The sequence below is a fragment of the Enhydra lutris genome, unplaced genomic scaffold (assembly GCF_002288905.1).
Source record: "Enhydra lutris kenyoni isolate GAN:26980312 unplaced genomic scaffold, ASM228890v2 scaffoldscaffold90, whole genome shotgun sequence".
Classification (NCBI taxonomy): Eukaryota; Metazoa; Chordata; class Mammalia; order Carnivora; family Mustelidae; genus Enhydra; species Enhydra lutris.
Window position 1 is genome coordinate 6,478,545 of NW_019154174.1, and position 67,158 is coordinate 6,545,702.

A 67,158-nucleotide genomic window follows, 5' to 3' on the forward strand; every position below is an offset into this window, starting at 1 on the left:
CACACACACACACACAGTAAAGTCTCTCCATCACCTCCTGCCTAGGAAAAGTAAATAGTTTTTTTCACTGGTCTCTGCATTTGGTCTCACCAACAACCAATCTTCCAAACATTATAGCCACAGGATTCTATCTAAGGAGCAGATCAAATTAAAACTCTTCAATGACTTCTTACTATCTCAGGACGAATTGCAGGATCCTTGCCCTTCACAATCAGGCTCTAGTCACCCCATTCAGCCCTTCTTCCTAGACTCCATATGGCTTCAGGCATATCCTCAGATTATCCAGACTATTCTCTGTCTTGTCATGCCCTTCCCACTAAGGCTTGGGTACCTGACCACATCCTACTCATGCTGCACCTGTACCAATGTCCCAGACCCTATCTGATGCTTCCTTCCTGTGCAGCCTTCATCAGGATTTATGACACTGAAACTTTCTTCCTCTGTGGGTCAGGGGAGCGTCCACTTGTTTGATTCAATACCCCAGCTCCTCTTCTGGCACAGAAAAGTCACCCAATCAGCGTGTCAGGCATGAATGAATAATAACATACTCACATCGTGCTAATTTCATGCCTGGCACTGTTCTAGGCACTTTACATCTATAAACTCATATACCCACACAATCCCAAGTTTGGTATATCCTAATTTTACGAAGACAGAAATTAAAGCATGAGGCAGTTTAAGTCAAGTCATTCCAGATGGTAAAAGTGGCTGAACTAGGGTTTGAACCAGCAGTCTGGTCTTCCACAAATGAGTCAAGAAATAATGGTAGGGAGGGATGGGACCGCAGGGAAGGGAAGCAGGCAGGATTTGGTCTGTGTGCTTCACATCTAAGGGTCTTCTCGTCCTCTCCTATTTCGCTCCCAGGAAGCCTGTTTTATAAAACAGGAGACAGAGACCCAGGGAGACCACAGGAAGGAGCCGTGGAAATTTATTTCGGGGTCCAGGAGCAGGGGCGTAGCTTATACGGTCTGGCTCCAAACTACAACTCCCAGGAGGCACCGGGCCCCCAAAGCCCACACGACGTCACGGCGGCAGAGGGCGCAGGCGGCTCGGCTCTCCCGGCCCGTCTACTGTTGGGCCATCCGCTCGGACCTCGGCCCTGGCCCTGGCCCTGGCCCTGGCCCCGGCCCTGGCCCCGGCCCTGGCCCCGGCCCCGCGGTAAGTGGAGCAGCCGGCGCGGACCCTGCCTGCCAAGGCTTGCGGCGCGTGCTCGTAGCCTCCGGCATTGAGCTGGACCGCGGGGTGCGCGCGGACCGGGGTGGCATCTACCGTAAAGGGGGGGATCCGGGCCGAACCAAGTGACCCTGCGGAGGGGGAACCCAGACGGCGACTCCGGGGCCGCTACTTCGATGCAGCCGGCCCCCGGGGGCACAAAGCTGTGTGCCACACACAGGCAGGCCACGTTCGTGGGGGGCCCGGGTCTGAAGGCGCTGGGTAGGGGTCAGCCCCGCCCCCTGAACGAGGGTGCCCAGGAGCACCGGGAGGGGTGTTGTTTTCGGGCTGGAAGCGTCTGAGGATCCCCTCCCCTCCAGGCACCAGATAGAGCCTCAAGTTGAAGAATAGCCCGGGAAAACAAGGTTGTACGGGCCCGGCCCGTGTGTGTTTGGGGAGGTGGTTGCATGGGTGGGTATAGAGATTGCCCGGGTCTGATGATACCAGTGTCCACGTGGAGAGATGGTGCAAATTGTCTGGATTCGGATCCTTACAACTACCCCTTCCCTTTCCCTGGCAGATGGGAGCTGCTCCCTGGGGGCTGAGCTTGTCAGCATCCCTGACCTGCCGTCGTTGCTCCTGAAGTCAGAGAAAAGTCCCTGCCCACCCATACACCCCCTGCCCCGCTTTGGGGTCGCCTTGGTGTATCCGGTGCTCTGCCCTAGCAGCTGCCTAGTCTGAAAAGAAACAAAGGAGCAGAGCCGGACAATGATACTGGCATCCGTGCTGGGGAGTGGTCCCCGGAGCGGACCTCCACTCCGGCCTTTACTGGGGCCTGCACTCTCGCTCCGGGCCCGCTCCACATCAGCCACCGATACGCACCACGTGGAGATGGCGCGGGAGCGCTCCAAGACTGTCACCTCCTTTTACAACCAGTCGGCCATCGATGTGGCCGCTGAGAAGGTGCGCAACTGGGCAGAGGTCTGGTCTGGAGCTGGGGACGATGTTCAGGGAAGGGGTGGAGCTAATGTGGTGGGGACGGGTGTTGCAGATCCAGTCCTCAAAGTCCCCTCGCCCCTCCAGCCCTCAGTCCGCCTCACTCCGACCATGATGCTCTATGCTGGCCGCTCTCAGGATGGCAGCCACCTTCTGGTAAGATTCCAGCCCCCTTGGTTGGTTCTTGGTTCCTGCAGCAGGGGCACAGCCTGTCCGGCCCTGGTCCTGACTTCCCTAATTTTTCCTAGAAAAGTGCCAGGTACTTGCATCAAGAGCTGCCAGTGAGGATTGCTCACCGCATCAAGGGTTTCCGGAGCCTTCCTTTTATCATTGGCTGCAACCCCACCATACTGCACGTGGTAAGGTGGCCTCAGGGGGTGTGAGTTTTTCTAGAGGGGACTGTAGATCAGTGTGCCCACTGCCCACGAGGCGTATCAGGAGACGGGACCAGAGTGGGAGAACCTTGTCTGCTAAAAGGTTTCAGGGCCAGAGGGCTCAGACACAAGCCCTCGGAGGCCAAAGCTGCATATTTACTGAGGCTTAAAAGGCCACAATGGAGGTTTAAACCAAGTGCATTGGGGTGGATGGCAATCCCCATGGGTAAGCATGGGTGGCTGTTCTCTACCCAGTGCCCACAGCATCCCTGTGAACTTCCACACCTCTTCCTTGCAGCACGAGTTGTACATCCGTGCCTTCCAGAAGCTGACAGACTTCCCTCCGGTGAGGGCTGGGCCAGGGCAGGGTGAGGGGCTGAGAGGTCAGGGCCAAAATATCGAAGCTCATGACTCTGTGGCCTGTAGATCAAGGACCAGGCGGACGAGGCTCAGTACTGCCAGCTGGTGCGACAGCTGCTGGACGACCACAAGGATGTGGTGACCCTCTTAGCGGAGGGACTGCGCGAGAGCCGGAAGCACATAGAGGTCAGGGGCAGCACAGTGGGCACCCGGGCCTGTTGGGGGGCCTGGGAAAGGCACGGGGTTTCTGAGGACCCACTCTTCACAGGATGAGAAACTCGTCCGCTACTTCTTGGACAAGACACTGACCTCGAGGCTTGGGATCCGCATGTTGGCCACACATCACTTGGCGCTGCATGAGGACAAGGTGGGGGTGTTGGGATCTGAGACCTACCAGATGGGGTGCTGGGATCTGAGACCTTCCAGGTGGGGTGCTGGGATCTGAGACCTTCCAGGTGGGGTGCTGGGATCTGACACCTACCAGGTGGGTGCTGGCATCTGAGAACTTCCAGGTGGGATAGACGGGACCAAGCCAGGGTCCCCTGGGGCTAGGGGCTAGGCCAAGGGCCTGGAAGAGGCTTGGGGCTGCTTCAGGGGTCCAGAGATGGCAAGGTGTGGGTCAAGGTACTGCTAAGTCCTGACTTTCTTTCTCCTGCCAGCCCGACTTTGTTGGCATCATCTGCACTCGCTTGTCGCCAAAGAAGATTATTGAAAAGTGGGTGGACTTCGCCAGGTGAGGCTAGAACAGCTAAGGGGGTGGAGGGCTTCTGGCTGGGAAGGGTTGGGTCTGAGCCCTTGCCTGGGACAGGGTTTCTCAAATGTGGCACTATTAACATTTTGGGTCAGATAAATCTTAGGGGCTGTCCTGTGCTTATTCGGATCTTTAGAAGGAATCCTGGCTTCTATTGAGTACAACTCGCAGTTGTGGCAAGGAAAAATCTCTCTAGAAATTGCATCTGGGGTTGGTGGAGGCAGAACCACCTCTGTCTGAGAATCACTGGCTAGGTTTGCTCCTATCCACAGACGCCTGTGTGAACACAAGTATGGCAATGCCCCCCGCGTCCGCATCAATGGACACGTGGCCGCCCGTTTCCCCTTCATCCCTATGCCGCTGGACTACATCCTGCCTGAGCTCCTCAAGAATGCCATGAGGTAGGCTGGCTGGATATGTTGGAAGGGGGCAGACAGGAACTGGGGTGAGGCTGGGGCACCACCGCCTACTGGTGTTTCCTCCCCACATAGAGCCACGATGGAGAGTCACCTCGACACTCCCTACAATGTCCCAGATGTGGTCATCACCATCGCCAACAATGATATTGATCTCGTCATCAGGTTTGCCCTGAGTGGGAGTTAGGCTGGGAATGTGGGGGTTGCTATTTCTGCCTTGCTGCATGACCTTGAGCCAGGAGCTGCTCTACTCTGAGACTTGGTCCCTGGTCAGACAGAATGCTCTCTGGTTTTGAATGCCGCGAGCTGGATAGGAACGGATCTGGGGCTGGCTGCAGGTGCCAAGTCCTATCCTTGTCAGCAACTGAGGGGCCTGGAGTGGGGAGTTAGGAGTAACCAGTCCACGATGTTGGGTTGGTAGTAACTGTAAAATCCCGTGACCACGATGTTGGGTTGGTAATAAGTGTAAAATCCCGTGAGAAGGTGTAAGCAGCTACTGGCCCAGGCAGAAGTGAGGATGGAAGGATGTTCCTTAAAAAAACAAGGGCCAGGGTCTGGATGGATCCCATCCCATCCTTGGGTGGAAGGGCAGGAAGGCAGACTTGGCACTGTTTATTTGAGAGGTAGTGAGGCTCCCACCAAAGCGGAGCCAAGCCTATGTTATCAACATCTTGCCAGGATTTCAGACCGGGGCGGGGGCATCGCTCACAAGGACCTGGACCGGGTAATGGACTACCACTTCACTACAGCTGAGGCCAGCACCCAGGACCCCCGGATCAGCCCCCTTTTTGGCCACCTGGACATGCACAGTGGCGGCCAATCAGGGCCCATGCACGGGTGAGGCCCCACCTGGCCAGGATGGAGGGGTAGGGGGGCCCCAGGAGACCTAAGCCTCTGAAGCTTCTATCCTGTCCCCCTGCCCATCCCAGCTTTGGCTTCGGGCTGCCCACCTCACGGGCCTACGCGGAGTACCTCGGCGGTTCCCTTCGACTGCAGTCTCTGCAGGGCATTGGCACAGACATCTACTTGCGGCTCCGGCACATTGATGGTCGAGAGGAAAGCTTCCGCATCTGACCCCACAGCCCTCGGCCTACTTGCCTGCCTCACCTGGGCCCCACACCCTGCCAGGACCTTTTGGGCGAGGCAGGGTGCCACCCTGGTCCACATGCTGCTGCATCTTGGGTCTTCGGGCCCCAAACAGATGGAATTCCATGGAGCTCGGTGCCACCCCTCCTCCACAGAGGTCCACTGCTTCCCTGCCTCCAGGCCTTGGAGGAGAGGAAGTGGGGACCCTTGAGGCCTCCAGCACCATCTCCTTTATTCTCGTTCCTGGGGAACCCCGACCTTGACCTGCTGTTTGTTATTAAAGTTCACATTTTGAATGCCCTCTTGGGCCCCGTGTGTGGGGAGGGCAGGTGAGCTTTTGTTGCCACCCTGTTCTGGTTCCCTGGGCCCTTGGGTTTATGTAGCTTGTGTCCCAGTCTCGAACTGTCCAGACAGCCTGTCAGGCCAGGTATAGAATTGCCCCCAAATCTCTTTTCATTTAACAAATGTTCAATTTTGTTTAACAGATGTTTCTGGGTTCCAGGCTATATTGAAGGCCCAAGCTGGCCCAGCCTCAGGCCTCAGTTCTGACACCTCCCTTCCTGGCAGTCACAGGTTCTGGAGGTGAAGGTTACCAGACTGGGCAACCTCCTTGAGCCACCTGATTCCTGAGTAAGGTTAAAAATACTGCCTGCCAGCTGTGCCTGCTTCTGCCAAGAAAAAGGAACACATAAAATTATATTCTGGCAGGCCCCAGGGGACAGTGGGACCCTGGTAGGGGAGGGCAAAAGGAAAGGGCTCCAGACAGCAGGTGGGGACCCAAGGGAGGGGAATAAGGGCCTGAAACCCTGCTTGGTGGGACTGGTGATAGAAGTAGGGGATTGAGGAAGACAGGAATTGTATCTGGAGGTCAAAAGCCAGGTGGTGGAAACCATAGTGACTTACCAGGCTGAAAATCCTGCTGGCTGTGGCGCAGGGGACGTGGCTGGAGTCTGGCCAGGAAATACAGGCTTTTATCCTGTAGGCAGCACGAATCCATGGACAGATTTTCAGCAGGGCAGGGATGTTTCCGGTTGGATTTCCTAGAAGCAGATGCTGAAAGGAGGCTTTGTGTCTATGTGATTTGTTGAGAAAGTGCTCCAGTTAGGGAGTAGGAGAAGCAGGAAAGGGAAGGGCAGGAGGCCAGACAAGGATATCATCTCAGGCAAAAGTGCAGGGCTAGCTAGTAAGTTCTGCCTTAGAGTTGGAGTCAAGAGAGCTAAGTTCCACAGTCATTGATGAACTCTGCTTGATAATCATTGGTTAATGTCTGTATTGGAAAGTAGGGGTGGATAGGTACTTAAACTTCCAAACTGAAAACTTCCCTTTGCTTTTTTAAGATTTTATTTACTTATTTGAGAGAGAGAAGAGGACAGAGAGAATCCCAAGCAGAATCTGTACTGAGCCCAGACCCCACCACAGGGCTTGATCTCATGACCCTGAGATCATGACCTGAGTCAAAATCAGAGTCGAACACATCACTGAGATCATGACCTGAGCCAAAAGTGGGAGTCAGATGGATATGAAATCAACTGAGCCACCCAGGCTGAGCCACCCAGGCATGTCCCCACCCCACCCCCACTCCTCCCAGCCCCCCACCTGCCTTTTCAGCTTTATTTAGGCAAAACAGCTTTATTGGCCCAAGGGATAGTTTGATAAAGAGCCTCTGGCTTTTGAATGCACATCAGAAGTAATCTGGATCTGAAGAAGCAACAAAAAGAGATTCCAGAGGGTCTGGGTGAAGCATCCACACAGTTCTAGAAATAACAGATTTGCACATTAGAAGGAGGATTAGAGGGAGACTAGTGAAGAGGTTGGTGTAGTAACCTGGATCAGGGATTTATAAAGCCTGGGCTAATCCTCAACTAGAAAGGACAGCAGCCCTGTAACAAGATGTTGGGTGAAGTCAAAAGTGAGGCACCAGGACCATGGGTGGAGAGAATAACAGTCTTGAAGATGGTGGAGGGGGGCGGTAGGATGGGGAGTGGGAGAAGGCACTGTGATTTTTTTTTTTAAAGATTTGTTTTAGAGGGTGGGGAGGGGCAGAGGAAGAGGGAAACCATCCTGTGGTTGATACTGTGCTGAGCACGGAGCCTCATGAGGGGCTCTATCTCATGACCTGAGCAGAAACCAAGAGTCCAAAGCTTAACTGACTGTGCTACCCAGGCGCCCCAAGGCATTACAATGTTTTTTTCTTGCCTGACTTATTTCTTTGGCTTATTATGCAGCCAAACATTTGGCATTCACTGCTCACTCTCCCACCAATCCTCTGATTTCTCCAAGTTACGAGTGCTTCCCACTGCCATCACCTCACCCCCAGCGAACTCCTCTAGTTCTTGATCTGAAACTTGAGTCCCAACTCCGTTAGAATTGAGCATTCCACTCCATTAGAACTGCTTTTAATCCCAATAACCAATCTGTAAGTCAAAGAAAATTCAGAGAATGGCCAAAAAGAATGTTTATTGAGTACCTACCCTGTTTGACACTGTGCAACACACTTTATATACCAAAGAGATAGGTAAATATATGGCTTACCCTTTATATAGCTATATGGGTTATACACTTATATATAATTTAACCATCACTGGCACTCTGAGGTTGAACACCCTTGCACAATTTACCCAGAGCAGGGTCAGAACCCAAGATTCCTCACTAAGCTCAAGATGCTCTCCAGTATGTCCACTGCCTTTGACTAGTTTGTTTAGGGGATGTCTGTTGTGCAGCGCCTGGTTCTTTTCTTAGAAAGGTTTCATTCAAAAAAGAAAAAAAAAAAAAAAAGGTTTCATTCTATGAGAGCAATTTACTGGCTATCTCTGGACACAGCCATCCTGTTCCCCTCACCCTGACTGAAGGAAGGCGGCTCCTTCAATCTTTATAAAAGGGGTGATCTGGATTAGTCTGGCGGAGATGGGCGGCGAAATGGTGGGTGTTAATTCGGGGCTCAAAGCCTTAATGCCAGGCAGCCAGGGAGGCCACTCTAGCTCGCCCCGGTACCGGGTAAAGTGGGGGTAGGACCTCTGCCAAGGGGCACACCCTCGCTTCCTCGGGTACCAGGCCCTTTAAAAAGACCGGGCTGAGTCATCACACCAGGAAAATCTCCTTTTTCAACTCGGGGTCCAGCCATATTTCCAGACTGAAAAAAATTCCAGGGCAATTGGCACAGAAAGATCAAACTTGGGCCGGGGCGGGGGCAGACCGCACTAACCAATGAGCTCTTGCCATGTCACAGATCCCGCCCTCAAGCGGGCAGCGGCCTCCGCCACGCGTCGCTGACCCGGAACTAAAGGGCTGCGCGGCGCCGGATTCTGGCGTCATCTCCACTACAGCGATGGCGGCGCAGGGAGCAGCTGCTGCGGTTGCGGCGGCGACTTCAGGGGTCGCGGGGGAGGGCGAGCCCGGGCCCGGGGAGAATGCGGCGGTCGAGGGGACCGCCCCGTCCCCGGGCCGCGTCTCTCCTCCGACCCCGGCGCGCGGCGAGCCCGAAGTCACCGTGGAGATCGGAGAAACGTACCTGTGCCGACGCCCGGACAGCACCTGGCGTGAGGGCGGGGCCCAAAAGGCCACGGGGCGGGGTCTGAGGGCGTGTTCTCTGAGGGGCTGGGGCCATGAGGGCGGGACTTTGAGGGAGGAACGCGGAGCTTCTGGCGGTCCCCGGCGCCGCCTCCAAACCCCACTAGTCAAGACAGTCACCGAGTTCTTCTAATGCTATGTAGAGCTCCCATTTCACTTGCTTGTCCAATCTCAGGCTTCATTGCCTTTTCAACAAAATCTTGGTTCTTTGCTGGTGTCTCTTGTCTCTACGACTTCCTCTTCCAGCCCTCTTTAACAAGCGCCAGTTGGAGAGGACCTACGGAAACAACAAAAACGAGCTTCCCTTCCCCTTCCCTCCCCTCATCTTCAGAATAAAACCCAAATTCCTTAGAATGGCGTGCATCTTTTTGACCTTTCTGGTTCCTAGCCACCCCTAGCAAAGGCCCTTACCAGAGCAGACCACATTGTACCTTCTGAAGACCATATGCCTTTTACCGCCTGTGCCCGCTGCTTTGCATGTCCTTTCTTTCCTTTCTCCTGGTTCACCTGGCTAGCTCTTACTCAGCCTTTTAACATGCCATAACTCCTGTGATGCCATTACTGACTCCCTTCAGGCAGAGTGATTCGTTCCCTTCTGTATGTGCCTGCAACATTTTCTTCATACCTCAGCCATGGTATATGTGGCCTATGTTGTCATTGTCTGTCTGCGTCTTCCTCTGTCAAAGTGGGAATTTCTGGAGGGCAGCACCTCTGGTGATTCACTGCTATGTCTTCTCTACCCAGCAGTAGCACAGCATAGGACCAGACACACAGTGGTTGTCTTACTCATTTGTTGAATGGTCTGCTAGTTGTCAGGTACTATGCTAAAACCTTTAGAAGCATTAAGTCACCCTCTGAGATGGGCACTATTATCCCTGTTTTGTAGACGAAGAAACTGAAGCTCAACCAAAATAACTTGCAGTTAAATAAAGGACGTGGGGAGGTAGGGTTATATATAAACGCAGAGCCAGTCCTCATGACTCCTGAACAAATGAACAACTGAGTATAAAACAAACATTGAGTTTGGAGCCAGACTTAAGCTCAGTTAAGTGTTAACTTTTTAGCACTTTGTACATATGTGAGCGTGGGTAAGCCTCAGTTTTTCACCTGCAAAGTAAGAGTAACAGTTCCAACCTGGCCCACTTAACAGGCAGTGATCAATGGAATGGCAGATGTGGCCAGGTGCTGTTAGCTTATGTGTGACCCTGGAATCTGGAAACTGCTCCTTGTTGTGAAGGATCCTTCTTGTTCATTCCTGCCTTCCTTCCTGATGATCCTAGCCTTTTTCTTTCACAGATTCTGCTGAAGTGATTCAGTCTCGAGTGAATGATCAGGAGGGCCGAGAGGAATTCTATGTACACTACGTAGGCTGTGAGTGACTTGGGGGTATTCGGGCCTGGGTTGGGGGAGGGGGGTGGAAGGGCAGCTCACTCATGGCCCATCCTCACAGTTAACCGGCGACTGGACGAATGGGTAGACAAGAACCGGCTGGCGCTGACCAAGACAGTAAAAGATGCTGTGCAGAAGAACTCTGAGAAGTACCTGAGTGAGCTGGCTGAGCAGCCCGAGCGCAAGATCACTCGCAACCAGAAGCGCAAGCACGATGAGATCAATCATGTGCAGAAGGTCCGGGCCCCCTCCCCTTCTCCAAGGCCCCAGGAGGCTCAGCTGCCTCTGCCAACTCCCTTGAGTCCCGGTGCTAGAACCACAACAGCTTCTGTTTCTTAAGCTTCTACAGTGTGTCAGGGACTTTGCCCATGTTTTGCCAGATAGTCTTCGCAGAGAAAAGTGAGGCTCAGAGAGGGCAAGCACTTGGCTATAGTCTCACAACAAGGAAGTGGCGCAGATGGGACTGGAACTCAGGGCCTCCTGCAGCAGTAGGCTTCTTTGTCTCCTCTTTGCCATGCCACCTTAGACAAAGGTTTGAAGTCCAAAAGGAAGGAAGAGAATGAATGATTTTGGGCACTGCTGCTGCCCAGCACTGTGCTGACTCCTGCACATATATAAGCTGCTCATATCCTTCCTGACCATCCAGTGCCATGGCGATCATGGTTTCTGTAGATGAGGAAGCAGCATCAGAGAGGTTAGGTAACATGCCCAAGGTTACACAGCTAGTAAAAGGGTGGGCTGGAATTAGAATAATAATGGCAGACATTTATTGGCTTGTGAGCCGAAGTTATAGGCTTAGTATTTTAATATATGATCTCACTGAAGTTTCACAGCAGCCTTGTGAGGTAAGCAGCGTTATTATCTCCAGTTTACAGGGAGGAACAGATAAGTTTTAAGAATCTGGTCAGGAAGTAGATTTGCCAGCTTCTGGATTGTCTGACTTCAGGGCACCAGAGTCCTTAATCATGACTTCACCACGTCCTTAGAAACTCAGGCTACTTGATCCAAAACCTGGAAGGATCCTTCTTGATCCAAAAGCTGGGTATTTTTATCCCCAATCCATGCCACCCGTGGGGGTTGCTTTTCCCCCCACTCTGAGCCTCAGTTTCTTGATTTGTAAAATGGGGAGCGCAGATGAGACCAGGATCTATTGAGTTCTCAAGCACTTAGACATTCATTAGTTTCAGCCAACTGTGATTTCCTTCTGAGTGCTCATTGTGTGCATATTCTGTGTGCTTGTTTCTGAGTGCTCATTGTGGCAATGTTTTTCCAACTGGGGGGGGGCACGGCCAAATTCAGTGGGTTGTAACAGGCTTTTAAATTTAAAAATGAAAGAAAGAGGGGTGTCTGACTGGTTCGGTTGGTGGAGCATGTGACTCTTGATCTTGGGGTTGTGAGTTCGAGCCCCATGTTGGGTGGAGAGATTACTTAAAATGAAAATATGGGGCGCTTGGGTGGCTCAGTTGGTCAAGTGTCCAACTCTGATCTCAGCTCAGGTCTTGATCTCAGGTTCATTAGTTCAAGCCCCGCGTTGGGTTCCACGTTGAGTGTGGGGCCTGGTTAAAAAAAAGAAAAGAAAAGAAAAATAGGGTAAGATAGGAAATGTCAGAGTACGTTGCACTTTATTAAACGTTATATATTGTTTTTGAGAAGCTTTTATTTCACGTACAAATACATGTAATGTGTATGCACGGACAGGTCAGCTGGGTTACAGTGCTAACCATTCCCTGCTGTGGATCGTGATAAAAAAAATTTTGAAAGACCCTGCAAGGTCTAAGGCAGCAGTGTCCTACTGACCTTCCAGTGATAAGTAGAAATATATCTGTACCGTCCGATAGAGTAGTGCCGCTAACCATATGTGGTGACCGATCCCTTGGGATGTGTTTCGTGTGGCCAAAAATTAAATTTGTGTTAAATTTAATGAATTCAAATAGCCACTTGTGGCCAGGTCTCAGTTTCTCTTAGTTCCTCGAACAGGTTGTGCTGGCACATTAAAGTCTCAAAAATGTACCTGGAAGCTGGTAGTCAGCAGGGATGACAATGGGCCAGTGGTGATAAAATCAAAGGATGATGGATAATCGGGGAGTTAATAATAAGCAAGGTTCTTCAGAGCCAAATTAATGTTTAATTTTAAATAAATTGTAGCATTTAAGAAAAGTAGTGTTTTTGTAATTCTTTAACACGTACGCAGAAGAGGATTGTCTTTTGTGAGAATTGGGAAGTGGGTTTTTAAAGAGGCATGTGAGGAGAAAAATCCTTCTTCCCTCATCTTTGCAGGGGTTAGGCTTGGAGTTGGACCAGCCAGGGGCCTGTGTTCAGCGGTGCTGGGTACCAGTTCTGTAACCTGACCTCTCTGTGTCTCAGTTTCCTCTTTATGCCATGTGGATGATGAGCGCTCCTGTCTCAGGGTCTTTGTGAGGGCTACAGAAAATAATGCCTGTGGCGTGTTTGGCACTTGAAATAAATGGCAGTTAGCTAGTCCCCAAAGGCAAGTGACCTCATCTCTCCCTGCCTCTACTTCTCTAAAATAGAAATAAAAAGGCTATGTCTCAGCGTGGCTGAAAAGGTTACATGAGGCCACACAGGCCAGGTGCTTAGTGGAAAGGGATCTGGGGAAAATGCTGACCCCCTCCTGCCTTCCCAGCCATAGGGCAAAGCTGCCATCTCCCATGGTGTAGGTCATAGGCCTTCCTGGGGTCCCTTTCCATTATCAGGCTGTGTGCTTGGTTCCTCCTACAGAGTCTGGCTTAGGAACAGGATGTGCTATGAGGGTGACATGACTTTTAGTCCCTGATTTCTAAGGACTTGGAAGATTGGGGAAACTAAGTGGCAGCAGGCAGAGTGGATTGTTGTTAACAATGCATTACAAAACTTGGAAGGGAGAGGGCATGTTCTGTGGCGGAAGGATTCAGTCAGGTCTCCCGGAGGGGGTGGGCAGGGTGCAAGGCCTTGAAGGACAGGAAAGAGCACAGTAAAAACAGTTACACACGATGGCTCACAAAACTGCCTCACTTCACACTCCCCTGCCTCACGCTGCATGCGAGGCTGAATAAGCAGTTTTTGGAGGTCAGGGAGAGGGAACTGCGTGCGTACAGCATGAAGGCCACAGAAAGAGGGGCGTTGAGAGCGTAGATGTGCAGGGGCTGTGCCTGGAGGCTGGGAATCTGCGGAAGCTTAGTTAGGGGTCCAGACTGGAGATGGTGGCAGTGGCTCTTCGGAGTTGGCCAGAGAAGAGTTTTAGAGAGGGACCAATGGCAGAGACATCAAGGAGGAAGAATTGACAGACCTTGGCCCCTCATCAGATGCCAGGCTAAGAGGAGGAGGAGTCCGAAGAGCAGACCTGCTATTGGTCTTGGGCAGCTGGACTGAGGGTGCTGCTTCCAGTGAGAGGGGGACCCCAGGAGGATTAAGAGGTTTGCGGGGAGGACGGGTTGAGTTCCTTTCTGGGTACCTAGAGCCTGATGTGGCTGCGGGAGGGAGCAGACAGCTCCCTGGATCTGGTGCTCAGGAAAGAGGCCCAGTCACACTGGGAAGTCCAGCACCAGTTCCTGCTCTGGGCACAGAAGATAAGATCCGGTATTCATCTGTCTCATGACAGTTTGAGCAGAGCTGGATTGATCCTTTTGTGTAGCTGAAGCTCTTACCAGCCCGAGGGCTGGAACCAGACCTCCTGATCCTAGTCCTGTTCATCTGGCAAAAGGTCCAAACTTGGATGTGTGGGTGGGTGGGTAAGGCAGGAGAGGAGCTTGGCCCAGCCAGCTTCAAAACCACGTCAAACAAGTTAGCTGTTCATGTGGTTATTAGTGTCATATAGGGGATGAGATCTGGAAGACAGGAGGGAAGCACTGGGTTCTGGTGCAGGGGATACCACTTGACCACCAATTCTGTTTACCTCTGTTCACGGCTCTGTCCTTGCGCAGACCTACGCAGAGATGGACCCCACCACAGCAGCCTTGGAGAAGGAACACGAAGCGGTAAGCAGGGGCCGGGCTCCTGACTGTGGGCCCCTCCCTTGCCTGGCTTTCCTTGGCCCTGAGCCAGCCACCGCCCTGCCCTCCCACCTTACGCGCAGATCACCAAGGTGAAGTATGTGGACAAGATCCACATAGGGAACTACGAAATCGATGCCTGGTACTTCTCCCCGTTCCCTGAAGACTACGGGAAACAGCCCAAACTGTGGCTCTGCGAGTACTGCCTCAAGTACATGAAATTTGAGAAGAGCTACCGCTTCCACTTGGTGAGACGGGGCTCGCTGGACCTGGCGAGAGGGGTGTGCAGGCTGAGGGGCTGAGGCAGCAGCCATAGGGAAGAGAGACAGGTCCAGAGGAGTTGAGTGCGAGGAAAAGCTGCCCGTGGCTCAAGAGCCCTGGGTTCTAGGCCTGGCCTTGCCTGGCTGGAGTGACTGTGGCCAATTTGCTGCCTTCCCCCAGGCCTGAGTTTCCTCTTCTGTGGAATGGGGATGGTAATCCCAGCCCTTACCGCCTCCTCAGGTCAACCTAGACCCCACATGTTCATCAAGGCCAGCCCAGTGCCAGATTCCTCAGGAAAAAAGAGGAAGTGAGCATAGCCCCTGAGCAGTGGAAGGTGTGGACCAGATGGGAAGCGTTGGCAGAGGCGGAACGGGGGTGTGGGATGCTGGGGGCTCACAGCGCCCGCACAGCAGGGCGGGTCCGGAAGGGCGTAACCTGAGGCAAATGTATGCGGTTAAGGGATCGCCGCTGTCATGGATGAGAGCCCTCCAGAGTCCTCCAGAGCCAGGCTGACCTGAACTTGAGACCATCTAGCTGTGTGATATTCAAGCCAGTTACTTAGCCTCTCTGTGCCTTGGTTTCTTCATCTGTAAAATGGGCTCTGTCTCCTCATGTAGTTGGGAGGATTACTTGATGTAGGTGAAGTATGGAGCCCAGGGTCTATAGATGGGGAAACAGAAGTGGAGACCTGTTGCAAGCCACACACGGTGGGATGGGGGCTCCCAGCAGAAAACCTTAAGGTCTCAAGCCCGCATCTCCCCATCCACACCCCCAGGGCCAGTGTCAGTGGCGGCAGCCCCCCGGGAAGGAGATCTATCGCAAGAGCAACATCTCTGTGTATGAGGTCGACGGCAAAGACCACAAGGTGAGTTAGGGGGCCTAAGTGCTGTGGGGAGGTGGGGGCAAGCACCTCCTGGGTGATCCTCATTGTCACCAAAGGGTAGAGGCCGGCCTGAGGACAAGCCCCAACCTGGGAAAGGCCTGTGAGATCATGCTTAGCCTGGCGAGGGGCCTGTGGTGGGGCACAGTAAACACCCGACCATGGGGTACCAGCCTTGGGGACCAGGTTTCTGTTCTGTCCCTGAAGACTTTTCTACTGATGGGGTGGCTTAGCTTGGGGCATTTCTGGCACCCAGAGTGAAGATTCTTGTGCCAGAGGCTGCTTCTAAAGGAGCTTTCTCTTTCTGCCTGAAGGAAAGCTTTCTTCCCTGGGAGGGGACGGCTTTGTGTGAGACTTGCTGCCCAAGAGCTGTGTAGCTTCCCGGTTTCTGGCCGCAGGACCTCAGGGGGCAGGGTGGGGCATTTGCGGCCTGCTTTGCTGCCATTGAGCACCTGGCCTTTGCCTGGTCAGTCTGGGAAGCTCTCACCAAATGTCCCTGTTTCCCAGGGCAGGGGGACAGACAGTAGAGGGTAAGGCAAAGAGGGCAGGTTTCTGAGTGGTTCCTGCTTCCAGTTGTGCTGTGGTTGATTAGCTGACCTTGGACAAGTTACTTAACACTGTTTGTTCCTGTTTCCTCATCTGTAAGATAGGAGTCATGATAATGTTTACCCAGTAGGATTGTTGGTGGAACAAATGAGACAGCAGTGTCAAGTACTTAACACAGTGTCTGGTTATCAAGAAGATGCTTAGTAAACATGGGCCTTTATTATTATTGGTGACCTCCTTGTGTTCAGCCAGCCTTGAGATAAATAGCTTAATGGGAAGTATTTGCTCTTAGCTTGGCCTGGGTCCCCTGGTTTGCCTTTCTGAGCATGAACAGGGGGAGTGGCAGAACGGGCTCCAGCAGGAGGTGTGGGTGTTCTTTCTAGCTCTACCCTGTGAACTTTGAAGCCTCAGCCAAGGACTTCCCCTTCCCAGAACCTCAGTTTCCTCCTAGGTAAAATGGGCTAGCAATTCTGGACTTCACAATCGTTGGGTCAAGTAAGAGTGGATGTAAAAGGTGTCATAAACCAGAGGGCCTCTTGGTCTGTGCCATGAAGCCATCCATTCTCCATCCTGATGTTGGTCTAGCCTGGGTGCATAAGGAGGGCTGCCGAGGCCCAGCAGAGGAGTATGGCCAGGTGGGCAGACAGCTCAGGCTTTGGAAATCGGCTCAGAGCCATCCATTCAGCAAATATTTATCAAGCACCAAGCTTCCCGCTTAGCCATGTGCTGGCTGTTGAGGATACAGCTATGAAGAAGACAGAACTTGTATACCAGTTTGAATCCTGCCCTAACACTCACTAGCCTTACATCAGCCACTTACCTCCTCTGAGCCTCGGTTTCCTGATTTGAAGTGTAAGAGTTAATGTCCCTGAAAGTTCAACTCCTACTTAGCACTCAGAAGTGGTAACTGATTGGGATGTGTGGCTGGTTCAGTCAGTGGAGTGTAAGACCCCTGATCTTGGGGTTGTGAGTTCCAGCCCCATGCTGGTGTAGAGATTACTTAAGAATGAAATCTTAAAAAAAAAAAACAAAAAAACTTTTTTGCCCATGAGTCCTATCCCCATGCTTTAACTAAAAACAAAAAACAAACAAACAAAAAAAACAACACCTTTGGGGCACCTGAGTGGCTCCGTTGCATGTCTGACTCTTGATTTTGGCCCAGGTCATGATCTCAGGGTCATGAGATCAAGACCTGCGTCAGGCTCTGTGCTCAGTGTGGAGTCGGCTTGGGATCCTCCATCTCCCTCTGACCCTCCCCACGCTTGCACATATTCTCTCTGAATGAATAAATAAAATCCTAAAAAAGCCAAAACAACTCACCTTTTTGCACCGGGGAGAAAAAAAAGAAGTTGTCATTGATTAATCCAGCTGTCTGGTTTTTAGTTTCCCTGTCCATCAGAAAATGACTGTAAGACTCCTCTCAGTTCTAAAACTGCTATTCTGGGGAGGAGTCCACTTCTCCCTAGTGTGGCACTGGCTGCTCTCTGAAGGCTGGCATTTGCAGAGCAGGGTAGCAGCCACTGTCCAGGCCTCACTGAAGTTGGGGGTGGGGAGCAGCTACACCTGCTCCCTGAGCCTGCCTCCACCTTCCCCACCCCTCAGATTTACTGTCAGAACCTGTGTCTGCTGGCCAAGCTTTTCCTGGACCACAAGACCTTGTACTTCGACGTGGAGCCCTTCGTCTTTTACATCTTGACCGAGGTGGACAGGCAGGGGGCCCACATCGTTGGCTACTTCTCTAAGGTGCTGGATTGGGAAGCCCAGGTTGAGGGAGGGTGGGGACTCTGACCTGGAGCAGGCTGAGCCTCCCCAGTGGTCCTGACCACACACTACTGTAGGAGAAAGAGTCTCCAGATGGCAACAATGTGGCCTGCATCCTGACTCTGCCCCCCTACCAACGCCGTGGCTACGGAAAATTCCTCATTGCTTTCAGTGAGTGGTTCCTGGCCTGTGGAGGAAGGGGCAGCCAGGGCGGGGGTGCCGGGGCAGGGCTGGGTCCTCCGGAGCCTCCTTCCCTCTGCCACCAGGTTATGAGCTCTCCAAGCTGGAGAGCACGGTCGGCTCCCCAGAGAAGCCACTGTCCGACCTGGGCAAGCTCAGCTACCGCAGCTACTGGTCTTGGGTCCTGTTGGAGATCCTGCGAGACTTCCGGGGCACACTGTCCATCAAGGACCTTAGGTGAGGGCCGTGGAACCCTTAAAGAGGAAAGGACTCCTCTAAGACGCTGTGATCCTGTGTCCTTTTCCCCTTTTGCTGTCCCAGTCAGACCCCACAAGGGGACTGTCCGCAACATCTGTGCTAATTCCTTTCTGCAGCCAGATGACTAGCATCACCCAGAATGACATCATCAGCACCCTACAGTCCCTCAACATGGTCAAGTACTGGAAGGGCCAGCATGTGATCTGTGTCACACCCAAGCTGGTAGAAGAGCACCTCAAAAGCGCCCAGTATAAGAAACCACCCATAACAGGTGGGTGGGGGGCTGCCCAGGGTGTGTGTGGTGGGGGGTAGGTGTTAAGATCTCCTGGGATCCAAAGCCACCTTTTGGCTGTTACATGATCCCAAACTAGTCTGACCAGCTCCCAGGACGGAAGCCCCGCCCCCTCCCCAGGACTCAGTATGCCCTTGTTCTCACCTGGAGGTGAAACCTGGCCTGGGCCCAGGGGCCCAGCCCCGCCTCTCATGCCTCTCTCCCCACAGTGGACTCAGTCTGTCTCAAGTGGGCACCCCCCAAGCACAAGCAGGTCAAACTCTCCAAGAAGTGAGTGGGCTACGCCCCTGCTGCCGGACCCGTGCTTCCCTCCCTATCACTCCCCTTCCTGCCTGTAAATATGTACAGACCTGTTTCATCACTTTTTTTTTTTAATAAAGTAAATTCTGCCAGTGGTTCTGGACTTTGGAAGTGGGAGGGAGAGGCCAAGAGCTGCTGTTCTTTGTCGCACGTCACACACACAGCCAGTGGCGCTCAAAACTTCACTCGTGCTTGTTCTTTCTATCCCTCACCCCAGGCCCAAGTCCAGTTCCGGTGGGGGCTCAGTCCTCCGGAGTCTAGAAGTCGAGGTTCAAGGAGGGCATGGCAGCTGATGGGGCAAGATTAGGGCCTTTTCTGTTCTTGAGAACATGCCACCCAGAGGCAGCCCCAGCTCAGGAGACAAGAGGGGGAAGTGACGGGGCTCGTCAGGCAGATGGAGTGCTCCGGGTGCTGGAGCCGGCCCTCTGGCAGCAACTGGCTAGGCAGGTGCCCCGTCTTCTGGAAACAAAGCGGGGAGTCAGGGCTCATTTTCATCGTTAAGGGTCCTCAGGGGCTCCATAGGAGTCCAACCAGCAGGTGAAGGTGGACAGAGGTTCTAGCCAATACCACAGGTGGGAAACCACCTGACTATGGGTTGTAGTCCCAAAGAACAGACCCAGAAGAGGGGGCTCCTGCAGGTCCGGGGAGGAAGGAGTGGCTCCAGCCAGTCCCCAGGCCCAGAAGATGTAAGGAAAGGGCCAGGTCCATTCCCGGGCCAGGTGTCTGTCCTCGGGTACAGTGTGGAAGTTCAGGAAGCAGGGTCAGCTCCCAGGATGACCCGCTTAGCAGATGAGGCCCAGGGTCAGGCCTAATGGCAGCAGAAGGATGAGCCCCAATAAGCCCCGGACTGGGGCTGAGCTGAAGGCCTGATGGTTGACACAGAGATGGCCGTCAGGCTGGGACTCCTCCACATGGGGCACCACACGAGGCTGGAGCTCTGTCACGTGATAGTGAATCCAGGAGGCATAGCTGGAGGTCAGAGTGTACACACCAGGCCTGTTGGGGGCCCCACAGGCATCCCCCCAGCTCACGATGCCTGCCAGGTACCAGAGGCCCCCCACAGGGCAGGAGAGTGGGCCCCCAGAGTCTCCCTGAAAAGAAAGAGTGACTGTCAGGATGAAGCCCCGGGGCCTCAGGTCACCCTGCCAGACACGCCGACCCTCATCTGCCAAGAGGCACTTGTCTCCCAGGACCCCCTGCATTTACCTGGCAGGCATCTTTGCCCCCCTTCACGTAGCCAGCACACACCATGTCCTGCTGGATGCTGTGGGGCTCCTCGGGCTTGGCGCCAATGTTGTATAGGCACTTACACGTCTCACGGCTGATCAGTGGCACCTCAAGTTGCTGTAGCTGCCGGGGTGCCAGGAGGCTCACTGTGGGAGCAAAAGATGCTCGCCTGGGGCCTCCTACCCCTGAGTCAGGTGCGCCCCCCACACATGCCTCTAGAGGTCTGCGCCCACCTCACCTGAGGGCGCCACGTGGCCCCATCCAGTGACAGTGCACTGGAGGCCATTGGGGAAGGAGGCGTTGGCCGCAGGGAGGCAGATGGGCCGGATGTGGCGGGAGAAGGTGACGGGCCTATTGAGCCGGAGGAGTGCGATGTCACCCTGGGAGCCCTCCTGGCGGTAGCTGGAGTGGGGGATGACCTGGGCCACGGTGCGGACCTCGGCCTCAGAGCTGTAGGAGTCCAGCTGGTGGGCCCCCAGCTTTACTTCATAGTCTTCCCTGAGGTGCTCCCTGCAGGCAGAGGGGCCAAGACTGGGACCCAGGAGATCTCTCCTAGTTCCCTGATCCCTGCTAGGGATCCCTGTTCCAACCAACCCCAGGTTCTGTTCCCAAATGAAGGGCATTTTAGATCCTGAACTGCGTATTAGTTTTATCCTGTGACCTGTGACCTGTGACCTGTGACCTCTGACTTTCACTCCTGACACATCCTTTCAGACTTCATTATTGCTACCCCTAGACCCAACCCAAGCATCCCAACCTCTGGCCTAGATTGATCCCTCAACTTTGACCTTAGCCCATTTTTGACTCCCTGCCCAGCTGCCCTCTGCCCAGCCGGTACCTTGGGAAGCAGTGAGCGGCGGAGAGCACCCATTGCTCAGACACGAGAGAACCGCCACACACGTGGGTGCCATCGTAGGTAATGCTGACCTGCCAGGGCCACTGGCCGGCGGCTGCGCCACTACCACCAGTGATGCGTGCTTGGAAGGTCACACCGCAGGAAGCTGTCCAGAGAGGAAGGGGAAGGGGTCAGGTCCTTCTGGGGCGCACCCCCTCCATCAGGTTCCTCGGGCCTGCCACGTCGCGACAATCTGGTTTGGAGCTTGGGAAGTGAGTTCACAGGAGCCAGCCACCTGTTTGTCCCCGTCCCACTGCTCAGTGGGCATGGTTAGTTCTGCCCCCTTACCATCCTCATTACCTAACTGGGTTTCATCCAGCTTCCTTTCTCTCAGGTCCTACCTTCCGTCCACTCCTCACAAGTCAGAAGATCTTTATAAATGACAAATGTGATTAGGTCACACCTCAGCTGAAATCCTTTCCTGGCTCCTCACTGCCCTTAAGATACATTCCAGACCTTCCATGACACTACCACCTACTCTAAGCCATCCCTCGGGATGCTTCCTGCCACACACACTGGGCCACACACTTGTTTGCCTCTAGACCTTTGCTTATCCAGGTCACTCTGGCGCTCGGGCATACCTTTCCGCATCCCTTCTCAGCTCAGCAAACCTATTTGCCTATGGAGGTGATTCAAATGTCAGCCTCTCCTGGCTGGGCAGGCTGAGTTGGACGATGCTGGCAGCTCTTGGCAGGGGTGGGGGGTGGGGGGTGGGGGGGTGGATGCTTCCCCCAACACTGTCCCATCACACAATGGTGGTGCTGGTGTCTGCGACTCTGTTTCAGCTGTCCCCAGTCCGGGCATTCCCTAGTGACAGGGACTGGAGCAGATCTCCTCGTCCCCCTGGGCCCAGTCCAGGGTTGGGCACACACACAGCTGGAGTCATGGATATGTGTTGACCAAACAACTGGACTCCCACCTGGAACATCTTGTTTCCAGGACAGTCTCACCCCCACTGAGGCTGTGGCCGTTTGGAGCCGGACCCAACAGCCCATCACAAAGTCACCTTGCCTGGTACAGCGAAACTGTCCAGCCAAGCTCCTCCTCCTGCCCTCATCATAACGACAATAGCTACTATCTAGTGGCTGATCAAGCACCTCACTGGGCTGCGAGAGGGCTTTCACTTCCTTTATGTCCCTGAGTCCTCACTGGGCCGCGGAAGACAACCAACATCGACTTCATTTTTGAGGCAAGAGGACTGGCCAAGAATACACGGCTAGCAGTATGCGGTGAGGCTGGGCATGAAAACCAGACTCAGAGTCGGGTGGTGTGCCTTGCCAGGAAGTAACCCTTGGTTGGTTTTCCGCAAAGGTCGCACCTTTGGAGTCAGACCTGGGTTTAAAATCCCAGCTATCATAAATAAATAAAATCTTAAAAAAAAAATCCCAGCTATCGGGGCGCCTGGGTGGCTCAGTGGGTTGGGCCTCTGCTTTCGGCTCAGGTCATGATCCCAGAGTCCTGGGATCGAGCCCCGCATCGGGCTCTCTGCTCACGGGGAGCCTGCTTCCCTTCCTCTCTCTCTGCCTGCCTCTCTGCCTACTTGTGATCTCTGTCTGTCAAGTAAATTTAAAAAATAAATAAAATAAAATAAAATAAAATAAAATAAAATAAAATAAAATCCCAGCTATGCCTCCGACTGGCTGTGTGCTCTTGGGCAAGTCACTTCTCAGTACCTCAGTTTCTTTCTCCATGGAATGAGGGCTATAATCCCCAACTCCTGTACTAATGGGAGGATTTACATAAGGCAATAAGGGTGGGTAAGATGGCCCTCCCGGGAGAAGGGGTCAGGCACTCAGGAAACATTCCATTGGAATCTGAATCCAAGTCCCCTTCGTTTCCCCTCCCCCACACAACCCTCACCTTCATCCCCATCAGCCCCTGGAGGAGAGAAAGAGGGAAGGGAAACAGGAAAGACTAGAGGTCCCAGACCCCTCAGCACCTGCCACTTCTCCAGAGGATTGTCCCTCACCCTGTGCCCCTCAGGAGGCCAAAGCTGAAGGGAAGGGGGAGGCCCAGAGCTAGGGAGGTTGAAGCCGGGTGTTCCTGAGCCCAGGATAAGGGATGTGCCCAGAAAAGTGTTATAACCTCTGCTTATGTCCACCACCCCTCCCCCGAGCCCCACACTCTGACAGATGCAAATACTCACCAAGTCCGGACTGGAATAATCCAAGAAAAAGCAGAATGGCCATAGCCCCCAGCCACCCAGGCCCCAGGCCTGCCCTGTGGGCCATGGCCCAGGACCAGGGCCCCTGGGGAGAGACACCAGGCACCCGAAGGGAAGGTACCTAGGGCTGGTTTCAAAGACAAGTTCCAGGTTTCGGCCCCAGAGGGAAGGGATCTTGGAATCCGAGCTGCGAAGGGGGAAGAGACGTCCAAGGCTAGCTTCCAAGTCAGGGATAAGGCACAAAGGGAGACGCTGGGGTCTGCACAGCCCGCCTAGTGGACACGTCTCCAGCAGGGCCTGGCTACGTAGAGACCTTCCAGAGCGCGGATCCCTGGGGAAGGGCACCTACCTGCCTGCCCCTCCCCTAGCCCCGCCCTTCTTGCTTAGCTCCACCAGCTTTTCCTGCTAACAGAGTCCTAAGCCCTCCCAGACCCCCAGGCTCTCTGTGTGTGTTTCTGTGCGCATGCGCGCGCAAATCCCTGGTAGACTCCTTAGAATGTGACCCCACTGCCTTCTGTCCCAGGTCTTGCAAGTCTCCCAGACCAGTTATGTCCCCCAGGGCCTGGCCCAGCCTTGGTTGTCCTGGGGCGGTTGTGGTTCTGACCTTTTTTCCCTCCTTAGGCCTGGTGGCCAAGCCCAGGACACCTGGGGTTGCTCCAGGCCGGCCATTTCAGGCCCCTCTGTAGAGTCTGCAGCGTCACCTGTGTGCGGTGAGGTGTGCTGAGTGGGATGGCAGAGCCAGTCATCTTACAGATATTTCCCGAGTGCCTACTATGTTCCAGGCACAGGAGACAAAAACAGACACCATCTCTGCCTTCGCTGAGCTCCCCGTGAAATAGGGTGACAGGTCTGAATCAAATAATCACACAGAAATTATGGAATAATTTCAAGCCAGGCACTATGGTAAAGAAGAATGGGGGCTCTGGGGGCCTGTTCACAGAAGTTTGACATAGGTTCACATCAAGAAGGGCTCCTCAGGAAGGCTGGAGGGGCTCTGGGAAGGTGTCAAGGCAGGTAGAGGAGAAGGGCAATCCAGGGAAAACCTTCTCAGGTAGAGGAAACAGGTGGCACAGGTTCACATGACGGAGGTCCATGGGACCAGTTTGGGGGGCAGATTCATCCTCTGACCCTGTATGGGTCTGTGGGCAACTGGGCATGTATGTTGGCTTCAAGCCTCAGAAAAATAGAGCCCCACTCCCCCACTTACTTTCTATATGGGACCTCTTAGCCAAAACTTCAGGGCCCCTCCTGGAGGGCAGGGAATTCCTAGAGTGGGTGAGGGGCTAGAGGCTAATTGCTGGGGAGGAGGGGGCAACATTGGACACTGTGGTGGGTTTTGGGTAGAGGATGGCATATGGGTGACTGTCTGGGTACAGGACCTGGGTGGGGAGGTAATACTCTCTTTGGGATCTGGCAGCTAATGATAAGCCCGGTTCTTTAAGAACCTCTGTCCAGCTCCTTAATCTCCCAAGAACCTCCTCCTTCCCCTCCCCTATTCTCTGCCCACTCAACCCAGAGATGGTGACTCCAGCCCCAGAGGGGACCCCTCTGCTACCCTCATCAGCTGGCTTCCGTGCCAAGCACTCCTCTTTCCCCTGGTCTCCATTTGTCCCTTTTCTGTACTCAGACATCACCTCTTCTGTGACCCTTTCCAAATCCCCAGCCATGGGTGTCCATATGTGCCCCCTTTTGCCTTGGGAGCACTTCAGGGGCTGATCTATCAGGCCCCAGACCCCCTGACTTTGTAATTAGCAGGGAATGTGGTTGAATTCACACAGGGAGGGGCACTAATAAATGGTGGGTGAGAGGGGACACCTGGGAGGCTAGGTCGGTTAGGCGTCTGGCTTTGGCTCTGGTCATGATCCCAGGGTCCTGGGATGGAGCCCCAATCTGCTTCTGGCTCCCTGCTCAGCGGGGAGCCTGCTTCTCTCTCTGCCTCTGCCCCCAACTCCCTTGCTCTCTCTTTCATTCTCTATCTCAAATAAATAAATAAAATCTTTCAAAAAATGAAGGGAGAGGGAGTGGGATGTACACCCAAGGATGCATGATGGTGCCCTAACTCTGGGGACACTGAGCAGGATGTAAAAATGGGGGACCATTGAAGGACATGTCATGTGTGAACTGGGGACCCTGGAGGGTGCACACTCTGGGGGTGTATATGAGAGGGCAGCTGTCTGTGGATATAGAATATGGTAGACCCTGGACTCCCAGACTATGACCCTTCCTCAACCCTCACCCTCAATCCTTGCTCTGGGAGGCGGGGCAAGGGCAGTAGTGTCTGAGCTAGGGCTGAGGTGTCTGGCAGGTGCTAGGGATGCTGATTCCACTGGGGAGGTGACACACACCCAGCTGCCACCCCACCTCCCCCGCCCTGGGGCAGGAATGAGGGGCAGCTGCCACGTTATCAGGGACACATTTCCTGGGAGCCCAAGGCCTGACTCACAGAGGCCCAGAAGGGATGGGCCCTATTCTTGGGCTTCCCCCAGCCCCTCGGCCTGCCCCTAGCCATGCCACAAGGCCATGTGTCTGTGTTTACACCTTTATTGTCCGCTTCCCGCTGCCCCCCAAGGATTCCCATGCCCGAAATAGCCGGGCACTGGGACCCAATTATCCAAAGCCGCTGCAGCCCAGGTGGGTGGGGCGCTCTGGAGGTTCCGGCGAGGGAACAAAGCCGGTTGGGCCACATTCCAGCCCTACTGGGCGGGAAGTGGAAGGCAGGAGGGAGTGGGGGGGAGGGGAAGGTTGAGCGGCCAGAGACCCCGGCTCCTTCAGCCGTGGATCAGGGGGGTTAGTAGCAGCAGGAATAGAGCAGCCTGAGGGGAGCCTGAGGCCCCGGCCATGTCGGGGGGACAGAGATTGCTGCCTTCTGGGGGCCAGTAGGGGTAGCCACTGGGAGGCAGAAAATGGGCCTCCTCCACTGTCTGGGAGATCCAGGCCTCTTCAGGGGCAATGGCAGCAAACAGCTCCCAGCTCCCTCGAACAGCCATGCCCATGAGGACCCAGGAGCCCTCCTCGGTCTGGCACAGGAGTGGAGGTGCTGAGGTCACCTGCGGTATCAGAGTCAAATCCCAAAGGGTCTCTTACTCTTTCTTCCTCCTGATTCCCTGCCCCTTCTTAGAGTCCAGCTACAAAGCACTGCTTGTCCCCATCCTTAGGCTTCCTGGCCCCAGTCTCTCTCTGAAGTCCGGCAAGGAAGCACTGCTTCTTCCCACTTGGGGCCCAGCACTCAAGAATTCCAACCCCGGGACGCCTGGGTGGCTCAGTTGGTTGGACGACTGCCTTCGGCTCAGGTCATGATCCCGGAGTCCCGGGATCGAGTCCCGCATCGGGCTCCCAGCTCCATGGGGAGTCTGCTTCTCCCTCTGACCTTCTCCTTGCTCATGCTCTCTCTCACTGTCTCTCTCTCAAATAAATAAATAAAATCTTTAAAAAAAAAAAAAAAAAAGAATTCCAGCCCCGTTCTCTCTCTAGGACCTGGTTGCCCAGCACCACCTCTCCCCTCCCTTTACCTCACATCTGTCCTCCTGACCTTCTGAATACAGAACACAGAGAGTCCCAGAGGGCAGAACGCCCTGATAGAGACAGTGACAGAGTCGAGGCATCAAGATGGAGACAGCTGCAGCCACAGGGACTAGAGAGGAGAGAGAGTTGTCACAGGATTTCTGGCCTTCAGTCACTTCTCACCCCCAGGACCCTGGGCTCTCACCTCGGTCCCGGGAGTTCTTCCAGCCCAGGACCCAACAGCTGGCCCCCAGGGGGACACCCCCTGGGTGAAGGCAGATGGGCAAGGCTGATGGGGAGGGCTCCACCTGGGAGCTCAGCTCCAGGAGGGCAAAGGGGGGCCGAAGTCCCAGGTGCCGGGGCAGGCGGATGCTGATGACCAACCGGGATACCTGGTGGCCCTGTGGGAGGGGGATGGCCCCTGCCCGGCCCAGGTATACTTCAATATAAGGGACGGTTGTAGAGCCTGGCCTGTTGGAAAAAAAAGCCCAACGTCACCTCCTCCCCCAGTCCTATAGTGTAGGGGACAGGGCAGAATGAACTCCAAGGTCACTCCATTCATGATTCCTCCTTCCAAATCTCTCTTCAATCTCAAAACACTTGTTGCAATTCCCTGTACTGTCAGAACCTTAAAAAGAAAATATCCCACTATTTTAAGATTCCTTTTGCCCATCTCAATTTTCCCCTCTTGTCCAAGAGATGGGTGAGACCCACCTGAGGACACAGTGAGTGGCTGCCAGGACCCAGCCTGGGGCCACGAGGATCCCAGTGCAGACTCGATCTCCAGCTACGTGCACCTCTGCCAGCCAGGGCCACAGGACCCCCATCACAGCGGGCTCTGGTCTCAGGCCACAGGCTAGGGAAAGGAGATGTCCACTTAAGTGGGGGCTCCACAGCTGAACCCTGAAGACACTCTCATGGATCTCAGCCCATGTAGGAGCCTCTAAGTCCCAAAGCCCTAAGGAGACTTTGAGCCCTCACCACCATGTTCTGTGGTGGGGGGACAAGTCTGTGTCTCAGTCTCCTCCCCCTCAGGACCCCAGTCCCAGGTCAGCTGGTCTTCGAGGTAGGCTCCCCGAGTCACATGGCTGATCCATGGGCCATGGGTCTGCAGCGGGTAGAAGACTCTGGGACGTAGGCAGCCACTGGAGAGATCGCTGATTCCGGCCAGGAACCAGGTCCCCTCCTCCTGACACAGAAGGCTCCAGTGAGAGTAGTTCTGCAGCAACAGTGTGTGAGCGGTGGTAAGCAAGCGGTTCTCAAAGGTCCTGGGGCTTTTCTGTACTCCACTATCTCTCCCCGTACTCAGGCATAACAAGTCCCCCTTCCTCCCAGCCAGGCTCCAGTACTAATCTGTCTAAGTCAGCCTTCACTTTAGGATCCTCTTTAAACTAGGGGTAGCAAGAAGGCCAGACATCCCCCAGGGCCCATCCCAGGGCCCTTCCAAGAGTCCTCAAGGGCCAGACTCCACCTCCAGAACCTTCAGGACCCGGCTTAATCTCCGCCCCGGCCCCGGAGCTCTCGGCCTCCTTCCCAGGCCCCTCAGCCCCTGCCCCGCCAGCCCCGCCCCCGTCACTCACCCAGCAGCGGCCCGCCTCCTCCTCCTCCTGGTAGGCGGGGCACAGCGCGTGCGGCGGGTCTCCCGGCGGCGGCACTGACGCCCCCTGGCGGCCGTACAGGCAGTGACACCACCAGCCGCTCAACAGCTCCGCCTCAAGCTGTGCGTTGGGGCCGGCCGGGAGTTCTGGAAGGGCGGAGAAAGGGAGCCCGCGGTGCGGAGGAGTCCCACCCGACTCCGTCCCGCCGCGCGCGGGCCCCCTGCTCACCCCCGCGACCCCAGAGAGCCAGGCGGCAGCGGCTCCTGGGCAGGAAATAGTGTTCTGGTTGAGGTAGGCACACTGGCCGCGGGGCGGTGCTGAGGTTCACGGGCGCTCGCAGCTGCAGCAGCGCCAGGTCCGAGGCGTTGTCCCACGAGGCATTCTCGTGCGGCACGAGGCGCGCCACCAGCTCTGCGCGCGGACGCGAGGGCAGCAGCACGCGCCAGCTGTCCAGGTCGCCGGGCGAGCTGTCTGGGTTGATGGGGCTGCGGGATGGGGGAAACTGGGGACGTGGGCTGGATCCTGCACACTCAGCTCAAAAGCCACGCACGTCTGGCTTGGACTTTGGACTTCCAGAGAACTGTGTACTGAGAACCCAGCGTCCTGGATCGAACCTATACTACCTCCTACTTGTCCCCAGTAGACCTGGACCCTGCTTTGCAAGCTGGTCCTACACCTGCCAGTGAGACCCCTCGCTCCAGACCATTGCGCCCCTCCACCTCTACTCCCACCCCACACAAGGGAAGGGCCAGGGTCAGGGAGATAATGTCTCAGGCCGGGGGGGGGGGGGGGCGTCGGGCAAGAGTATGTCTGGGACTGGGTTTTCACTCACTCCAGAAAGCAGCTGGCAGGTGCCAAGACCCAGCTTTCAGACACCAGCGCCCCACGGCAGGGTCTGGATCCTGGCACCATCACCTGGGCCTCCCAGGGCCAGGCCCCTGGCCTTGGGGCCTTCCCACACTCTGAGGGGTGAGAGGCCTGAGTCAGGGGGCCTCCCAGACCCCCAGCAGTTTCCACCCCAACTCAAATCTCTCATGTCCAGCCACCATCTAGTGGTCCTGCTCCCTCACCTGGCAGGGCAATGGTGCAGTTCTCTTCCCTGGGCTCGGGTGGACCTGACTGGGGCTCCCAGGAATGGGTGGGAAAGGCAGGCCCAGGCTCTGAGCCCATCACCCGTTCCCGTATCCATGCCTCGTAGGGAGCCACAGCCGTGAAGACTCCAGGACGGTTCCTTCGTCCACAGCCAAAGCCAAAGCTGGTGATTCCCGCCTGGAACCATCGGCCACCTTCCTCACAGACCAGGGGACCCCCAGAGTCTCCCTGGTGATAGATAATCCAGTGTTACAGGATCAACGCAAGGACCCACCAGTTTATACTGGGTCACCTCACGAAGGTTCTGCACCTCTTCTTCTTGCCCAATACAGAGCCACATTCTAGAAATCTGTCCTCTCTGAGCCTTGTCCTCTGCATTCCCTACAACTTTAAACAGAAGAAAGCCTTGTAAGGCAGAAAGGCTGATGAGCAGCCAAAGCCACGGGCACAAAGCTAATGCACCAAAGGCCACTCTACAGAGATCTGCAGGTCTTGTTCAGAGCCAAATGATTCTTGTTCAATAAATGGCTCAAATAAACAATGTTTTGGGTTTCTAAGTGCACCCAATTGTTAAAGTAAATCAGAGATGCCAACTTCAGGAAGAAGAGGCTTCTAGAAATAAGCCATTTGAAAAACAGCAAGGGGGCGCCTGGGTGGCTCAGTTGGTTGAGCGCCCAACTCTTGTTTTTGGCTCAGGTCATGATCTTGGTGTCATGAGATCTGGCTCGTGCTCAGTGGGGAGTCTGCTTGTCCCTCTCCCTCTTCTCCTCACTCTGCTTGCACACTCACTCTCTCTTTGTCACTATCCATCTCAAAAATAAATAAATAAAAATTTTTAAAAAAGCAGCAAGAAGGGATAGTTTGAAAGCAAGTAAGCAGGGATAACTACAATGAACAAACACTAAAGCAGCATTGTTCCTAAGGCATCTTCTGTAGTCTGGGTCAGGCATCTCTGTGACCTGAGGAGGTCCCAGAGAAGGCTTGGAATCATTGAGAACTGTGCTGTGCAGTGTGGTAGATGCCACCCACATGTGGCTATCTGAATTTAAATTTAAGCTAAAAATTTAAAATTCAATTTTTCAGTCACACCGAAAATGTTTCAAAGATTCACTAGCTACTGTGGCTGGTGATTGGCATACTGGATAGTGCATGGTTTAGAGCAATCTGAATTGTTTGCAATCCTGTTCAAGAAGGCAGGGGATTACGTCCATAGGTTCTGGAACCTCATAATTGGGAGGGATCCTGAAGACTATGTAGCTCAAATTCCCATCACCACCATGCATGCTTGAGCATCCTCAAAAATGTGTGCCATTGGGGCGCCTGGGTGGCTCAGTGGGTTAAGCCTCTGCCTTCGGCCCAGGTCATTATCTCAGGGTCCTGGGATCAAGCCCCACTTCGGGCTCTCTGCTCAGCGGGGAGTCTCCTTCCCCCCTCCCTTCTGCCTGCCTCTCTGCCTACTTGTGATCTCTCTCTCTGTCAAATAAATAAATAAAATTAAAAAAAAATGTGTGCCATTGGGGGCGCCTGGGTGGCTCAGTCAGTTAAACATCTGACTCTTTCTTATTTTAGAGAATAAAAAAAAAACTTATTTATTTAAAGATTCTATTTGTTTATTTGAGAGAGAGAAAGAGAGAGAGAGCATGAGTGGGGTGGGGGGAGGAGCAGAGGGAGAGGGAGAAGCAGACCCCCCACTGAGCAGGGAGCCCAATGCAGGACTCCATCCCAGGACCTGGATATCATGACCTGAGCCCAAGGCAGATGTTTATCTAACTAAGCCACGCAGGTGCCCCTATTTACTTATTTGAGAGAGAGAAACACTCTCAGGGGGGAGCAGGGAGAGGGAAAGAGGAAGCAGACTCCCGGCTGAGTAGGGAGCCCAGATTCGGGGTGATCTCCCAAGCAGGAGATCATGAACTGAGCCCAAACCAAGAGTAGGACGCTCAACTTACTGAGCTGTCCAGACACTCCAAAGCATCTGACTCTTGATTTTGGCTCAGGTCACGATCTCAAGATGGTGGGATCGAGTATGGAGTCTGCTTCTCCCTCTCCCTCCCCCTGCTCGTACTCTCTCAAATAAATAGATAAATCTTAAAAAGAAATATGTGCCATTGGAGGAAAGTTTCTGGTTAAAGATGCAAGATGGTTAAAATATACTGTGTGCTGGCTTTCAGCAAGATAACTGGGAACTTCTATAAAGGATTAATCCTTCTTCTACTTTTTACAATTTTATTTTTAAGTAATCTATACACCTTACATGGGGCTTGAATTCACAACCCTGAGATCAAGAGTCCCCCGCTCTATGGACTGAGCCAGCCAGGGACTCCAGATTAATTCATTTTTGAAAAAAATAACTATTTGCTGAATATCTACTAAGTAACAGGTGCTGTGCTGTGGCCTGGAATGTGGGATGATAATAACAATAGCTAATACTTATTGTAGCTCTTATTAAAGACCAAGGCACTGTCGTAAGTATTACATATTCCTGCTATCGTCGTAACCACCCTATGAGGTAAGTAGTGCTATCTCCTACGTCTTCCAGATGAGAAAGTCTGGACATATGGAGGTTAAATAATTTGGCCACGGTCACACAGCTAATAAACGGTGGCGCTGGACTTGTCAGCAGGCTGACTCCCTCTGCAGTCGCGCATGTAACCTCTGCACCACCGTAAGGAACAACGGCCTCTTGTTGAGCTCCGAGTTCTTTTAATCTCATCCATCCCATCCACTGGCAATCTTGCCCTCTTTTTGTAGATATGAGAGAGATGAGATTGCTCTATTCTCTTGTTTCCTAATGGTCAGGGCTCTGCCTGGCCCTGCGGGGCAGATGCGGCGGCCTCCCCTCACCTGGCAGGTGTCCCTGCGGCCCTCTGGGTAGCCAGCACACAGCATCCCTGGCAAGAGCTGGAAAGTGAGGTTGAAGGGGCCGGGCCGGCTGTAGAGACACTGACAGGCGGCCTCTCCCAGCAGCCTCAGCTCCACTTCCTGTAGCACCCATGGGAGAGGCAGGCGGTCTGCAGGCAGAACCAGAGAGCAAATGCTGTGAGGCAGATATGAAGTCCCCTGATCCCCAGCTCAGCGTTGTGCCCTTGAGGCGCCTCCTGGACATCTCTGTCTAGATGCCCCGTGGCACCCGAGCCAGCTATGTTCAAAACCAGTCATTGTCACCTCCCGCTCCTCTCTGTTCTTTCCACATCCTCATCTTGGGAATTGCCTCACCCAGAACCCAGTGAGAGCTTCCACGGATGGTTGTGCAGTGGAGAAAGTTATCTAGACGACACAAGATGCATGTGGGGGCTAAAATCACTAAGCTCTGAGCCCCAGTGTAGGTTGTATAGTCTTGAGAGGGTAACCTTTTCAACAAAGACGCCATTTAGCCTAGCGTGGTCCCACACTAAGTTGACAAGTTGGCAAGCATGGAGTCTGTGCATCATCCTTGACCCCGTCTCAGCTTCCCTTCCCCAATCAGTTCCCAAGTCCTGAAAACCTCTCATTTATGACTTCTTGGAATTTTCACTACAACTGCCCTAGTTCAGGAGGCACAACTTTGGGCCTGGATGATTGGCCTAGGCTTCTACTGGTCCATTCCCCAACCCACCCTTCACTTTTTGCTGACAGAGAAATGTTCTTTTTTTTTTAATTTTTAAATTTTTAAAAAATTTAAATAAGTTCCACGCCCAACGTGGAGCCCAACTTGGAGCTTAAACCCATGACCCTGAGATCAGGACCTGAGCGGAGATCAAGAGTTGGATGCTTAATTGACTGAGCCAGCCAGGCACCCCCTGACAGAGGAATGTTTTTAAAACTCAGCTCTGATCTTACCAAAAACAATCAATGGACCCCACTGTTTATATCTGAGGCCTCGGCCCTTTCCCGAGGTGAACCTACCTTTGATGGAAACAAAGTCTCAGATTCCAGGAATGGGTGGGGGGAGAGTTGTGGACAGGGCTCCTTCCCTCCCCACCCGGCATCCTGCGAGGTCACGTGATGGTGAAGCTGTACCTGAGGGTCAACCAGGGAGGTTTGGGGATTGTCCTAGGGATCCTGGAGCTGGTGGGGGTACTCTGGCCCTCGGTTTGACCTTAAGGCTTTCATGGTCCAGCCCTAGCAGCTTTTGTGGCCTCTGTTGCCTCTTCTCCTTCCACTCCAGCCTCACAACCTGGCCCTTCTCCAATTAATATGTCTCATGTGGGTTCCCAGAGTGGCCTCCATCTCCCCCTACTTTCCTGTAATGCTAACTTATGTCCTCTTTACAAAGCCTCCCCAGAAATCCCCTGTTCTGGGGACGCCTGGGTGGCTCAGATGGTTAAGCATCTGCCTTTGGCTCAGATTGTGATCCCAGGGTCCTGGGATTGAGCCCCACATCAGGCTCCCTGCTGAGCAGGGAGTCTGCTTCTCCCTCTCCTTCTCTGCCTGCTGCTCCCCCTGCTTGTACTCTCTTTCTCTGTCAAATTAATAAAATCTAAAAAAAAAAAAAAAAAAAAAAGAAAGAAAGAAAGAAAAAAGAAAAATCTCCTGTTCTGGGTGCCCTTTGTCAGGATGGTCTGGGGTCATCACCAGACTTCCCAGGTGCTGAGAATGACTCTTTCTTGTCATCTCTCCCCTTGATGGGGGCCCCTCCAAGTACAAGCTGTGGCATCTTCCTCTTCCTTGCCAAAGCCCTGGGCACTACACAGGTCTGATCACGGCACATGCAGAATAATTGTGGGGGCCCTGCTAACATGGAAAGGTAGCACTGGATTATAGGGATGATGAGGAATGGGAAAGTGGTTTATTTCCCCCCACACCTTCCAACATAGTGTTTATCTACTGAGTTTCTAGCTTGTCTGCCTACTAGAACTTAAGCTCTGAGAAGGCAGGGAGTTTTGCTTATGTTCGCTGATATATCTCTAATGCCTGTCAGTGCCTGGCCCAAGAAGGCGCTCAAGAAGTAACCTGTTGAATGAATGAAAGATGAACTGAATGGAGGAGAGTGACTTGGGAGAAGACAGGAGGTGGGCAAGTAGAAAAGGAGTGAGGGGAGGGGAGGATGGGAGGAAGAGGAACAGGGGAAAAGAGGGCAGAAGCTGCCGTCTGCTGAATGAGCTTACAATATTCCAGACGCTATGCTCTAGTGCACGATTGCCTAGGGCAAAAATATCTAACGTGCATGAGTTACTGCTATGTTAGGCAGCGTGCTATAAACCTGACATGGATTTTCTCATTTAATCCACCCAACAACCCCATGGACTGGGCACTATTTTCCTCAATTTTCAGAGGAGGGAATGGATTGGGTGAAGTGCTTTGTCTTAAGTAGCAGAGCTAGGGTGGGAACCCTAGTCAGATCCTAAATCAAGGAAAGAAGAATCTGGAAGGAAAGGTGAGGAGGGAATAGGGGTGGATGAGTCCGGAGTCTTAGTTTGCAAGCCTTGGGGGAGGAGGATTGATGGGGATGGGCAGGGGACTTGGCAGCCGCTAGGCAGAAATCTGCCCTCCAGGCCCCCGCCCAGGGCCCCGCCCCGTGGGTTCCATCTCCTGAGCTCCAGCCCCAAGGACCCACTCACCGCGGCCGCGGCTTTTCCAACTCGCCCCGACGTCCCGCCCCGGGGACCGCTCCGGAGGCTCCACCTCTCCGGTTACCCACCTCCCCGGTCCCCTTCCACCCCACCTCACTTACCCTCTTCCTGAATGTCCCCCCAGCCCGTGGCCCAGCAGGCCGCGCTGTGAGCGAAGCGGTGCGAGGCGCGCGGCAGGCAGACCGGCCGTATGGCGGGGCCCAGCTGGGCGGGCGAGGCCAGGCGCAGCAGGGCCAGGTCTGCGCCCAGTTCCACACGGGTGTAGTTGTCCGGCACGAGGATGGCGGCCACCGCGCGGATGTGCGCGCCGTCCAGGGGCCCGTCCTGGGAGTGCACGCCCAGCAGTACGGACCACTCGGTCGCAGGCTCCAAGGTCCCGTTCCTGCGCCGAGGCCCAGGCAGGAGGGGATTAAGTTGACCCTAAGATGGGGGCCGACTGTCGTGGGGGGTGGGGGCTCGGAGGCCAGGGAGAAGGTGGGATTAGTGGGAACCCAGGAGGGGCGGAGTCGGATCTAGATTTGGGGCTGGGGCGATCCAGGTTGAGATAGGTTCCCCGAAGGGGGAGGAGTGGATCCGATTTTGAGGCGGTGGATAGAGGACACTGGGCAGACGGAATTCAGATTCGGATATTTGGTGGAGTGGTGGGGCGAGTCTCCCGGCGGCGGTGTCACTCACATTCAGAACCAAGATACCCCCGCAGAGGGGCGGGGCGGGGGGGAGGTTCCAAGTTAGCGGTTGAATACACTGGGTCAAGCTGCGGGGCAGGCTTGGCTTTTGGAGAGGGTTCGGACATGGGCGAGTACTCACGTCACGAAACAGTGAGCAGCCGAGAGCACCCAGGAGGGGGCGATGAGGGAGCCCCCACAGATGTGGCCCCCACTCTGTTGCAGGCTCACCTGCCACGGCCAGCTGCCTGGCTGCGCGTCTGAGCCCCCCACGATTCGGGCAGAGGGCTCAGGGCGACCGCAGTCTGTGATGGAGTACCATGGAGGTCATAGCCTGCCGGGTCCCTGACACCAGAGGCCCAAGCAACTCAAGACAAAGCCTGTCTCCCACCCGACTTTAATTTGCCCCTTGGAACAAAGAATCAAGAGAATGTAGGCACTGCTAATTTTCCGGACACTTCCACCTCCCTCCTCACCTAACCAGACTTATCTTTTTTTTTTTAAGATCTGAGGAACCCCCATTCTTCCTTACCTAGATCATCGGGTTCTTCCTGGGTGGGACTGAGAGCTGGGGGTTGGAGGGTAAAGAGGGGAAGGTACTGTGACTTCCAGCCCCTGACACTGCCAGCCTCCATCTTCCTGTTCTCCATCCCTTACCCCTACCTGTCCCTTCCCCAGTTCCCTTTTTCAGCGTCCTCCCTGTCAACACCATGCTACTCCTCCTCCTATCTTTAATTCCTCCCACGTGATTTCCCCCAGTCTGACTGCCTTACCTGAGTCCTGGAAAGCTCCTGGGATGCGGCTGAAGGCTGGAAAGAGGGAAGCAGGAAGAGGCTGGAGACCTACACTTTGAGATGCCCTCCGTGACTCCCCTCCCCCACAAGCTTTACAGCTACTCCATCTCCCCAGGACACTCGGGCCCCTATTCCCCTCTCATACACTATTCCTCTCCCTTCTGACGCCTTACTCCCTCCTTTTTCTGACGTCCTCCTTCCCTTACTCTGACACCCCCACTACCCACACAGAACCCAGAAGTCCTGCTTTCTGACTCCCCAGATACTAGGACCCAGGCCCATTAAAGCCATCTCCTGTCCCCTGAAGTTACCAAGGATCACAAGTGGAAGGAGCAGGTGCTGGGACATGGCACATTTGAGTCAGCTGGAGGCACGGAGATGGGTGAAGGTCTGCTCCCAGCCACAGCTCTGTAACTGCCTAGGCAGCCTGTGACACCCAATGGTCCCAGGACCAGCCCCACCCTCCCTGGCTGGAGCCCATCTCTGGCAATCTGAGAGGATCTGGGGCTGGAAGGGGGAAGTAGGGAGCCTAAGGCCCCACCCAGAGCGCTGTGAGCATCTCACATCTCTGGAGGCCCAAGGTGGGGGTGGGAGGCAGATGTCCTAGCTCCAGGACACTGTTGGGTGGGGGATGGAGGAATGGAGAACCCTGTGGGCAAAGGTGGAAGGAGAGGACAGCCAGGTGCTGGGAGGCTGATGTACTGGGTCCTTGGTGAGGCATGGCTGTAGGTGAGCCCAGGCCCTTGGGACAGAGGAGGTGGCCCCTCAGTGGCGTGACTCACCTGAGACCTCACCTCTGTTCAGGGTGTGGCTTACCCCAGTGGCCTGGCCTTTTCTTCTCACACAGCTCTGGTTACTGGAGTTGCTGGCCAGGTCTGGGAAGGGAGCTCTAGGGAATTCAATCCCATCCCAACAAAGGGATCACAGATTCCGTCTGGTTGGGTAGGGCCGAGGATTCTGGGGTGGGGATGGGGGCTGAGCAGCCTGGCAAAACCAAGAAGGACACCACCCTTTTTTGTGTTAGAGTAGTCTCCATTGTGTTGTCAGTCTTTGTGTGACCCTGGAAAGTCACTCAACCCTTCAGTGTATATCAATAGGAGGCCACTAAGAAACATGTGGTGCCTCAAAGAGGAATTATGGGGAGTTTAGTGAAGGAACTATTTACAGAGGTACAGGCAAGGTTAAGGGAAACCAACAAGGGCTGATGAAGCAACCCTGGGGCTAGCAATAATGGAGAGCTCTGCCCTGCCCTGCTGGGAGGAAGCTGGGGAGTAAGTCTCCATCTCAAGGTCCTCCTACCCTCTGATCACCTGCTAGCTCCTCCAAGCTCTGAAACTTCCCGGAACTGGAGTGATCTGGAGCCCATGATGTGGCCATAAAGATCGCTCTGGGGAAACAGATCAGGATGGAGAAGGGGTGGAGGAGAATGGAAATGGAGAGTCACAGTATAGCCACACACAGGTTTCCCCTGCCACGCATGAGAAGAGCATTTCTTCCTTTCTTTTTTAAAAGATTTTATTTATTTATCTGACACAGAGAGAGAGATCACAAATAGGCAGAGAGGCAGGCAGAGAGAGAGTGGGAATCAGGCTCCCTACTGAGCAGAGAGCCTGATATGGGGCTCGATCTCAGGACCCTGAGACCATGACTCAAGTCAAAGGCAGAGGCTTAATCCACCGAGCCACCCAGGTGTCCAGAGAAGAGCATTTCTGTGAAAACTTTTGGAAATAGAAATGACATAAAGCAAAGAAGCCATTACTATCAATTTATATGGAAAATATTTTGAGCATTCCCAGATCTAAAAAATCACCTCTCTTAGGCTCTCCTTTCTTTCTTCTTTCAAAGATTTCATTTTAAAGTCATCTCTGCGCCCAGTGTGGGGCTTGAACCCACAACCCTGACAACATGGGTTACACGTTCCATTGACGGAGCCACCCAGACGCCTCTCTTTTAGGCTTTTCCGATACTTTAGGACATATTTTGGTAACAAAAGCACAATATAAATTGAGATCAAGCACAGATGCTTGCATAGTTTAATGGTATGATGGCTTGCTGCTGAGACACTGAGCGTAGTTCTGGGGAGGAGATCTTGGGGTGCTTGCTGCCTGAAAAGCCAACCCGGAGCCCTATTTTCACTTTTCACCTTTTTTCAAAAAAGTGAAAATCCTCTTTGGATTTCTTTTGGTTGGCAAAAACACATTCAATGTAGGCTTTCCTAAAATCCAAGTGGCACAATGCGAACTTTTGAAAAGCAGGGGATACCTGAATGTCTATTTTCTTACCAATAATATAGGCTAGTAATAATATACAACTCTGTTAGTGCAGTTTCCCTAGAAAATAGGGGCCTGGGTAAAGGCCACATTCCTCTGGCAGCAAGAGCAGGGGAAATGAGATGTGATTAGGAAGGGAGTAAATGCAAACACAAGGACCCAACAATGGACCAAGTTAATTGATAAGTTTGCTAACCTTAGCTAGTCCACAGAGACAATGAAGGTAAACTCGGTGGAAACAGCTTCAGAATCATTAACACAATCCTGGAGTTTTAGCTTGTTTGTTTGTTTGTTTTTAAAGATTGTATTTATTTGTCAGAAAGAGAGAGCACTAGCAGGGGGAGCGACCTGTAGAGCAGGCGGAGGGAGAAGCAGGCTCTCCGCTGAGCATGGATCATGACCTGAGCTGAAGGCAGATGCTTAACACACTGAGCCACCCAGGCGTCCCTGCTTGTTTGTTTATTTAAAGTAAGCTCTACGTCCAATGTGGTGCTTGAACTCACAACCCAAGATCAAGAGTCACAATTCCTGGGGTTTCTAAGTCTCCTCAGATACTCGTTGGAAAGCATTAGCCCCTCCAACGATGAGGAACCAGTCATTTATACAACAAACACTCAGAGAAATGAGGCAGTGGGCAAACAAAGGTATGAAAGCAAAGAGGGTGTAGGTTGGTTATGGCAAAACGTGCAAGGCACGAACACCTTCACCTACAAACCGCTGGCTGCAGTTCAGTAGTTCTCAAACATTTTGGTTTCAGGACCTCCTTACACTCTTTTTGCTCATGTAGGTTATATCTATCAATATTTACTACCTTTGAAATTAAAACTCAGAAACACTTAGGGGAGCCTGGGTGGCTCAGTTGGTTAAGCGTCTGCCTTTGGCTCAGGTCATGATCCCAGGGTCTTGGGATCAAATCCCACATTGGGCTACTTGCTCAGCAGGGAGCCTGCCTCTCCCTCTGCCTGCTGTTCCCTCTGCTTGTGCTCTCTCTCTCTGACAAATAAATAAATGAAATCTTAAAAAAATAAGATAAAACTCAGAAACACTTAAAATTACTTATTAATTCACTAAAATTAATCTGTTACATATTAATGAGGATAACACATTTTTTATGAAAAATAACTATTTTTCAAAAAAATAGTGAAAAGAATGACATCGTTTTGAAAGCAAAAAGAGCAAAGAGCAACATTTTTGCTAACCTTGCTAGAGTCTGGATGAATAGACTACAGCTGGATTCTCATAACTGCTTTTGCAGCCAGCCTTTTGGAATATCACTGGCCAAGTAGCCTTTGGAAACCTGTATTGTAGACTTGATATCATGAAAATAGTTTTAGCCTTGGGCACCCCTTGAAAGGGTCTTGGGAACCCTTTCAGGAGCTCCCAGACCATATTTGAGAACTGCTGCTCTAAGACAATAATTCCTTTTTTTTTTTTTTTTTTTTTAAGTAAACAACATCCAATGTAGGGCTCGAACTCATGATCCTGAGATCAAGAGTCACATGATCTATTGATTTAGTCAGCCAGGAACCCCAAAGGCAGGAAGTCTTAATCCTTTCTCCAACTCAACAGATTTGAGGACTAGGACTTGCTCCTTTAAATGTGCTGATGCAAAATGAACAAAATTTTCAGAATCCTTAAGTAAGAAAGAAAGTTTTATTGGAGCCCAAGGTAGGACAACTGCCTGGGAAACACAGTCTTCACAGGGAAGAAAGTGCTCCAAAGAATGAACGGTTCTTACAGGGTTATTTACAGGATTATATAGTTTTTTATATCTTACAAAAGTCAAAAGATTATAGATTAACATATAGGCATATGTTTTCATAAGTTTTTTTTTTAAAGATTTTATTTATTTATTTGACAGAGAGAGATCACAAGTAGACAGAGAGGCAGGCAGAGAGAGAGAGAGAGAGAGGGAAGCAGGCTCCCTGCCGAGCAGAGAGCCCGATGCGGGACTCGATCCCAGGACCCTGAGATCATGACCTGAGCCGAAGGCAGCGGCTTAACCCACTGAGCCACCCAGGCGCCCCTGTTTTCATAAGTTTTAATGTCAAGGAATTCAGGGAGTAGGAGCATCAACCTTACCTTAAGGATAAGATGGCTTTCCTTTAGGCTACTCATTTACAATATATGCTTGGTAGGCCATAAATCGGGCTTTTGGTTTTTTGTTTTAATCTTTATAAAGATTTTATTTTGGGGGGTGCCTGGGTGGCTCAGTTGTTAAGCGTCTGCCTTTGGCTCAGGTCATGATCCCAGAGCCCTGGAATCGAGCCCCTGCATCAGGCTCCCTGCTCAGTGGGGAGCCTGCTTTTCCCTCTGCCACTCCCCATGCTTGTATTCCCTCTCTCGATGTGTCTCTCTCTGTCAAATAAATAAAACCTTTAAAAAAAAGATTTTAGGGGCGCCTGGGTGGCTCAGTGGGTTAAAGCCTCTGCCTTCGGCTCAGGTCATGATCCCAGGGTCCTAGGATCGAGCCCCGCATTGGGCTCTCCGCTCAGTGGGGAGCCTGCTTCTCCCTCTCCCTCTGCCTGCCTCTCTGTCTACTTGTGATCTGTCTGTCAAATAAATAAATAAAATCTTTAAAAAATATTTTATTTTTTTAAGTAATCTTTACACCCAACACAAGGCATGAACTCACACCCTGAAATCAAGGGTTCCATGCTCAGGGTGCCTGGGTGGCTCAGTCGGTTATGTTTCCAACTCTTGATTTCAGCTCTGGTCTGTCACAATTTCGGGGTCCTGAGATCGAGCCCCACATTAGGCTCTGTGCTCAGTGGAGTCTGCTGGAGATTCTCCATCCCCCTGTCGTCTCTTGCTCTCTCTCTCTCTCTGATTCTCTCAAATAAATAAGTAAATAAGTAAATAAATGTTTTTTTTAAAAAGATTTTATTTACTGGGGCGCCTGGGTGGCTCAGTGGGTTAAAGCCTCTGCTTTCGGCTCAGGTCATGATCCCAGGGTCCTGGGATCGAGCCCCGCGTCGGGCTCTCTGCTCAGCGGAGAGCCTGCTTCCTCCTCTCTCTCTGCCTGCCTCTCTGCCTACTTGTGATCTCTGTCTGTCAAATAAAAAAAAAAAAATCTTAAAAAAAAAGATTTTATTTACTTATTTGACAGAGAGAGATCACAAACAGGCAGAGAGGCAGGCAGAGAGAGAGGAGGAAGCAGACTCCCTGCTGAGCAGAGAGTCCAATGCAGGGCTGGATCCCAGGACCCTGAGATCATGACCTGAGCTGAAGGCAAAGGCTTAACCCACTGAGCCACCCAGGCACCCCAACAAATAAATCTTAAAAAAAAAAAAAAAGAGTCGTGTCTTCTACTGACTGAGCCAGCCAAGCACTCCCCAGCTTTTAGTTTAAACAAAGTTTATGTAGTCATGCTGAGTTAGAAAGAAATGTAGGGGCACCTGGGTAGCTCAGTTGGTTGAGTGTATGCCTTTGGTTCATGTCATTATCTTGGGGTCCTGGGATGGAGACACGGTGGAGTTTGACTCCCTGCTCAGTGGGGAGTCTGGTTATCCTTCTCCCTCTGGCCTCCCCCTTCACTCCAGCTCGCATGCACGTGAGCTCGCTCTCTTTCTCAAATAAATAAATTAAATATTAAAAAAAAAGAAGTCTAAAATGACTTCCCTTATATATCAGGCCTTTAGAGAGTTTTGTCTATCGTCAAATAGCACAGTGGCTCACCAAAGCAAAGGTTCTTGTGGGGGGAAGGGGGAACACTTTCCTTTAGGGAGACAGATTGAAATTTCTGGGTTGCAAGTACGGTTTGCAAAAGCTGCCCCTGGGAATTCTGATAGTTCTTCCAGCCCAAGATGTGTTTGCTTGAGAATCACTGTTCTAAGCTTCCTAACAATCAACAAACACAAAGAGGGAAACCCAAGCAGAGTCTCCTCCAGGTGCTAGGATGGAAGCTAATTTTCTCCTGCAGGTTCTAATGGAGAGGAAACTTCTGGGTAATGAACTCTTCCTCAATAGCCCCATTATGGCAAAAGCAACAAAGAGTGTCATGAGGTTGATTTTTATTGTGCTGCTTAATGGCAGCCAATAACACTATAGTCAAACCACAAGTCAATAAAATAATTATGTGGTGGTTGCCTCTGGGTAACAGAAACAATAATAGACACACCGTTCTCTGCTGGTCTGATCAGTGGAAGGGAAACTTACAGATCAGCTAAAGTACTCGTTTTCTATTGCTGATAGAACAAATTATCATACAATCAATGGCTTAAAACTATAAAAACTTGTTACCCTATACTTCTGAGAGTTAAAAATATGACAAGAGTCTTGCTAGGCAGGGCTGGGTTCTTTCCTGGAGGCACTAAGGGAGAAGCCATTTCCTTGCTTCTAGAGGCTGCTCTCATTCATGGGGTCCTGGCTCTCCTCCTCCATCTTCAGAGCCAAGAAGGTTGCATCTCTCTGACTTCTTCTCTTTTGCATAAAGCCCAATGTGGGGCTTTAACTTATGACCCTGAGATCAAGAGTCAGACGCTCTACTGACAGCCAACCAGGAACCCCTCTCTGACCTTTCATCTGATGTGAATCTTTCTGTCTGACCAAACCAGGAAGGGTTCTCCGAGTTTAAGGATTCATATGATTAATGGGCCCAAAGTCCTTTTTGCCATATAAGGTAAAATATACCTTAAAAATAAATAAAACGTTAAAAAAAAGAAAATTGGCAGTATTGACTTAAGCTGTATGCATACTTGTATTATGATTCCAAAATACTTATGATTAGACACAAGAGAAACAAGTGTTCCAAAAGACACGAGCATAATATAGTGCCCATAGCAGTTTTATTCACAAAAGTCAAAACCTAGAAACAGCATAGATGTCTCATAACAGGAAAATTGACAATTTATACCACAATTTATTATTGTGGTGCTTTGATACAATGGAATACTATGTAGCAATAAAAAAGAATGACCTGTTTTTTGTTCACCAAAGAGAAGGATCAGACTCTATGATTCCAATTATATGCAACTTAAGAGTAGGGCTCCTAGGTGGCTCACTTAGCTAGGTGTCTGCCTTCCGTTCAGGTCATAATCCCAGGGTCCTGGGATCGAGTCCCCCATCAGGATCCCTGCTTAGCTGGGAGTCTGCGTCTGCCTCTGCCCCTCCTCACTGCTTGTGCTCTCTCTCTCTCTCTCTCTCTGTGTCAAATAAATAAATAAATCATTTTAAAAAAACCAAACCTTATCCTTAAAAAAAAATTCTATTGATAAAAAACAACAACAACAACATCAAAAACAAAACTAGGGGTGCCTGGATGGCTCAGCCTGTTAAGCGTCTGTATTTGGCTCAGGTCATGATCTCAGGGTCCTGGGATTGAGCCCTGAGTTGGGCGCCCTGCTCAGCAGGGAGTCACTTCGCCCTGCCCCTCTGTCCCTCCCCAACCCACCCCCTCCCAGCTTGTGCTCTCTTCCTCACTTTCTATTTAAAAAAAAAAAAAAATCTTAAAAAAAAAGAACAAACAAAACTAATTGATATTGATGAAGTCAGAATAGTGGTTACCACTGTGGAAGTACTGACCAGGAAGGAATAAAAAGGAACTTGCTAGACTGCAGGAAAGTTCTATATCTTGATCTGGGTGGTGGCCACACAGGTGTACACAAACGGACAATTTCATTAAGCCGACCCTTTAAGATTAGTACACTTCATGCACTTTACTGTAGGGTTGTTACACCTGAGTGAAAAAAAACAAAACATTTTGCAAGTAAGTGAATTCCAGGGTCAGTTAAGGATAAACAAACTGAACCAGATCCAAAAATGCTTTCCTAGACCACAAGCTTTGGTAGAGGGTGGAATATTACATCAGATACACCAGGGAATAAGGGTTATGTAGTTTCTGAAAGTTTAGCCAAAATAACGAAACCCCTTAGCAATTGGAGAAGCAATAAAAGCATGCTTAAGCAAAGTTGTTGCCATCACCTCCCTGATAAAAAAAGATCATTTCTTTAAAAAAAAAAAATTGGTAACAGGTTACTTATTTTCTGAATTGGCCTTCTCAGTAAGAAGGTTATCACTGACCTAAAAAAAAAAAAAAAAGACATCCTTCAGATAATCCTTTAAAAATATTGTTTCTCTCATAGGTTACTTCTCAAGAAAACTGGAAGAAAAATATTGTTTCTCTCAGCCAAGCTTTGAAAGGTGCTGGATGGAGGGAGCAGGAGACTGTTTCAACAGGTTAAGGGCAGAGCCGCCTACGTGTCACAGAAGCTACTGGTGGGCCGGTGGCACTGCGTCTCCTTGTGGAGAGAGAATGTGCACTCACGTGAAGTTGCTCCGCTTCTGGTCAGGGCTGCTCGGTGAAGAGCTCGTGGGCAGGACCGTGTGTCTCCTCAGAAAAGAATCGGGAGCGTCTGCATTAATGCGCCCCAGAATGGGTGCCCTTACAGAGTAAGCCTGCAAATATTTCCGTCTGGGTAACGTTCAAGCAGATGTAACCCCCCCGCAGGGTCTGGCTAGATGAAAACAGAGGATGTTCGGTTAAATCTCAGGTAATCAATGAGTAATTGTTTTTGTATAACTATGTCCCTTGCAATATTGGGGATATAGTTAAACTAAAAAATAATTTGTGTTTATCTGAGATTTAGATTTAATTGGGTGTCCTGTATTTTTATTTGCTAAATCTGGCTACCCTATTACCTTGGCCATAATATCATCTTGCTAAGTTACTGTGCTGTTGCCTCTGCTCGGGAAGAATGAGACTTTCTGGAGTGAGCTCCAGAATAACTTGAGGTAGGGTCCAAAATGCCTGGTCCACCTTACTTGTCCGGGTGATCTTCTGAATGGGGATATTTGAGAAATTATTGATGAAAGTTGAGGACATACTGACTCCACTCTGTAGAAGGCTAGTTAGCTGATTCAGACTCGCCTTCTGGTGCTCCCCCTTGTGACGGGAAGAGTAACTGCTTCTCCTCCCATTTCACTGGGAGACACCAGCACCACCTGCCTCTAACACCTGGTCTCCAGGGACCATAGTGGTCACCACAAACCCCCAACCTTTCTCTCAATATAGTGCCTGAGCAGCTGAGGCCTACTAGAGCCAGAAATTGCCCCAGGAGGTGCCTGGGTGGCTCAGATGGTTAAGAGTCCACTTTCGGCTCAGGTCATGATCTCCAGGTCCTGGGATGGAGCCCAGTGCCGGGCTCCAGGCTCGACAGTGAGCCTGCTTCTCCCTCTCCCTCTGCCACTCACCGTGCTTATGTTTTCTCTGTCTCTTGAATGAACAAATTAAAAAAAAATATATATATATTTTAAAGATTTTATTTATTTATTTATTGGATGAAGAACATTTAATTTCCTATTGAAAATATTGAGAAAAAAGATTTTATTTATTTATTTGACAGAGAGTGAGAAAGCAAGAGAGGGAATACAAGAAGGGGAGTGGGAGAGGAAGAAGCAGGCTTCCGGCCCAGCAAGGAGCCCGATGCAGGGCTCCATCCCAGGACCTTGGGATCATGACCTGAGCTGAAGGCAGACGCTTGATGACTGAGCTACCCAGGTATCCCCAAATTAAAAAAAAAAAAAAAAAAAAAAAAAAACCAAAAAAACTCTTTAAAAAAAAGAAAAAAGAAATCACCCCAGGACTCAGTACTTTGGTCTCAAATGAGCAGTCCTACTTTAAGTAAGAATACCTCACTATTTTTTTTAAGGATTTATTTATTTTGGGGTGTAGGGGAGGAGGAAGAGGGAGAGAGAGAATCCCAAGCAGATTCATGCTGAGCACAGGGCTCGATGGTGGGCTCAATCTCATGACCTCAAGATCATGACCTGAGACAAAATCAAGAGTTGGATGCTCAACCAACCGACTGAGCCACACAGGTGCCCTAAGAGTACCTCAGTTTAGTGAGAGCTGTTACCTGCCATTCGGAGGGTGGTTCCTGAAAAACAGAGGGAATGATCTGACTTGTGTCTGGGATAGAGACCCTCTCCCTCAGCGGAGAGCAGCTGTGGGGTTCTCCTGCGCAAAACAGAAGAGTGTGGCTGAGCCAGTGCAGTCCCTGCAGGTGAGACAGGTGACCAAGAGGATGGAGGTGAGGGCAAGATTTTTGATAAGTGGCTAGAAGCAATAGGGCCCTGACTTGGAGGCTGAACCAGGAAGCTTCTGGACTCCTCTGGTCAACAGGGGGCATGGGGCAGGGTAGGATCTCAGGCATTCATACCACAGCAGTTACTTCTCCTGTGGGTGGTTTTTGTTCTCTGAATTCTAAACATCGAAAATGAGTATATGGGTATCAACTGGCTCATTTACCAAATGAGTAAAATGAGTATCAACTGGCTGGCTTGGTTGGTAGAGCATGGAACTCTTGATATCAAGATTGTGAGTTCAAACCTCACATTGGGCATAGAGCTTACTTGCAAATAAAGAAATATATAAATTAAGTATACCTAATTAATTAATTAATTAATAAAATGAGTGTATGAGGAAGAAAACTGTAGGTAACAGAAACCCATTCAGACTCTCTTACTACAGAAACAGGTGCATTATTATCAGGATATCGAGGGTTTCTCATTGAATCCCAAAAGCTCCCATGGGACTAGAGCTATATGTGCTAGATTTCTAGACCTGTACTGTCCACATAGAGGTAACTAATCACATGTGGCTGCTAAAATTAAAATTAAAACTGATTAAGCGGAAATTGATATTCATTTCCTTAGTGACACTAACCGCATTTCAAATGCCCGATACCACGTGTGGCTAGTGGTTCCCACACTAGACAGCAGAAATGTAGAACATTTCTTTACTGCAGAAAGTCCTATTGGACAGCTGCTGTTCTAGATTATGTATCCAGCTTACTATTGCTCCTATCTGCTCCCATGGTCCACAGGAATGGGATCTTGGATGCTATTACATCAAATTTTGAAATTATTTGCCCCTGCTTAAAAAATTTTCTGTGGATGGAGTACCTAGTTGTCCCAGTTGGAAAAGGATGTGACTCTTGATACCGGGTTCCTGATTTCGAGCCCCATGTTGGGTGTAAAGATTCCGTAAATAAAAAATTATCTTTATGGTGTGCTGTGTGGCTCAGTTGGTTAAGTGTCTGACTCTTGGCTGAGGTTGTGATCTCCAGGTCATGAAATCAAGCCGCATGTAGGGTTCTGTTCTCAGTGTGGAGTCTGCTTGTCCCTCTCCCTGCTCCCTATAATAAATAATTTTTTAAAAAACTTAAAAAGACAAACTTTAAAAAATCTTCTGTGGCTGCTCAAGGCTCTTATAATTAAATTAAGCTGCTTAGTATGGCCAGCAATGCCCACAAGAAATGTCCTTGATGCCTTTTTCCAGTATCATACTACCAGTCGTTTTGAAAGGCACAACCTTACTTCCCTGGCAAGTTCTTGGTCCAGAACCATGGACTCAAGCTGGGCTGATCAGGGTGTTAGAATGGATGGTGGTCTGCAGGGGATCTTGACTGGCCCTGCCCTCTGATAGATCATTATTTCTCATAGTTCTTTACAGAGGAGCACCTGCTTTGTATCTTGGTTTTGGAATTGGGTTAGCTGCTTTGGTAGTTGACCCTTCCTAGAAATGATCTTAAATTTCTGATCATTACAGGCCATTGCCTGGATTAGGTTAGTACATGAACCATCTAAAGTATGACAGGTTGATTTGTACTTGGCCCCAATCAGCTCATAGAAGAAATCATGTGGCTTTCTGATCCTTTTTCTGCTGGGGACTCTTCCACAGAGGAGATATCTCGGGAGATTTGGGTTTACCCAGGGATCTGCAACTTGATTTTTACCCTGCTTTCAGATTAGTTTTTATAATAGATCATAGTTCAGTGGTTTTAATTCTAATTCAGGAGCTGGCAGACTGGCCCTCTGGCCAAATCCAGCCATCAACCTCTTTTTGTAAGTCAGGTCTCATTGTACCACAGCTACTCCCATTCATTGACCTGTTGTCTAGGGCTGCTTTAGTGCTACGAAGACAGGGTTGAGTACTTGCTACAGAGACCTTTACAAAGCCTAAAATATTTACTGTCTGTGCTTTATGGAAAATGTTTAATTGACTCTTGTTCTAGATGGTCAACTTGTGGACAAAATTCCCATTTTTATTATTTAAAAGATTTTATTTATTTATTTGTGAGAGAGAGCTGGAGGGAGAGAGAATCTGAAGCAGACTCCACGCTGAGCGCAGAGCCCCCTACTCGGGGCTTGATCCTGTCACCACGAGATCATGACCCGAGCTGAAACCAAGAGTAGGGTGCTTAACCAACTGAACCACCCAGGTGCCCCTAACATTGTATCGTTTCTATCAATGAATAAAACAAAGATCACCAAAGTTTGAAATAGTTTTTTTAGCTGAATGTGTTTGACAGAAGAAGAAATTCACTGGGAGGGTTACTGAGTGGGAGAGGTCAAGAGTTCTGAATATTAAGAGGGGGTTTTCATGGTAATATGCTAATTAAGAATGAAAACTGAACACTTTGGATAGAATGGAATGAATCCATAGGTTTGACCCAGGTGGTTAAAACAAGGCCCATTGTTCATTGGTCAAGAAGGAGTCTTCAGTTCCGTCCCATAAGGGTCTGGCATCTGGAACTCACTCAAAGTCCACGCTTATTTATTAGTTTCAGCTGGTTGGAACTAGTTGTGATGAAATACAATATTCAGTTTTGCTATCTCGTAGACAAGTATTGCTCCAAATGGAAATCTTCCCGTTTAGGAGATACACTTTGGAGCCCCTGGCGGACTCAGTTGGTAGGGCATGTGACTCTTGATCTTGTGAGTTCGAGCCCCATGTGGGGGGATAGAATTTACTTAAAAAAATAAAAAAGAAAAAAAAAAAGAGATACATTCTAGGTGTGTTTCCTGCCTATTTCATTATACTATTTGAGATTGCTAGCGTGAGAGCCCACTGAAACCAAAAGGAAGGGAGAAGACGGTGAAAGCTATTCCTTTCCTTTTTTCTTGCTAATCAGACCCCAATTTTGTTCAGCCGCTGGATGGGCAGCAATATGTTCATGGAGGTAAGGTGCCCTGCCCTCTGCCCTGAAGTTCTGAGCCTCTTTGGGTTAACACTGCTCCTCTTTATCAGAAATTGATCCAATTCTGACCCACGGACAGTCTGCTGGGGCTTCTGAGAAAGAAGAATTTTTTCAAGGAGAAAGAATCATTTTCACAGGGCAGGATTGTCCTTCCCGGACCCCCGCCCTGTGCTTGAGGAAAGCCACGTGACTAGTTCTGCCCAACGAATTGTAAATGGAAATGAATGTACAACTACTGGACCAAAGCTTTAATTTGGAGACCTCTGGTGCTTGTTTTTCCCCCCTCACCCCCAAAACCCCCAGTGTTCTAGTTTGGTCCCATTATGAGGATGATGCAGGGCAGAGCTCTCGGTGGACATGAAGCATAAGCAAGAAGTAAACTCATGTGTGTTATTTTATTACTATAGCATAATAATCTAGCTTAGCAGTTCTCAAAGTGAGGTCCGGGGAACTCTTTGGGTTCCCAGACACTTTAAGAGGGGCTGTAACATCAAACCTATTTTCATAATAATACAAAGAGATCATTTGCCCTTTTCACTCTCTGGAGTTTTCCAGAGACTACATAACATGTAATGATAATTAAAAGTTTATCAATTTCTAATATGGTAGCTGTAACCTACCTAAAGAAAAGTTTTTGGGGGTTACTTTCTTCTTTCTTCGTTTCCTTACTTTCTTTTCATACATATTGACATTTCTCCAAGTATTTGTTTTATGACATGTCTTATCACACAAAAGTATATCTTTAAATTACTGTACTATCTAGAGCTTTGTATTTTATCCATAAGGGAGCATCTTTGCCCATCCACTTTGGGCTTCTGATGTACCAACATAATTTACAAACAGAGTAGCTGGCCAGCACATCTGTTGAAGCAGGTGCAATGGTCCGTGCGGCCTGAGGGACAGCCTCTGTAGTGTGCAGGTCCCAGCTGGCCTGTTGAACACTTCCAGCCATAAGGTCCCCAGCATGCCAACTAGAATCAATGCTGTTGGAACCTGATTTTTTTAAATTAAAGATTTTATTTATTTATTTGAGGGACAGAGGGAGAGAGAGCATGAACAGGGGGAGTGGAAGGCAGAGGCAGAGGGAGGAACAGACTCTCCAAGGAGCAGGGATCCCGATGTGGGGCTTGATCCCAGGACCCCAGGATCACGACCTGAGCTGAGGGCAGACGCTTGACCAACTGAGGCACCCAGGCGCCCCTGGAACCTAATTTTATATTATCGGATTTATAAAATCATAGACCCTCTCTGTTACAGGAATTTTCCTTGATGTTCTTTTCCTTACGTTAAGGGGGGAAAAGCTTACATCCTTGTGTTTTATTTTTGCATCTCTATGTCCCTCTTCCTCTGTTCCACATTAAAAGATGTTTTCGGGCCTCTGCCCATTTGCCCTCTGTTTCCTGAGTACAGAGTTTAAGGATTAAAGGTTTTATTACTCAGACATTTTATAAGGCAAAGTAAAGGGCACCTAGGTGGCTCAGTTGGTCAAGCCTCTGACTCCTGATTTTGGCTCAATTCATGTGGGATCAAGCCCCGTCTCAGGCTCCGTGCTCAGTGCAATCTGCTTGAGATTTTCCCTCTGACCCTCACTCTCTCTCAAATGAAATAAATAAATAAAATCTAAAAAAAAAAAAAAGAATGTAGGGGTGCCTGGTGGTTCAGTGGGTTAAATCTGTGCCTTCAGCTCAGGTCATGATCCCAGGATCCTGGGATTGAGCCCCGCATCTGGCTCTCTGCTCTGCAGGGAGCCTGCTACCCCTCTCTCTCTTTGCCTGCTCTTTGCCTACTGGTGATCTCTGTCTATCAAATAAATAAATAAAATCTTAAAAAAAAATAAATAAAAGGGGCGCCTGGGTGGCTCAGTTGGTTAAGCGACTGCCTTCGGCTCAGTATGATCCTGTAGTCCCTGGATGGAGTCCCGCATCAGGCTCCCTGCTCAGCAGGGAGTCTTGCTTCTCCTGCTGACCTCTCTCCTCTCATGCTCTCTCTCCCTCTCTCTCTCTCTCTCAAATAAATAAATAAAATCTTAAAAAAATAAAAAAATTAAAAAAGAAGGTAAAATAAACATCTGAATTATTGAGAATTACTAGGTAAAGCAAGCCTATACGTCTATTTGCTTTTGGTAATAATTAAATAGCTTAGACCAAAGCTGGAACAAAGGTATCTTCGGGGTGCTTGGCTGGTTCAGTCAGTAGAGTATGTGATTCTTGATCTCTGGGTCACAAGATTGAGCCCTAGGTTGGGTGTAACTATCCTAGAAAGTCCTGAGGTTTTTCCCCATAAATTCCAATTACTCTCTAGTAATTGGGTGTATTCAAGTGTTTATTACATTCCTTAGGTAACACCACTGAATAAGAGTTCTGGAAACTAATTCAAGATTATTCCTGAAGACTCACCCAGGGAGTTTACTTGAACCATTTCAATGTAAATACTACATGTTGTCTTAGATCAGGCTCTGAAATATGAAATATGAAAACTCTGGCGAATCACAAACCCATAACTCCCCTATATTTGGGTACATTTTGATACGATCATCAGTGAATTTCCACACGATTTTGGTACGGGTCCAGAAGGTTTTGCCTATTGTCATAGAAAAGTAGCAAATAATAATTACATTGAGCGGGGTTATGTTATTTTTCTCTGTGGACTAGAATAAACCATGCCTGTATCTTCAATTTTACACTCAGTGGTGGTTGGGTTTTTGGGATAATGTCTTTCTCCTCCTACCACAGAGAAGAAACACATCTTCTGCTAAAAATTACGAAGACCAAATTTACCCATAAAAATGTCTTCTTATTTCAGTAAGGACCATCAGGAAAGAAAATGTCTAAAATGAGAAGCAAATCTTCCAGTTTATTATGCCATGTTTTTCAGACCTATTTTTTCCAAAAAAAAGTTTCTAAGTTATCTCATATGAAACTTTCACTAAAGAAAGGAGTTGCTAAATTCTCTGGCTTCTAATCAGCTAAAAGGTATGAGCCTTAGGACAAATTCTTTTTTTTTTTTTTAACTTTTTTCAAAATTCTTTTTTTTTTTAAAGATTTTATTTATTTATTTGACAGAGAGAGATCACAAGTAGGCAGAGAGGCAGGCAGAGAGAGAAAGGGGAGGAAGCAGGCTCCCTGCTGAGCAGAGAGCCCGATGTGGGCCTCGATCCCAGGACCCTGGGACCATGACCTGAGCTGAAGGCAGAGGCTTTAACCCACTGAGCCACCCAGGCGCCCAAAATTCTTTTATTTTTTTTTTTTTAAGATTTTATTTATTTTTTTCTGACAGAGACACAGTGAGAGAGGAAACACAAGCAGGGGGAGTGGGAGAGAGAGAAGCAGGCTCCCCACTGAGCAGGGAGCTGGTTTCGGGGCTCCATCCCAGGCCCCGGCATCATGACCTGAGCCCAAGGCAGACCCTTAACCACTGAGCCACTCAGGCACCCCTTTTTTTTCTGAATTCTTTTTTTATTTTTATTTTCTTCTTCTTCTTCTTCTTCTTTTTTTTTTTTTTTCAAAATTCTTAACAACATTGGAAAAACAACTGTTTAGTGGGAAACAGAAAAAGCTGTCATGGAAATTACCAGAGATGTCCTTCTAGGTGTGTGCATGTATCTGTCTGTGACTTTTTGGTGTGTATAGCCTTTTCAGACTCATCTTGGTGGCCCATATGATTTCAAAAACTTAGTAGGGAAAGCAAATAATGTAAACTATCTCACTGATTTGTTTTCCTTTTTTTTTTTTATTTTAAAAATTTATTTGAAATCGAGGGCACAAGCAGAGGTAGAGGCAGAAGCAGGTTCCCTGCTGAGGAAGGAGCCTGATGCAGGGCTTGACCCCAGGACCCTGGGATCAAAACCTGAGCCAAAGGCAGACGCTTAACAATTAAGCCACCCAAGTACCATGATTTGTTTTACTTTTTATTGTTTTTATTTATTTTCAAGTTTTTAAAAAAATTTTTATTTATTTGACAGACAGAGATCACAAGTAGGCAGAGAGGCAGGCGGAGAGAGAGAGAGAGAGGGGGAAGCTGGCTCCCCGCTGAGCAGAGAGCCAGATGCGGGACTCGATCCCACGACCCTGGGATCATGACCTGAGCCGAAGGCAGAGGTTTTAACCCACTGAGCCACCCAGGCACCCCTTATTTTACTTTTTAAAATGTCACTCCTAGGGGTGCCTGGGTGGCTCAGTTGGTTAAGGGAATGCCTTCGGCTCAGGTCATGAGCCTGGAGTCCTGGGATCGAGTCCCACATTGGGCTCCCTGCTTGGCGGGGAGTCTGCTTCTCCCTCTGACCTCTTCCTTCTCAGGGTCTCTTTCTCTCTCATCCTCTCTCTCTCAAATAAATAAATAAAATCTTTAAAATGTCACTCCTAGGGGTGAGTGGGATCGAGCTCCTGAGTTGGGCTCTGCACTTAGCGCAGGGTCTGCTTGTCCCTCTTCCTCTGTCACTGCCTCCTTGTCCCCGCCTCTCACACACTCTCTCTCCAAATAAATAAAATCTTTGAAACAAAATAAGTAAAATGTCATTCCTAGCAAGTTTAAAGTACATAGGTGGATCATACTGCTCTAGATAATTTCCTTGAAACTTCCATTCAAAAAAAGGTTTTCATATTTATAAATTTCCTTTTAGTTGCCCCACAGAGAAAGTCAGAACTCTTCTTAATAGTTCTACTTGTATCTTCCTGTCAAAATAAGCAAATGAATCTGATATATATTTTTAGCATGCGAGGGTTCAAATCTTTGCATGAACAAGTCAAGCATAAACAAGTTTTGTCAGATTCTTCTGCATATTTGTCGGGAAGCCCCTATTCTGCTACTCTTTCTCGGCCCTTTTTTCTTTTCCTTTGTCTTTAGAATTGAAAACCCTAGGGTCCTGGGTCTTTGAGAAAGGCAATGATGCTGGAATGCCACCATAGTCTTTTACACTACAATTTTCATAAACCAGGTACCAGGATTCAGGGTTGCCTGATTCGTTCCCCTGGGACATCTAACCCATTTGGTGATGATTGTGGCACAATGATGGGAAAATTTCCCACTGTCCCCAGACTCTTCACCCCGTGCCTGTTCAGTTTCCTGACCCTGCCTCCGGGGAGGCCTTGCCCTTCCTGCTCAGACCCAGTGACCTGTGCGGCCCTTTATCAGCCGGTGCATGCAGCTTTTCTCTTAGTGCAGCCCAATTTTCTGCCCAGTATTTACTTTCCAGTTCTGTTTACTGTGACAGCCTCTCCTAGAGACACAAAACCCGAGGGAGGTACACATAGAGGCCCTCCCTATCCTGCTCAAAGAAATAATAAAGCATTTATTTCTTTCTTGAAGCCATATATCTTGAAGGATGGGTGAGAGAGAAAAGGACATTTGCTCATGCCTACTATGTTCCAAGCCAAGTTACAGATGACTTGTAAATGGAAATATCATTTGATATTTACAATTAATCTCCAAGGTCACTTTCTTCTATTCCTGTTTTGAGTGATATGAAGTAGCGGAGTCTTTTCATGCCTCGAGGCCTCTGCTTAGGATGGTGTGGGTTTTGTCCTACAGAATAGCTAGTTGGGACCGAGTGAACTTCAGCTCTTGGGGTGCCTGGCTGGCTCAGTTGGTAAAGCACACAACTTGTGATCTTGGGGTTGTAAGTTCGAACCCCAGGTTGGGAGTAGAGATTGCTTATAAAAAAGAGAAAAAAATAAGAAAGAAAGAAGTTCAGCTCCTGCTCCTTTCCTCAAACCTTGAGCCCTGCTTTGGCTGCACTGGCCTGGAGGAAGGGATGCTTTTCTCTACTTAGCACTGCAGGCTGGAAGTGGTCCAGGTCTGGCCTAATGCCAGAGCACCATCGCTCCACACTGCTCCTCAGGCTCAGTAAACACTCTTGAGAAGAGGGACATTTTCAGCTCTCCCTTCTGAGCTTTGTAGACAGGGCGCCAGCCAAAGTGCAAGGCCAAGACAAGAACCCAGTCAGGCGGTTTCCTCCCTTTTTCTATTCTTGCTGGTCTTGGGCTGACAAACCCTTTTTCAGCTGGGAAACTCCTAGGTGAAATGTCATCACCTCAGGGAAGGCTGACCGATCACATCCTACTCACTGCAAAACGAATTACCCCTCCCACCCTGGTGGTCCCACCCTGTAACATCCTTTCACCGACTTTGCTGGGCTGTTCTGTAAGTCAATTTCTTTTTTGAATTGGTCAATATATATTCATAGTAAGAAATTAAAATATAAAAGAGGATCTAGGGAAAATTGAGTTTTCTTCATACACTTGATCCCAAGTGTCTCAGATTCCTTCCCCAGAAATAACCATTGTCACTAGTTTTTCTTTTCTTCCAGATATTTTATGCATAAAGACACACACATGTGTCAGTTATTCACGCTCCCTCTTTAAGACCCAAATGATAGCACAGTACACACATTGTTCAGCAACTTGCCCCCCCCTGCACCCGACATTAATAATAGAGCTTGGGTATTCTTCGTTATCTGCGCATTTAAATCCACTTCATTTTTAAAAAAAGATTTTATTTATCTATTTGACAGAGATAGAGCACAAGTAGGCAGAGAGGCAGGCAGAGAGAGAGGGGGAAGCAGGCTCCCTGCTGAGCAGAGAGCCCGATGCGGGGCTCCCTTCTAGGACCCTGAGATCATGACCTGAGCCGAATGCAGAGGCTTTAACCCACTGAGCCACCCAGGCGCCCCGTTAAAACCAGTTTTTAACCTGAAGTCCCCACTAGGGGTCTGAGAATAGCATCCAGGTGGTGCAGACTCAGACAGGAAAATATTGCATTTTTATTTTCGCCAACCTCCAATTGACATTTAGCATTTTCTCAATATGATGTCTGAAGTATTAGGCAGTAAGAGAGACTCTAGTTAACTGCAGGCACATGCTCAGTGGCTTCTTGCTCCAGCTGACCCTTGCCCTAATGGAAAGTGGGCCCAGGATGGCCAGAGCCTCCAATTTTCAAGAAAAGCAAGAAGTTTGGATTTTTGCTCTACTTTTAGTGTTGGAAAATAGTTAAAAAAAAATAGAAACAACATGTAGCCTACACAAAACCTGTCTGCAGGCTGCATTTCACACCATTTATCACCTTGGGTCTTCAGGTGAGCAGAGGAAGAGAATTCAGAGGAAGATGACAGATGTACAGTGGGAAAGGTGAGCAGGAATGTCAAGAAAGGAGACTTTAAGGAGGCGTGAGAGATCATAATTTCAGACTGTTACTCCCTGCTGCTCTGCTCCATAGGTGCTCTCTCCCACCCATGCCTTTGGCTTTCCTTCTACCTGTTAGACCCTTTCTTCTCTCTGTTTGGTGGCCTCCTTCTTATCCTATAAGGCCTGGCTTTAATGTTACCAACTCTCCCCTTCTGTGGTTGTCCACCTGATGGATGACTTGCTGTCCCAGCAGAGTTTCCAGAGTTCTCTATTCCTTGTTATAGCACTTACCACATTTGATTCAAGTACACTCTGGGGTCTGTGGGTCTTACCGACATTTCACGCACTGGCTCTAAGGTCCTATGGTTCAGGGACTGGATCTTTTTCATCCTCCTCTCTCCAGGTCTGCCCCATGCTTGGTACATATTATGCAGGGCTTGAGCTGTGTTTGCTGAAGCGTAGACATTAAAGAGCGGGAACTGCTAGCTAGTGGGAACCTTGCTCTGCTCCCTTCTGTATAGCTCTGGGCATGGCTTTGGACCCTTATGTGTCTATTTGCTCATCTGTAAAATGTAATCCTCACATCAACATTTTACTGTGAAGAGTAAGATTAAATTACACTCAAAGCACTCAGAACAGTGTTTGGTTAGTAAGTAGTTTAGTTAGTTTAGCCTTATCATAGTTTAGTTAGTAAGCCTTATCATAGTATTACCCTATTATAAATACGTGTTAGATATATAATAAACATAAAATGATCATTATTAGATATTAATTATGTCATTAATTTGCTTATTTTGTACACTAATGCATCTTCAGTGCCCAGAACAGTGTCTGGAACACTGTAGGTGCTTAGTAAATATTTGTTGAATGAATAAAGTAATGAGTCATCAACTTCCTTTTGTCTTACTCCCTTTGTCCCCTCCCTTGTCCTTCCAGTGTGATAGGTGACAAAGTGTTCAAGAACCAACAGGGCCTAAATCAGGAACTTTATTTTATTTTATTTTTTTAAAGATTTTTATTTATTTATTTGGACAGACAGAGACCACAACTAGGCAGAGAGGCAGGCAGAGAGAGACGGGGAAGCAGGCTCCCCGCGGTGCAGAGAGCCCGACGTGGGGCTCGATCCCAGGACCCTGAGACCATGACCTGAGCCGAAGGAAGAGGCTTAACCCACTGAGCCACCCAGACGCCCCTCAATCAGGAATTTTAGTAGAAGTTGTGGGCATGCCTAGGGCATAGTCCTCAATTGTTTTTCTAGGAAAAAGTGTCAGATCTACAAAGGAAGTTCTGGAACCCAGGTCAAAGGTAATTTGAGAAGGAAAATCTGCTTGGCAAGTGTAACAGGATTAATTTCATTCGTCTTGTTTTATTTAATACTTTAAAATTTCTTTCTCTGGGCCAAGCTGATTAGAGTGCAAGTTGCAAGTTAATTTGAATTTCATTTTTTGTCCTTGTTCTCACAAGGAGTGAACAGGCTTCAGAACACTGCAAAGCGTTCATGTAACTAACAAAAACAGTGTTTGGCAGCCACACAGACCTGGACTGGAATCAGGTTGAACCCTCAATCACTCTATAATCTGGATTGCACTTGGCCTTATTCTGACGTTTCTTGTCTATAAAATGGAGGTACCTTTACTTTCTTCACAAGATGGTGATGGGAAAGCAATCAGTTATCTTTTTTTTCCTTAAGATTTTATTTTTTGAAATATTTTATTTATTTGGGAGGGAGAGAACACATGAGCAGGCTCACGAGCAGGAGAGAGGGGCAGAGGGAGAGGAAACCTCAAGCGGACTCTGGCTGAGCAAGGAGACAATGTGGGGCTGGGTCTCATCACCCTGAGATCATCACCTGAGTGGAAACCAAGAGTCCAATGCTTAACCATTGAGCCAGAGAGGCGCCCCTAAAGATTTTATTTTTAAGTAATCTCTACACCCAACATGGGGCTGGAACTCATAACCCCAAGGTCAAGTCACACGCTCCATTGACCAAGGCAGCCAGGCGCCCCTGATTGTATAATTTGAAAGCACTTAAACTCTCTATAAGTATCAGTCATTGCTGGATCTCCACATTGGTTACTTGGCAGGGCTTTAGGAAAATAAAAAGCTCCTTATCAGTAAAAGGAGTAAGGGAGACCCCTAATCAAATCTCAACGCTGAGGTTCAGAAGGCCTGGGCTTTCCAGTCGAGAGCAAAGTCAAGAGGGTTTGGTGGCAGATCAGTGCTGGACCAGATTGGGACTCAGGGATCCGGAGTAAACTCCATGTTTTCTTTTAGGTCAACCGTCACAATCCACAAATCCTGGTAGGGACTAAGGAAACACAACCCCAAAGGACGACGAAGTGGAAACCGAGACGCAAGGGTGTGTGCTGTCGGGGAAGGAACGTTTGAGCCAGAAAGGGAGGTTGGAGCGGGAGGAACCAAGCGTCTGGTGCAGTGGAAGGGCAATGGGGCGCAGGAGCTTGCCATCCTAAGTGAAAGTGGGGCCCAGTGAAAGGGGCCAGTCAGAAGAATTTCGGTTCCCGCCCCGCGACTCCCGGCTTTGACTACAGTTGCGTCCGCAGACGCCCTGGGCCCCTCGCTCCGCCCCCAGAGGTTAATCAGACCGTACCATACCTTTATAGGGGTGGGGCTATCGTGGGGTAGGCCTGCAGGGCGAGTCAGAGTGTTTTGCCAGAAAAAGTGGGATTATACATGTTACTCTGAAGGTGGTTAGTTAGTATTCTTCCCCTTTGTCTGTTAGAATCCTCCATAATCCCTGAAGAGATGTAGGAGTCCGTCCGTGCTCCCCCCCTCCTTTCCACATTTGGTGCATTCCTCCGCGGTACGTAGGCGGGAGGCGTACATAAACCTCGACGCAGGAGGCGGGGCTGCTCAGTCCTCGAGGCGTCGGTGCTCTGTGGTGTTGGAATTTTGTTGCTTGTCGGCCTGTGCGCGCGTGCGCGGACATGGCCTCAAACGGTATGTAAGGGCGCGAGGCGGCGGTGGCGTGCCAGCCTGGAGCTTCGTTTCCTCTGAGCTGGGCTTTTGTTTTTCGGTGGGACTTGGGCGGCGATCGCGCGTAGGGTCTTCTCGCACCACTGGCGGGAAGCAGCGAGAGGGGTGGAACGGGGAGGCCCGTGTCGCCATTTTGTTTCGCTCCTCTGGCGCCTTGCGCGGGGTAGGGGGGATCTTGCCTTCGCAGTCCCTTTACTTGAGATGAGATTTGAAAGGAACGTTTCTGGGTGATTGGAAACGTGAGACACAGATGGAAATGCTCGGTCCCGAAGCCTTTTTTCCCCTCGTTCCCGGCCGCGAGCTCAGGCCCGCTTTGTCGCAGTGCTGCATCCGGGCACTCGGTGCGCGCACGCGCTCTGCTGGCCCCTCCCCCCTTTCTCGCGGCGCGAACCCCCTCCCGCCTCGTGTTAGTCCTGCTTTTTGTCGCGATACCCTTCGCCGGGGACTCGGCTGCGCGCGTCCGGTGTGGGCCTCGCCCCCGGGGTCCCTCGGGAAGGGGCGGGACCGCCTGGTTCCCGCCTTGGTTGCCACGCGGCCGGGGGCGGAGGCTCGGGATCAGGGCAGTGCGCCCGCTTAACGGTTTGGGGGAGCCCTTGGGGGGGGGTCGTCTAACGGACTTGGGACTGGTCCCGAGGGTTTTGCCGCCTAAATTTCCGCTTTCTGAGGTGGGACCGAAAGAAACGGCTGCCCAAGGCCACACCCTCTCCTGGTCCTTGGCCCTTTTCCTGCGGGGGAAGCGCTTCGTTTCCTGTACTGAGGAGATGGGTTGATCTGGTTGTTGGGCCTTCAGTAGGGCGATTTAAAAGCGCTTTCACTACCTTAGCTTTGCCGAAACTCCCCACAGCCCCGGGGAAGGCAGGGTAGATGAGAAAGTGGAATCATTTGGAGATATGGGCTCGGGACTTGAGTACCAGTTGATTGGCCTTCCAAGGCGAACTGTTTGATGATCCCTGTCATTTGGATTCAAGAGAATTCTCTTGGTTACCTGGCTTTGCACTAAAAGCCCACTTTGCCATTCTCCAAGATGGGGCAGAGGGTGAAGAATGGCCTCATTTGAGATGTACCTATTCGTAAGGCCTTGGTTGAGAGAGAGGAGGCCACATCCACAGGATTGCTGCCTCCAGCTTGCAGTAGAATGTCCCACTTAAGTTTGTGATGTTAGCTTGACTGTTGGTGATACCTTTCTACAGAGTGGGCAAGAAAATAAAATACGTGTAGATTTGTGGAGTTCCTGACATGAGTTAAATATTCAGAAAATTGTAGTTTTCTAACAAGATTCCATTGTTTTTTCCCCCAGTGGTAAGACTTACCGGTTTGTAAAAGTTTGGTTTTCCTTTCATCATTTCATTCCTTTCAATTTCCTTGATTATGACCTGCCAGCTTGTCCTTCCTCTCACGAGGAAATTTTTGCCTTTCTTGCAACATAGTTGATATTATCTCCGGGCCCCAGGGCTTGAGTTAAGAAATTTAATTCTATTCGACTCTCAGGGATGGCTGAAGGTAATGTAATTGTGTTTTCTTTTGCAGACTATACCCAACAAGCAACCCAAAGGTGAGTGTCATTTCAGGGTTTCCAGTTTGTAGAGTGGCAAGGGGTGGCTAAGGTATCTTTTCCTGACTGAACCGTTATTCTTTTTATATAGTTATGGGGCCTACCCCACCCAGCCTGGGCAGGGCTATTCCCAGCAGAGCAGTCAGCCCTATGGACAGCAGAGTTACAGTGGTTACGGCCAGTCAGACACTTCAGGCTATGGCCAGAGCAGCTACGGTTCTTCTTATGGACAGACCCAGAACAGTGAGTCTTTTTTAGTGGGCTACCCCGCCTCTTCCTGTTCTTTTTGAATGTAGCTTTTCTTAATTTTAAGCAGTGCTGAAATGTTGAAACTTTCTTTCTCTCCAGTTAGTCTGTAACCCTTAAAAGTTTGTGGAGTCTGAATCTTTCCAGACAAACACTTAATTGGTTCGTAATTCTGGTTCCTTTTATTTTTGACTTTTTAATCTTTCTGTTTATGCTCTCCTTTTCCCCATTTCCCCTCCACAATGAAATGTGGGGGAGAGTATTCCCTAAAGGGAGAGTTTTAGGCTTTTCATACAGGGAGGGGGTGATTTTCATTATGATGTTTGAATTTAGGCTACTATATATCGTGATGATACACAAGGGTTAGAATTTGCCCTTAGGTCCTGATATGTAAATAATGTGGGTTGTCGTGTTTGTACTACACATCTGTAAGCAGGTTAAAAAGTTGTTAATGAATAGGAATTTTCTTGGGTTATGATTAGTAGTGGTCCTGAAGACTGGCTTCGGGATAGGTGGGATGAGAATGGCACTAATTAATACTAATAAATTAGTATTAGCTTTACGGTGGAAGGGGAAGGGCATCTTCGACCAAGATATAAAAGATTCCCAAGCAGCTTTTAAAAGGCTGACTTTTCAAGTACGGGGAGCATTAGGATGTGTATGTTTTCTTCAACCTGTTCTGTCGCTTTTCTCATAGTCTTTGTGACTTTTCTTTTCCTCATAGCAGGCTATGGCACTCAGTCAGCTCCCCAGGGATATGGCTCAACTGGTGGCTATGGCAGTAGCCAGAGTTCTCAGTCATCTTATGGGCAACAGTCCTCTTATCCTGGCTATGGCCAGCAGCCAGCTCCTAGCAGCACCTCGGGAAGGTAAGAAATTTTGAGGGGAAGACTTGGAATGTGGTTAGGGCTGAATTGATAAGGAATGGTGCGTCAGCAACAGGAGCAATTAGGAGTAATTGTCGGGGGAGGGGGTAGGAATCTTTGAAATGGGGGTTGGGTACAGAGATGGGATGTGCCAAACATGAAGTTTTAGACCTGCTGGCATTATGATTCTGTTTTTTTTTTTTTTTCTTTTTCCTTAGTTATGGTAGTGGTTCTCAGAGCAGCGGCTACGGGCAGCCCCAGAGTGGGGGCTATGGCCAGCAGTCTGGCTATAGTGGACAGCAGCAAGGCTATGGACAGCAGCAAAGCTCCTATAATCCCCCTCAAGGCTATGGACAGCAGAACCAGTACAACAGTAGCAGTGGAGGTGGTGGCGGAGGGGGTGGTGGAGGTGAGGGGTCTTCAGCTTTGTCTCATCTCTATTTTCTGTAGAGATTTCTATACACTGCTTGGCCCCTTGCCCTAAAAGGTTCTTAAAATTTTTGCATTCTTGTTTCTCATCTGGCTTTATTTTCATTGTCTTACATCTTTTGGCAGTGTTTAATGGCAATGTGCATTTTTTTCTTTAAAGAATCCTTTCTCTCCTGACAGGTAACTACGGCCAAGATCAGTCCTCCATGAGTGGCGGCGGCGGCGGTTATGGCAATCAGGACCAGAGTGGTGGTGGCGGTGGCTACGGGGGAGGCCAGCAGGACCGTGGGGGCCGCGGCCGGGGCGGTGGCGGTGGTTACAACCGTAGCAGCGGTGGCTATGAACCCAGAGGTCGTGGAGGTGGCCGTGGAGGCAGAGGCGGCATGGGGTAGGTGTTCTTGTGAGCTAGGGAGTAACTAACATCAGTGGGGAGTGTGGAGGGTTGCATGAATCTCCCTTGAAGCTCAGTTTCTTAGTGCATGGTTAGTTTTATTCTAGGGATCTATGAGGGTTTGGAGTTGGGGGCATTGGTGGTTTCTTTGTACATTCCCATTTTTTGGAGAGAATTTGGGAGCCTGAACTCGTATCACCCACACCTCTGAATAGAGATTTGAGTACTGACATTTGTATATCCAAAGAAAAGGGAAAAAATACATAAGTGTATATGGATTGGGAGTCATTGATATCCTAGGCAAGAAACATGGAAGTAAAGTCTACTTTTTCTGCAAAGGAAACTGATGATCCCACTCCTGGTAATAGGGAAACTTGTTACATGTATTCCCATGTGTCCTCTAAAGGAGTTGTTAATGCTTAACCTGATGACTTCAGCTTCCAGGAGTTGGCTACTCTTCCCGTATTCTGTAGTCATTTGAATCCATGAGCTTGATTTGTAGTAATTTTGACTGGCAGTAATGATTTTGTGTGTGACTCGGTTTATGGGGCTGTCTGAAGTGTGCAGACCTTTTGGACAAAATAACACTTGACAGTGGTATCTGATCTATTTGCTCCACTGTCCCCTTCCCTGGTTACTTGTCCAGCTGGACCTTCTCTTTCTTCCCCTTCCCGCTGTAGCTGATTTTGAAGTAAAACCTTAGATTTGATGTTAAAGCATTGGTCAAATCTGTTGGTAAATATGATTGGAAGGACCCTCCTGTGTCTCCCTTTGAAAAGGGGGGGAATGTCAGTGTGTTAACTCCTTTTTTGGAAAAAGTAGGTTTTTTAAATGAGGTTGTATGTGGTAAGTATTCAGAGGTGGGTGGGGGCAATCTCAAAAACTGTACAAAAATAAGGAAAACTCTGTTGTGTGCGTGTGTTTAATGCAAAACTTTAAAAAGAAAAAAAACTGTTATGTGACTGTTAACTTGCTCTGCATTTTATGTGCCACAGGTATGAAAGGTGACATTGCAAAATACTCCGCTCTTCTCGCAGTGTAGAAGGGGTGACCCCGGGGGTGGGGGGAGATCAAAAACAGCTCAGTAGTTAGGATAGGGCTTAGCTAAGTTTGTCTTGCTTTAAGGGGACATTGCCTTTGGTTTTGACTTTTTATGGAATGGGGTTGGGTCTGCTTGCTGCTTTCAAAGCAAAAACCACAAAAATGTGTTCAGGGCTACCCCAGCCTGGTGTGAAATGTCTTCTGGGTGAATTGGGGTAGGGTTTTTAAACCAACTACTGGGTTGTCAACCACTCACGACAAGAGGAATAAACATCTGCTACGTCGGAAGAACCACCAAGGAAAAATGGGTCATTTTTTTTTCAGAGGAAATAGATACATAACCTTTTAAAAGCAAAATCCTTAAAAACTGTGTCTGAGAAATTGCACACGTGTGTGTGACATGCTCAAAGGTCAGACAAGGGGTGGTCAGGAAGGGGAATGTATTTTAGTAGCCACTTGTATCTTTTTCCCAAAACACCTACCCATGTTTGGGGAATGTTAAACAAAAACAAAAACAAAAAAACGCCCTTTTGTAGCCGTTGGAAGCTTCATGTCCTTTCTTCTAACTTGTCTTCTCCAGCGGAAGTGACCGTGGTGGCTTCAATAAATTTGGTGGTAAGTGAACAGAGTTTCCAAAATTCCCAACTCCCAGCAATGCTTTGTCTGATTGTTCATTTGCAGATGTCTTAGCGTGTTTTAAGTGTCAAAGGTTTTGAAGTGTCCAGAACCACCTCCAGAAAGGGGTGGGGTAGAATGCCACCTGCTGCCAGATGTGTGCTAAACCTGGAGGCAGGCGGGGTAAGACTCAGCAGTCGTCTGGTGCCAAATTGGTTTGACCCAGGTTAAAAAGAGGTGTTCAGTAGGCCTCTGACAGGAGTGTTGCCACCTCTGGCACTTAGTGACCACCATTACGAAAAACTGGAGAGTGTGTGTTGGAACACATGGTGCCAACTTGGCTTTAGGATCCTTTTGATCAGTGTCTCCAAGGTTAGTGTGTGTGTGTGTGTGTGTGTGTGTGTGTGTGTGTGTGTGTGTGTGTAACAACCTCCAAATGTTTGAATTCTGGAAGGGGGATGTGAAATGCTGTCCTGCCCTGAGGATGGTGAAGTTGGTATATATTTATTATATATTAAATGCTGAATGGTGTCAATGCAATTCTACATATATGTGCTTAAACTCAACTAAGACGGGCAAATAGAAACTAGCTCTGGGAAGGAAGGTGTGGATTACTATACTACAAGAAAGGTTTGGGAGCATGTGTGGCTCATGGGAAATAACCAGGTCTTAACAGCACAAACTGAATTCATGGAAAAATGGCAAATTTGAGAAGTCTCCCAGTAAGCTGGAACTTTTCTGGTTTGGTTAACTAACAAAAAGGTTTCTTGATTTGTCTCAACATTTAAAGCCAAAGGCTTGGGTTCATGATTTAGGTGTCATTTGAGTGTGGGTACACTATATATGGTGGATTCAGAGAAACTTTGGTCAAAGATGGTCTCTGGAAAAAAAATAGAGGCTGCATTATGGAAATAAGATTTCTGGTCTGTTCCCTGGGACATGCTTTAAAAATACAATAGTTATTATGTATGTTTTTTTTATTTTCATGTGGTTGGGGAAACAACATGGTTTTAAGAATGGTTTGTAAAGATGAAATTAAAAATTGTTTCACAAGGGATAAGTGTCTTTGGTGGTAAAGTTTGGAGAAACTGGATGGATGCATATCACATTGCTGGTGGTGAGCCCATTTCTCTCTGGGGTGAGAGAATAGGGCCAAGCTATGAGTTGGTTTTGTTAACTGCAATGGGTCTCCCTCCTGACCCCTCCAGTCTGTGCTGAGGACATTTCCCAGCCTGAGCTGGGGGAGGCAGAATTTTCTGAAGTGTGGAGTTGTTCCTGTGGGGATTCAAGTTACATACAGATCTTAAGAAAAGGGGCCTGTGTCTTCCCCAGCCCTGTCTAGGATTTTCTCTCGGTAGGCAACCCAGGACAGGGTTTGGATGAGGCTATGAGCACTTACCTGAAAATTTTGCAAGAGTTTGAATTGGTGTTAATTTTTTTCCTTATCTGTCTCTCCCTGTTGACTAACAGCTTCTCTTTCCTTGTTTTTTTTTTTTTTTTTTTTTTTTTCATGTCACTTAAGGCCCTCGGGACCAAGGATCACGTCATGACTCTGGTGAGTCCATAGGTGGCATGAAAGAACAGCTAATGTGGTATTGGGACTTTTCTGGGCTGTTCTTTGACACTTCAGAAATCTGAAAAAGAGCAGGGGTAGAGAGGTGCCTAGGTGGCTCGGTTGTTAAACTGCCTTCTGCTCAGGTCATGATCCAGGGTCATGGCATCAGCCCCACATTGGGCTCCTTGCTCTGGGGTGGGGTGGGGGGAGTCTGCTGCTCCCTCCGTCTCTGCCTGCCACACCCCATTTGTGTGCACTGTCTCTGTCAAATAAACACGTAGAGTCTTTAAAAAAGAAGAGGGGCGCCTGGGTGGCCCAGTTGGTTAAGCATCTGTCTTTAGCTTATGTCATGATCCCCTGGGGTCCTTGGTAGAACCCAGGGTTAAGCTCTTTGCTCATCTGGGGAGTCTGCTCCTCCCTTGCCCTCTGCCTGCTCCTCTCCTTGAGTGTGTTCTTTGTCAGAATGAATGGATAAAATCTTAAAAAAAAAAAAACAAACGGGTAGAGCAGGAAGAAAATGAAGGGAAGGGAGTTTAGGTGTAGTCATAATCAATAGTGATTTTCTTTTTAAAGATTTTATTTATTTATTTGACAGAGATCACAAGTAGGCAGAGAGGCAGGCAGAGAGAGAGAGGAGGAGGAGGCAGGCTCCCTGCTGAGCACAGAGCCCGATGCTGGGCTCGATCCTAGGACCCTGGGATCATGACCTGAGCCGAAGGCAGAGGCTTTAACCCACTGAGCTACCCAGGCGCCCCTTAGTAGTGATCTTTAAATGAGTATCCGAAATATCTCCTCAGTGGTTTCTTTCCCCAGCAACTTAGTAGGTCTGGGAGGATCCTGATAATCTGTATTTCTAAAAAGTCCAAGGAGATGGTGATATATGTGTGTGTAGACCATGTTCTGGTACTGCTGATTTAAAGCTGTGGATTTTAAAAATGTGGATCGTGACCAAAATAGTAAATGCAAAAGACCCATAAAGGGAAGGATTTAGTCTCTTTTGGTTGTGTGTTGGATTTTAGTGTAAAAAAGGTTTCCTATCTTGGGTCTTCTTTT

At 49.8% G+C, this 67,158-nt stretch overlaps 5 protein-coding genes across 14 annotated transcripts in view; 3 read left to right on the plus strand and 2 right to left on the minus strand.

Annotated features, from left to right (window-relative positions):
* The first annotated feature begins 1,047 nt into the window (after nucleotides 1-1,047).
* On the plus strand, nucleotides 1,048-5,790 carry LOC111162250 (branched chain ketoacid dehydrogenase kinase). Its single transcript, XM_022526530.1, has 12 exons — nucleotides 1,048-1,158; nucleotides 1,733-2,115; nucleotides 2,236-2,304; nucleotides 2,397-2,507; nucleotides 2,821-2,868; nucleotides 2,949-3,068; nucleotides 3,151-3,249; nucleotides 3,542-3,615; nucleotides 3,906-4,034; nucleotides 4,125-4,214; nucleotides 4,728-4,886; nucleotides 4,979-5,790. The coding sequence occupies exons 2-12, from the start codon at nucleotides 1,921-1,923 to the stop codon at nucleotides 5,121-5,123; spliced, it is 1,239 nt and encodes a 412-aa protein (XP_022382238.1). The 5' UTR covers nucleotides 1,048-1,158; nucleotides 1,733-1,920; the 3' UTR covers nucleotides 5,124-5,790.
* Nucleotides 5,791-8,433: 2,643 nt separating this feature from the next.
* On the plus strand, nucleotides 8,434-18,653 carry LOC111162280 (lysine acetyltransferase 8). The gene is made up of 11 exons (XM_022526579.1): nucleotides 8,434-8,671; nucleotides 9,999-10,073; nucleotides 10,153-10,328; nucleotides 14,012-14,065; nucleotides 14,164-14,328; nucleotides 15,117-15,206; nucleotides 17,370-17,510; nucleotides 17,606-17,699; nucleotides 17,795-17,945; nucleotides 18,083-18,237; nucleotides 18,468-18,653. Exons 1-11 carry the CDS (start codon nucleotides 8,461-8,463, stop codon nucleotides 18,530-18,532), a joined length of 1,377 nt encoding a protein of 458 aa, XP_022382287.1. The 5' UTR covers nucleotides 8,434-8,460; the 3' UTR covers nucleotides 18,533-18,653.
* A 321-nt stretch (nucleotides 18,654-18,974) lies between these two features.
* LOC111162276 (protease, serine 8) lies at nucleotides 18,975-23,162 on the minus strand. Of its 2 annotated transcripts, XM_022526573.1 has the most exons (6): nucleotides 22,827-22,911; nucleotides 22,541-22,558; nucleotides 20,624-20,786; nucleotides 20,024-20,295; nucleotides 19,765-19,931; nucleotides 18,975-19,649 (listed from the first exon to the last, which is right to left on the minus strand). In XM_022526573.1, exons 1-6 carry the CDS (start codon nucleotides 22,909-22,911, stop codon nucleotides 19,341-19,343), a joined length of 1,014 nt encoding a protein of 337 aa, XP_022382281.1. In that variant the 3' UTR covers nucleotides 18,975-19,340. The 2 variants fall into 2 exon arrangements, with proteins under 2 accessions (XP_022382281.1, XP_022382280.1); XM_022526572.1 differs by lacking the exon at nucleotides 22,541-22,558 and having other exon boundaries at nucleotides 22,827-23,162.
* A 2,371-nt stretch (nucleotides 23,163-25,533) lies between these two features.
* LOC111162275 (protease, serine 36) lies at nucleotides 25,534-36,394 on the minus strand. Of its 3 annotated transcripts, none has more exons than XM_022526570.1 (15): nucleotides 36,358-36,394; nucleotides 36,026-36,061; nucleotides 35,785-35,820; nucleotides 35,395-35,557; nucleotides 34,689-34,969; nucleotides 31,880-32,046; nucleotides 29,014-29,263; nucleotides 28,776-28,905; nucleotides 28,172-28,428; nucleotides 27,941-28,089; nucleotides 27,327-27,564; nucleotides 27,060-27,201; nucleotides 26,551-26,816; nucleotides 26,354-26,475; nucleotides 25,534-25,891 (listed from the first exon to the last, which is right to left on the minus strand). In XM_022526570.1, exons 1-15 carry the CDS (start codon nucleotides 36,392-36,394, stop codon nucleotides 25,613-25,615), a joined length of 2,553 nt encoding a protein of 850 aa, XP_022382278.1. In that variant the 3' UTR covers nucleotides 25,534-25,612. The 3 variants fall into 3 exon arrangements, with proteins under 3 accessions (XP_022382278.1, XP_022382276.1, XP_022382279.1); XM_022526568.1 differs by having other exon boundaries at nucleotides 27,926-28,089; XM_022526571.1 differs by lacking the exon at nucleotides 26,354-26,475 and having other exon boundaries at nucleotides 26,738-26,816; nucleotides 27,926-28,089.
* Nucleotides 36,395-59,291: 22,897 nt separating this feature from the next.
* The window catches only part of LOC111162225 (FUS RNA binding protein), an 11,384-nt gene continuing 3,517 nt past the window's right edge, over nucleotides 59,292-67,158 (plus strand). For 2 of the 7 annotated variants that reach the window (XM_022526477.1, XM_022526478.1), the window contains exons 1-8: nucleotides 59,292-59,374; nucleotides 60,938-60,962; nucleotides 61,054-61,205; nucleotides 61,936-62,077; nucleotides 62,293-62,483; nucleotides 62,684-62,891; nucleotides 64,516-64,550; nucleotides 66,073-66,105. In XM_022526477.1, the coding sequence (XP_022382185.1) occupies nucleotides 59,362-59,374; nucleotides 60,938-60,962; nucleotides 61,054-61,205; nucleotides 61,936-62,077; nucleotides 62,293-62,483; nucleotides 62,684-62,891; nucleotides 64,516-64,550; nucleotides 66,073-66,105 (799 nt within the window). In that variant the 5' untranslated portion in view covers nucleotides 59,292-59,361. Of the gene's footprint in view, nucleotides 59,375-60,937; nucleotides 60,963-61,053; nucleotides 61,206-61,932; nucleotides 62,078-62,292; nucleotides 62,484-62,683; nucleotides 62,892-64,515; nucleotides 64,551-66,072; nucleotides 66,106-67,158 lie in introns of all 7 variants that reach the window. The other 5 variants (XM_022526475.1, XM_022526476.1, XM_022526479.1 and 2 more) reach the window with 3 other exon arrangements.

Coding starts and splice junctions, on each gene's coding strand:
- LOC111162280 (XM_022526579.1), top strand. CDS start 8,461: ATGGCGGCGCAGGGAGCAGCTGCTGCGGTTGCGGCGGCGACTTCAGGG. Junction 15,207..17,369: donor TCGACGGCAAAGACCACAAG/GTGAGTTAGGGG, acceptor CCCACCCCTCAG/ATTTACTGTCAGAACCTGTG. Junction 17,700..17,794: donor AAAATTCCTCATTGCTTTCA/GTGAGTGGTTCC, acceptor CTCTGCCACCAG/GTTATGAGCTCTCCAAGCTG.
- LOC111162275 (XM_022526568.1), bottom strand. CDS start 36,394: ATGTCCCAGCACCTGCTCCTTCCACTTGTGATCCTTG. Junction 35,821..36,025: donor AGGAGCTTTCCAGGACTCAG/GTAAGGCAGTCA, acceptor TCCAACCCCCAG/CTCTCAGTCCCACCCAGGAA. Junction 28,090..28,171: donor GGCTCTCTGGGGTCGCGGGG/GTGAGCAGGGGG, acceptor CCGCCCTTCCAG/AACTCCCGGCCGGCCCCAAC.
- LOC111162250 (XM_022526530.1), top strand. CDS start 1,921: ATGATACTGGCATCCGTGCTGGGGAGTGGTCCCCGGAGCGGACCTCCA. Junction 3,250..3,541: donor TGGCGCTGCATGAGGACAAG/GTGGGGGTGTTG, acceptor TTCTCCTGCCAG/CCCGACTTTGTTGGCATCAT. Junction 4,215..4,727: donor GATATTGATCTCGTCATCAG/GTTTGCCCTGAG, acceptor ACATCTTGCCAG/GATTTCAGACCGGGGCGGGG.
- LOC111162276 (XM_022526573.1), bottom strand. CDS start 22,911: ATGGCCCACAGGGCAGGCCTGGGGCCTGGGTGGCTGGGGGCTATGGCC. Junction 20,296..20,623: donor GCCGCTCACTGCTTCCCAAG/GTACCGGCTGGG, acceptor CTCTGCCTGCAG/GGAGCACCTCAGGGAAGACT. Junction 19,932..20,023: donor GGGCCACGTGGCGCCCTCAG/GTGAGGTGGGCG, acceptor TTGCTCCCACAG/TGAGCCTCCTGGCACCCCGG.